We start from the raw sequence: 72,089 nt of genomic DNA, 5'->3' as shown, positions 1-72,089 counted from the left end.
GTTGATGAACCAAGAGCCTCCATGCAGCATGGCGGGTGATACAGGTTGCAGTTGAACCAAGGGCCTTCACGCGGCAATGGCGGGTGATGTGGATCACAGTTGGGCCGAAGAACTCGTCCCTCAAAAAAAACCAGCCTGCATAATATGCAGCGTAATTATTTATCAGCTTAAATGACTCTCTCTTTACTTCTTCCAGTGTACATTAAACAATACAGCTTCATCACTTAGAATATGAACAGCTTAAATACAGAAAATAAAAAACACATGAAATACTGCATCATTTTGGTATCTGAGCTACAGCAACAGCTATGGAGCTACGCTCGGCCTCATTACCAGGCCGCAGCTGAGCTAACAGCTCGGAAAACTGCTAACCGTTCGTCACGGTAACACACAATAACAACATATCACCACAACATCACAAAAAACACGTCTCAATACCATTAAACATTTATTGACTATCCTGACTGGCTTTCTCTTTATGTACTGAACCAGAATGATACTGCTAATCAAGCTAACGGTGCAGCTAACTCACCAGAATAGTTCAGAAAAGTTCGAGGAAACACTGTCGGAGTTGCTCCCGGGATCGACTTCACTTCCCACCAGGTAAGTATCTCTTCACACTCACTTCCTAACGACAGTTTTATCACAATATTCGCAACTATGATCACGTTTGGTCGCCGAACGAGGACACTTTGCTCCGCGGCTACATGAGGTTTCTCCTTTCTCTGTCGCTCACCTTCTCACACACCGAGAGCTGCGGGTGATGCATTCAGGTAAGCTCATAAATTACACTACCGGACGAGAAACAACTACGATGCATTCAAAGGGTTCTGTAAATTACACGACTATGAAACTAACCAGGGTTACATGTTTATGTTGAATCCGTGTCACTTGGTTCTCTTCCTCCTACAGCCTCTATTAGTGTTCTTTTAAAGAAGGACAAAGGTGCTGATCTTTGTACCTCCTATAGACCAATCTCTTTTATTAATGTTGATACAAAGATTCTTGCAAAGGCCTTGGCTCGCCGACTTGAAAAGGTTCTTCCAATAATCATTTCTAAGGAACAGACTGGCTTTATAAAGGGGCGTCAGCTCTATTGTAATGTTCGTACTTTGTTAAATGTAATCTATTCGAAAGAAACAACAGCTATACCTGAAGTAGTGATATCGATTGATGCCGAAAAGGCGTTCGATCGAGTTGAATGGAATTATTTATTTGCAGTCTTAGCTAAATTTGGATTTGGTGAAAGTTTAATATCGTGGTTACGCCTTCTTCATACACTCCCCTGTGCCAGTATCACTACATATAGCATTCAATCCGGCTTTTTTTCTCTAAACAGAGGTTGTAGACAGGGCTGCCCCCCGTCTCCCCTCTTGTTTGCACTCGCAATAGAGCCTTTGTCTATGTACTTGAGGACCTCTCCCACTTTTAATGGCATCACCAGGACTCATACAGAGTTGAAACTGTCGTTATACGCCGATGATTGCTATATGTTGCAAATCCAGTAAGAGCCTGCCCCGCCATTGTTTCATTCTTTCGTAGATTCTGCCGCTTCTCAGGGTATAAAGTTAACGTGGCCAAGAGTGAATGTTATCCTGTTAATAAACTAGCGATGCAGCTCTCCCAGTCGGAAATTCCTTTCAAATTGAGTCCTTCGGGATTTAGGTATCTTGGGGTTAACATAGCCAGATCTTTTAAGTCTCTTTACCCTGAAAATTTCTCTCCCCTTTTAGCCGAGATTAAGACAGACTTTCAAAAGTGGCGTTCTCTCCCTCTCTCTTTGATTGGAAGAATAAATACTGTCAAGATGAACTTCCTGCCAAAGTTTCTTTTTCTGTTTCAATGCCTGCCTATATTTTTACCAAAAAGTTTTTTTAAAACAGTAGTAATTTTTTGTGGAATGACAAAACACCTAGAGTTAGACAAAAAGTTCTTCAGAATTGTAAGTTCTATGGCGGCCTCTCTCTGCCAAATTTTCAACTCTACTACTGGGCCGCACATAACTAAAATTATATTCTGGTTCAAATCAACTGATATACCTTGGTATCAACTGGAAGCACAATCATGCCCCCCAGCTTCTCTTTCTACTTTATTAACCGGCCCGGTCACCGCAAACCCCTCTGGCCTTACCTGCAACCCTGCGGTTACCGCTACGCTTAGGATATGGTTTCAATCAGGAAACAGTTTAAATTTACTGCTCCCACAGTTTTAACCCCACTGTTAAAAAAACCTGTGTTAAAGCCCACGTTCACCGATTCCACTTTTTCCTTATGGCAGGATAAGGGTTTGAAATGTTTTAAGGATTCCTATAAGGAAGGGGTCTTTTGTTGATTCTCAGATATGGTTACTGAATTCAATCTTCCACCCTCTCATCTTTTTAGATATTTCCAGGTGAGGAACTATGCAAAATCCTCATTCTCCAATTTCCCCCACCTTCCACCTAAGCAGCCATGGGGTGAATTTTTACAACTTAATATTTTACAGAGTTCTTTAATCTCAAGAATTTATAGTGCTATTCAGTCATATGATGATCATTTGACCACTAACACAAAAGAGACTTGGGAACGTGAACTAGGATTGAAGGAATTGAGGAATGAATATTGGTGGGAATCCGCACTGCAGGTCATTCACAAAACCTCTATTTGTGCCCGTTTGACCTTGATACAGTTTAAAGTTGTATTTAGATGTCATTATTCGAGGACAAGGTTGGCACAGATTTTCCCAAATACGGTAGATGTCTGTGACAGATGTGGAGGCTCACTCTGCAATCATACACATGTTTTTCTCCTGTCCAGCTCTGACGAACTTTTGGCAAATTTACTTTAACAAAATGTCTAATGTTTTGTTAAATGTCAAATGTCTAAAAAGGTATTCTCAAAGACTTTTCACACTTCACCACACATTGGTAATTTTGGTCTTCTGGAAGAGTATACCCAATACTCTACTAAAAAATTGGAAGTAATAGCTTTTACCTCCTTGATTGCTAAGCGCCACCTCCTTCTTAACTGGAAATCCACAGCAGCTCCTTCCAGTACACAATGGATTAGAGAGGCTATGTCCTTATTAAAAGTAGAGAAAATTAGATATTCAAGAAGGGCAGTACGGCTGAGTACGGCTGGGACTGTACAAGTCCATCAAAACACACATTTCTTCATGAAGGGCTCACGTTTTTTTCAGATGTCATCTCATCAATAAATTATGCAGTTTTCTTCTATGCAGATATTCAGGTTCCCACTGACCTCTGGGCCAGGTTTGCTCATAATAATATTGTATTATTTCTGTGTAGATCAGGGCCAATCTCATCTCTGAAAATGAGTCACTCTGAGTACGAAGGACTGTCATTTAACACAATGAATAACTGAGTTGTATTCTATATTGCAGTTTATAACAAAAGAGCAGTGAGAACAAAAAAAAGAGAAAAATGGAGAAAAGGGTTGAAAAAAGTGTAACTAGACATTGTGTTGCTTTCATGCTGCTGCAGCTCAGTCTCCACAGGTGGCACCTTAAGGCCCCTAAGGAAGTTAATAGACACTTAATGTGTCAATCTCTTGTAATGGTTTTGCCGTTGATAGCCACCTTAACCCCATACACAGAGGTATGATCATAGAGGTGTCCCTCAGATTCCAACACACCTCAACCATGAAATTGAATACTGTCGGTGCTATCACATGGTGGGATGCAGCTAAAGGGTGTGCATGTGTCAGACACACCAGCTTGAATGCACACATGTGTACACTGCTGTACTGATCAAACATTATATCAAACCAGAAAGAGGAAGAGGGAAGGTGCTGCAACGAAGACCTGTCAACAAGATATGACTGAAACTGACCTTCAGTGGAAACACAGGAGTTTCCTTTGATCCAAATGACTGTACTTTTCTCAACAGTGCAACCCAGCCTGACAGGAAAGTGTGTCAGTGTGCCTGTGAAAAGTACACGTGCATGAGGATACAGGGCCAGCAGGGGGCGACAATCACAGGACAAACTCAAACCAAACCAATTCAAAAAGCTAGACTTTGAGACGAGGGAACCGGATGGGCAAAAATACAAACTGATTTCTGGGTTTTAGAAATACAGACTACACTACTCTATAGGACCATGGTTTGAGTCCCCTGAGAAGCAAGTATTTAATAGTAACTGTTTTGAGAAAGTAGTTGTTACCAGCAAAACCGTGATGAATTCATTAAAAGAGTTTAATCATAAGCTATTAAGAAAGGAAGCAGAAAACCTTGCTGTGGAGAGATGGTTTAGGGTGCAAGAGCTTATTTCATAGCGACAAGTGAAGGAATCCAAATAAAAAGGACGAGTCAAACAGAACACAAAATGATCTGCAATAAATAGATCCTCAGAAAAAAACAATATTTAAACCAAGAGTTAGGTCCAGAGTGTATACATGTTGAGTGATTTTGAAAGACTCTGTGATATTAAAAGTCATACTGACAACATCTTTATGTAGACTAATCATTTTAAAAGAAACAATACATCTACACAGTTTGTACAAAGGTGCAGATGAAAGTATCTCTTTTCCTTAAATACATTACTATGATTGGGAATGGAAAAATTTACATTTTTTGTCAGGCACACAATAATAACGGAGCAGCTGTGTTAAATCAGTTCTTACATGCCAAACTCGCACCAAGGCATAACTCATGATGCAAATGTGTGACATTAAACGCAGACATAAAATCGCAGAATTAAAGGCCGGACTACTAACGAGGCCTTTCAGAACCGGTGTTTTCTGTGGGAGAAAGGAGCTTCTGTTGGTGCAGACTTTGATTATTTTTAACTTTCAAGATCTTTTACATGTGCAAGAACATAAATAAAACACTGGAAGAGATGAAAAAGCACAATAGGTCCTCGTTAAAATGCTGTAGAGTCCAACAGAGTTGAATGGATAATCCTGAGAGTTAACTGCCTACAGCATTCATGGGAGTATTTTCTACTGAAGAAACAGTCTGTATGAAACTGTCTACAGTGAGGTCTGATGAAATTTGCATCTCTGCTGACGTTTGAGCATGCTATGTTTTTCTCCCACAGTGTAATGCAAAGAGATATTGAGGGCTGCTCACGGCTGGAAAAAAATGAAAATAAATTGTGGCTGGTGCTGAAATATCTCTGAAAGGTTAGTTTGTCTCAGTCTCAGTCTGATAGATGCTTGAAGTTGTACGTCTATTCTAATTTCCTGTTCGTATAAAGTGGTTCAGCATGTTGTTTCTATACTCATATACTATGACGATAAGCTCCACAGTATAGTATAAATAGGCATTCATTAGCATACTAATGAGTTACACAAGCATTTGTTTAACTGCTTGTGTAACTGATTAGTGTGGGAAGAGAATGAAAGAGGATCATTTTTCCATATATTACCTCTCCTACCATGAGGAAGACTCACACAGGGGACGGACAAGGCAGACTGACAAACTGTAGTGCCAACTGATAGAAACGAGGGTTGATTATCGTGATCCAAGCAGCAGTGCATGCATGGGCAGAGAATTATAGAAGAGAATCTCACAGACACATATTGAGAAAAGTCAGCGTACTATAATAAGAACACACCGAAAAGGAGCAAAGCACGAGCAGGTGGCCTAATGAGAGAGTGAGAGCTTGTAAGGTTCAAAAGATCTGCTCACTGTCACGACTGATGACACGTGAGCAGCAGTTTGTCTGAGGTGACTGCTGTGCACTGTAACACTCCGGCTTCGAGCTGTTGATGCCACTCATACTACTGATGTTTGAAATAGAAGCTTGAAAGCACACGTTCCTTTAAGTGATAATTTCCTGACTTGTCACATCCGTTCATGGAGATATGTGTTGATGATGAGTCTGACAGTAATCATAAAACCATCAAACATCAGCAGGAGGTTACATCAACATAAAAAGTGTGTTTTAAAAAGGAATCAGAGCAGGCTTTTTATTTACACATATATTATTTTACAGTCTTAACTTAATACATTTACAATCTCATTTAAGCCCTTACATAAGAGTCATATTAGTGTTTGGCTTAAAAGAAACTTTCCAATCTTGGTTGAGTGGTTCATTATAATTCATTGCAAGAAACTGGATACGTTGAACTTACAGTAATTAACTACAACTCAAGAATACAAATATAAATAAAGCTGGATTAAAGTAGGTTATGAATCCAGCATCCTTATCCTTGAACTCTGTGTGCTTTTTTTTTAACTTTTTTACTGTACTGTCGGTGTTTGTGATGCTGCTGGAACCTCAATTTCCCTGAGGGAACCTTCCCAAGGGATAAATAAAGTACAATCTAATCTAATCTAATCTAATAGTATTTGAAAGGCTTGCTGCCCATATTTTTGGTGGCACTTACTTGTCTGTAGCGCCTCCCTGAGGGTAAAAGCCCCAAGTGCAAGTGAGATCCCTAAAGCTTTACTCTTTTTACAGTATTTCATTTAGATTTTTAACTTGGTGAGAGCTTCGCTATAATTTTACAAGCTATATTTACTGTTTTCTGCTAAGTGAGATTATTCTTCACATCTGAATTTCCATATCAAATGACCAGTGGAGTTTTCTTACCAATGGACAGTATGAGAAAGATAATCTGTTTTTGAGCATTCAAGCAAGTAAACCTATTCTATTATAGGTCAACATTACAACATAAGTACCTCGAGATATTTGTGTATGCAGGATGATCAATGGCACATGTTGATGTTGTTAGCCCAAAATCATTTAATTGATTAGATCTGGATTATTTTATGAATGATTTATGATAAACTATGATTATGTCAGTGCTATTGATTAACCCACATAAATGATCAAATCACAAAGTAGTGTGTTTTAATGTTTGTTTTTACTTTTGAAGTGGACAGCATGCATCAATGGTAGAGAAAGTGATTCAGCAACAACTGTTAAATCATTTTATGCTCAGTAAAAAAAAAAATTAAAAAAAAAGAGTTGTATCAGAGTTGATAGAATGGACATGATTTGGGGAAAGTTATGATTTAGTGACCTCTGCTGGTGAAGGTTTAGCATTACAATCAATGGAATTGAAGAATTTGACATGACAGTACATGATGTCTCCATACTGTACAGCAGGTATGTATCCCTGTAGTATGGAGATCAAGGTCAGGTAAGGGTTGGGGTATGGCTATACAAAATGAATGGAAGTCAACGTAAAATCCTAACAAGAAGTGTGCATGTGTGTGTGTGTAGATGTCGCTGAAGGATGCAAGTCCCCTCTTGGCAATTTCTTTAAAAAAATTAAAAGATCACATTTGAAGTAATATTATGGTAAAAGACCTTAAAAGAAGCTTTACTATTCTATTTTAATTTTTTCAAAATGACCAGAATTAGAGGTCCCCTCTTAGATAGTAGAGAAAGTGCCCAGTTAGCAATATTGACTGTGTGTGTGTGTGTGTGTGTGTGTGTGTGTGTGTGTCAGGAAACTTAAAAATGGCTGATGAAAGTCTATTATGTCTATTATGAAAATAATAATAATTTTTATTATTATATCATTTTTTTGTTTGTTTGCATTCATTTCCTCAGGTTTTTGTATTGCTCATTTACACGTCAAGTCAACTATGTCATGTTGCCTGTCTGTTTTATAAAGGTGCGTCTGCTGCTGCTGAGAAAGTCTCACATACAGAGGTTGTAGCTCACACATTGTTTGGTAAACGTCATGTTAGGTCCTGTGCTGCTCAGTAAAGTGAATTATCTATTCTGTAAGCTAATTCAAAAGATGTATTGCACTGATATTTTGTGATATAGCTTTCTGAGTCATTTGCAGTGTTATTAGCCATTAACCAAGAAGGTTGTGTTATTCATTTGTTTCCTATTCTAAAAGTTGGATAAATTACGCTTGATAACATGTTTATTTAATTGTGCTATTCATGCATTGATCATTTATGTTGTATTTTAATGCAAAAGCAGGGGCACTTCTGAAATATTTTGGAGCACCCTCTGCCACTAGCCAGGATGAGGAGCCATCTACCTCCGCAGCCACACATATGTCTCCACAAATGGTGTCTGATCCTGAGGATGAAGACCCATTTACCTCTACTTCTCCCCAGCAAGACTCTTCAGGTGAGTTTGTGTGCACATACAGACCCTTTACAAAAAATTTGAGTATCATGGAAAAGTTTATTTATTTCCATAATTCCATTCAAAAAGTTAAACTTTCATAGATTATAGATTCAGGGCCCACAATTTAAACAATTTCAAGTATTCATTTGTTTATTTGTACATAATTTGGGCTTCCAGCTCATAAAACCCACGAAAACAGGAATTCAAAAAATTAGAATACTGTGAAGAAATCACCATTTACTTCTTAGTTTTTTGCAGAAAAAAAAGAAAGAAATTAGGATCACATCAAATCAATCAAAATATGGTACTTTCAAAACGATATGTCAATCTTCAATACTTGGTTGGGAATCCCTTTGCCTTAATCACTGCCTCGATGCGCCGTGGCATTGAGGCAATCAGCCTGTGGCATTGCCTGGGAGTTATGGAAGCCCAGATTTCCTTGATGCTTGCTGTCAGCTCTTCTTTGTTTTTGGGTCTGGTGCCCCTCATTTTCCTCTTGATAATACCCCATAGATTCTCAATGGGGTTTAGATCCGGCGAGTTGGCTGGCCAGTCAAGCAGTGTGATGGCATGGGCATCAAACCAGGTTTTGGTGCTTCTGGCGGTATGGGCAGGGGCCAGGTCCTGCTGGAAGATGAAATCTGCATCTCCATACAGATCCTCAGCAGAAGGAATCATGAAGTCCTCTAAAACATTCTGGTAGACTGTTGCGGTGACCTTGGATTTAAGAAAGCAGAGTTTACCAACACCTGCACCGGACATTGCACCCCAAATCATGACTGACTGTGGATATTTCACACTGGACCTCAAGCAGCTTGGGTTCTGTTCCTCACCCGTCTTCCTCCAAACCCTTGGACCTTGATTCCCGAATGAAAGGCACACTTTACTTTCATCGGAAAAGAGGACCTTGGACCACTGGCCAACAGTCCAGTCCTTCTTCTCCTTGGCCCAGTTGAGACGCTTCCTACGTTGGCTCAGGCTCAGGAGTTGCTTGACCCGAGGAACCCGACAGTTGTAACCCATCTCCCGGATGCGTCTGAATGTGGTGGTTTTTGGAGCTGTGACTCCCGCCTCATTCCACTCTTTCTGGATCTCTGCCAGATTCTTCAATCTTCTTTGTTTGATAATCCGCTGAAGCCCACGGTCATCTCTTCTGCTGGTGCATCTTCTCCTGCCACATTTTGCCCTTCCACTAGACTTTCCATTGATATGCTTGGGCACAGCACTCTGTGAACAGCCAGCCTCCTTAGATATGAACTTTTGTGGCTTACCCATCCTATGGAGGGTATCAATGATGGTCTTCTGGCCAGTTGTCAAGTCTGCAGTCTTCCCCATATTGAACCGAACTGAGACAATTGAACCAAAGTGAAGCAATTTAATGACACCTGGGGAAACCTGTGCCGGTGCTTTGAGTTTAGTAGATGATTAGTGTGTGACACTCAGTTTAAAACATTCATGCCCTGCAAAATTTGGGCTGATTTCTTCACAGTATTCTAGTTTTTTTAAATTCCTGTTTTCGTGGGTTTTATGGGTTTACAAATAAACAAATACATACTTGAAATCGTTTAAATTGTGGGCCCTGAATCTATAATCTATGAAAGTTTAACTTTTTGAATGGAATTATGGAAATAAATAAACTTTTCCATGATATTCTAATTTTTTGGAAAGGGTCTGTATGTCTGTGCGTATGTTTGTGCGGGTGTATGTGCATTTGTTTGTGTGTGTGTGTGTGTGTGCGCATCCCTGCAAAGACCGTTATAATGTTATTATTACTGGGTATGTGTGATGTTCCACCACTATAACTGCTGTGAATAATTGTGTGTATACTAATGCCATTGTGCTCTCCATTAGAAATGCCTGGAGCAGAATCGCCTACTGAGGATGAGCCTCTGTCCACTGACCCTGCTAACTGGCCTTCACTGCTGACTGAGAGAATTCGGACACAACTGGTTTCCAGGGGACCAAGTCAGATACCATCTGACTTTGTATTCACTAGAAACGACAGTGACAGAAGAAGTTGCCACCATCAATACTTCAGGAAGTCATTGGTTAGTGGAGGAAATATTCCTCAAAAAACAACAGCCTTTTCTGTTTCTGTTGTACATTATTTTCCAAGTTTAGGACTGATAGACTGAAAGCATGCAAGCTCATTGCTCACATCACATGACAGCAGTTCAAAACACCAAAATTCTATGAAAATGTGGAAAGAGCTGGCAGTGAGGATAAGAAAGGGGGAGACCATTGACAAGCAGGAGATGGCACTTCTGGAGGCCGAGAGGTTAAGATGGAGAGCGGTGCTGACACGTCTCACTGCTATTGTGCAATCTCTGGCAGTTAGGAATTTGGCACTAAGGGGACATACAGAAAAACTCTTCTCACCATCAAATGGCAATTTTCTGAAAGAAGTTGAACTGATGGCACAATTTGATCCCATAATGCAAGAGCACATTAACCTTGTCCAAAAAGGGACCTCCAGTTACACCAGCTACGTCGGCCACCACATACAAGACAAACTCATTGATTTGTTGAGCAGCAACATAATTTCTACAATGGTGAGCAACATCAAGCTGGCAAAGTTTTTTTCAATAATTCTTGATTGCACTGCAGATATCAGCCACACTGAACAGTTGTCAGTTGTGATTCAGGTTGTGTCACTGGAGGAGAAGCCACACATAAAGGAACATTTCATGGGGTTTTTGGAGGCAGAAGAGTCAACTGGTCAACATTTGGCATCCCTGATTCTGAAGAGACTGGAGGAGCTAAAAGTTCCTTTCCAAGACTGCAGAGGACATCATATGACAACGGGGAGTGTGGAGCCCCTGAGATGTCAGGCAGCTGCAGTGAGAGGGGCACTGATCGAGGTGAGGGACCACACCAAAGACCCTGTAATAAAGATGGAGGCTCAATCTCTGTCAGAGGAGGTGGGGTCATACTGCTTCACCATTTGTTCAGTGGTGTGGTATGATCTGTTGTGACAGATACAGCATGTGAGAAGCAGATGCAGCCTCCTAGCATGCATGTTGATGTTGCGGTCAATCTCCTCAACAAAACCGAGAGAGGTCTCTGCAATTACAGGGCAACAGGCTTTGTGGCTGCACAAATGGCAGCCACAGATATCTGTGAAAAAATCAATGTGGAGGCTGTTTTAAAACAAAAACGGCTGAGGTCCACAAAGCGGCACTTCTCCTCTGAAGCATTTGATGAGCCCTTGACTGATGCGCTGAAGAAACTGAAGGTGACATTTTTCAATGTAGTCGTTGATGCTGCAACATCAGCCATTCAGGAAAGATTTTCCACATTGGAAAATGTGGGAGAAAAATTTGGAGTGCTGACACATTTCCAAAGTCTCGCAGATGAGGAGCTGACAGAACAATGTGTGACCCTTAGTACTACGCTGCACTTTAAGGGACAATCTGACTTGGACGGCAGAGAGCTTGCACAAGAGCTGAAGAACTTGCCTGACTTGCCATCAAAGACCATGTCCTTGCTTGAGCTGCTGACATTTGTCCAAGAAAGGGAGCTCTCTGAAATATTTCCAAATTTGTGGACTGCTCTCAGAATTGGTCTCACTCTTCCAGTCACTGTTGCTGAAGCAGAGAGGAGCTTTTCAAAGCTGAAGCTCACCAAAACCTACCTCAGGTCAATCACGTCACAGGAACGCCTTACTGGTCTGGCCATCATCAGTATCAATCATACAGTTGCTGAGCTGATTTCATATGATGATGTAATTGATGACTTTGCATCTAGGAAGACAAGAAGAGTCAGGCATTAGATGGCAATTGTGCTATTTATTTTGTGTTTCTTGTTCAAAGTGTAGTAAAATAATTACACTCTTGTGTGTTATTCTATTTGTGTGAGGAAGGATTTGTGCAATTCATAAATTTGATTCTCTATTTAATTTATATTTTATTCTATTATACTAGTTCTTTCGATTGTTGTTACTTATTTGTATTTATGATTGTATTTATAGCTGTTACTGTGTGACATGACCGAGTGCCTCCAGTATTTCCACTAGATCGCAGCATTGAGCAGGAAAAGAAAACATCCAGGCTGACGTCACACACTGGCACTATTAGTAAATGCACCATTCTCAGTGCCTTTTAAAATCTTGTGTATATGCTAACTGTTTTGGTTTTTTTTGTTTGGTTTTGAGGCTGTGTCCAGCATGGTCAACTGTAGAGGTTATTATGGACTATTTTCTTCTAAACCATCACTGTGAGCTCCAACACAACAATGATTTAATGTCTCATCTTTTGCCTCTACCAAGCGTCTCAGATGTCCCTTTACACAACGACATCAGCACAGTTTTGTATCTGTAAAGCTGAATTAAAGACATGTTTACATAAAGAGGAGCTGTGATTGAAGCTGGAAGTAAATGCCAGGAAGGCTATGTGATGCCCATTATGAGGTTGACTTTTATCAGCCTCATTATACATCCACTCCTGTTTGAAAGAAACATGTTCTCATAGAAATAAACATCCACATGTTGCTGCACCTGCTGGATGTTTTTGGTTGTAGTACACCATTATCTCCAGAGCCACATTTAAGCAAAAAGTAAAAAAATACTAATAACAACAGACAAAAACACAAGACATAATTTAAAAATACTAACATGTCACCCCATAGCTTGTAAATACAAAGACCTTTCTCGGGTCATGCAGCAACATGTCAATCTGTAAAGGCTGTAAAAACAGTTTTACTGTTCTCCAAGACCAGCTCCTGTTCTGCTTTCAGAGAAGCTGTTGTCCTCTTCTATGTAATTTGATTCCAATTTGGTACCAAGATCTATTGCACTTAATTTAATTTATTTAAAATGTTTGTTGTTTTTGATTCTGGCAGCCCCTGTGGACAAAAGCAAATGTCTTTCCTCTGACTCTTGTCAGAAAGATCTTGATCTGGTTAACATGTGCATTTGTTTTGGAAGTGAGTGAAAGAAAGATGTAATATTTTATTACCAGTAATATGACGATGGTAAACCAAATGTTTAAGTGCTGTTAATTATGAAGGTTATGAAATCCTACAGCTGAGAGACTTGGTTGTTCATTGATTGTAATTTTGTTGAGAAAGCTGCATTTGTCAACATTCCTAAGTAATGTTATTATTTTTGTCATGAACTCGACCCAGTGGCAAGCCGTAAAGGACAAGTTCACCCAAAACTGAAAATTCAGTCATCATCTGCTCACCCCCATTCTGAGGGAAAGTCGGGTGAAGTTTTTTTGTGGTCAACAAAACATTTCAAGAGCTTCACAGTAAAACAGTGTTGCAACATTCTCCTAAACAACTGAAGTAGATGGGGACTTAAAGACAATCGCTACATGTAAATGTTAAAAAATGTAAAGTCTCTTCAAAAGCAATCCAAGGCACACTGTAGTACATGTCTGCTTTTATTTTACATGGCAATATATATTAAAATGACCAACATGTTGTGACCAACGTAGGTCTTCATCAGGGTCTTTGTCAGCAGCTTACACCTAGATTGTATTGCACTAATGAGTTTAGTGGGACGGTGGCTCCCTCTCAATGTGCAAGCCTATTGGTCAAAAAACAAGGAAGTGACGCAGGGAGAGAGAAGGGGAGGGAAGGGGGATTGAAGGAAGGAGAGAGGAGAGCTGGGTGAAGGAGGAAATCAGTGATTATAAAGAATACACCTGATACAATCTATTAATTAGTCCACGTTTTGTATTCCTGACTACAAACAAATGTTTCCTCCAAACACATTATCTTCATCCATCAACAGTTACATACATTAAAATACATTTTTTACAACTCTTTGAGGTGATATTTCACGAGAATGGAGAAAAGTCTATCTCATTGTTGAGGCCTAGATATTTAAGTTGTACAATCCAAAAGGCCTCTTTTTCTGCAGTCTCCTCCTCTAGTGTCCTTTCCAACAACTTCCAAAACAGTGACTTTCACCGTGTTGAGATTGCCGTGTCCTGTTTGCATGTGACATACTGCAATGTTATAAGCAGCATTCTTTATACCAATAGCATTTTTATGTTCTGCAAGTCAGTCTTTCAGACTTATTTTTGTTTGTCCCACATAAAAACATCCACAGAGGCACTCCAGCCTATAAACAACATGTGTGGTGTTGCAATTTGCAGTGTCTCATTTAATATGTGCGAGATGTGTTTACGTCATGGAAGTAATTGATTTTCATGACCTAATCACATTGATCGACAGTTGGGGACTTCTTTCAAAATGTAAAAAAAAACAAAAAACAGAACAAAACACAAAATGGTTCTGTACAGCTCGTCTGGCGTAATCCAAGTCTTCTAAAGCCCAGAGATCCCTAATTGATTCGAAAGATGTGATTTATTCTTTAGTTGTTCACCAATTTCAGACGGGGTGCACACTAACACTTTTAGCAGTTTACAGCCCTTTGCAGGTGTAAATACCATCTATTTCTAATCAATTTGGGACCTCAGGGCTTCCAAAAACTTGGTTTACACCGGACAAGTTGTATGGAGCCATTTTATGTTTTTTCTTCTGAGGTTTTCTATGTTTTACAACAAGTCCCCATCTACTTCAGTTGTTTAGGAGAATGCTACAACACTGTTTCGTTGTGAAGCTCCAGAAATGTTTTGTGGACTACGAAACTTCACCTGACTTTCCATCAGCATGGGGGTGAGTAAATAATGACTGAATTGTTTATTTATGGGTGAACTGTTCCTTTAACAATAAGTAGAACAGTTATGTTGAAATAGCCAATCTTCTGGCTGATGGTCTCCTTTGCTAAATATAAGTCACTGGCATCAGACTGTTTCATAAACAGTAAAGAACTCCTTGTAGTACGTTTAAGTTTATGAGCAATTCATTTTAGTCTACATACTGAATTGATTCGGGTTAATTAATCCTGACTCAGCACTTCATCCCTACACTGACAGCAGAGAAAACGAACATGACAGCAGGGCCCTGTGGTTCTAAGCTGCACCGAATGAGCGAGCCGTCTTCAACAAACTCAGTGGTGTTTCCCTTTAAAACAAATCCGACGTAACGTGACGCAGATGCTTCCATCCATGTACCCTTGTGCGTATCGTCGCGCGGCAGCCACCCAGCGCACCTCCTGCATCCCCCGGCCCAGCCCCTCCTTTCCTCTCCTCTCCTCTCCTCTCCTCCCCTCCTCCCCGGTGTGTGAGCCAGGATCACCGCTCCATCCAGCGGAGCTCTTGGCGAAGAACCCGAGAGGACAACAATGAAATCGGAGGCGATGGAACCGCGGAAGGAGTAACAGCGCGACGGGAAAGGGGGGCACAGGTAAGCGAGGCCCGAGTTTGTCATTGACATCATCAGAGCCACTGGCCGCGGCGGAGCTGTCATTTTGCGGACGATGCGCCTCTGTAGTGGAGAGAGTGCGCTGTGCATCAAGGATCGATGGTATATGAATGGAGTAACCGTGCAGGAAATGTGTGGAGCTTAGAGTTTATTTGGAGCCTTCCGCAAGGCTCGCGCTATTTCCTGTCAGTTTATTTTGGTGCAGCTGATGGATGCTGCGCAGTGCGCTCGGGCAGATGTTTGCGCGTCTTGTCATCCTGTGCGCCCATTTCTGAGCGTGGACCTCCCCGGGGATCACGGGGCGTCAGATGCATGTTGTCCGCCGGTGTCAGCGTCATAGCAGGCTACATATCTAATCGTACTTCTACTGGGGAATAGAAACGCCCCTGACTGCTCCCCCGGCCCTGCATGGAGAAACAGCTCACTGTGTCTCAGAGCCAAAGTAAGTGACATCCATGTTTGCAGGAAGCAAAGTCGTGACAGGTTGCCTGGCGCTGCAGTTTGACCTTGCAGCATTTCTGTATTTCAGGAACGCACGTCCCACCTGAGAGAGAACAGAGGCACAGCTCTTCTTGTTGTGGCTTTCAGATATTGCAACTGATTCTCTAATGATATCAAAGCTTTATCCAATTTGCACGAGGCTAAATGTGGTTCACTCTGAGTTTATTGAATTTGCTGCCATTTCTCTAACACATTTGTGATATAAAAGCCTAGAAGCCTGTTTCTGAATGTAACAACCCACCGCACAGTCAGAAATGAATGGACGAACTGTAGTATAGGGTAGTGTAGTCTTTGGTTTGAGATTCTCAGATCTTCCTCAAAAACATTGGCACAAACCACATGATGTATTTTGACAACTAATACTGACTGATGTGTACTACATACAAGCAATCTTAAATAAATACATATAAACATGGAAGGATTATAGGACAGTGGACCCTGGGTAAAAGGAACCCCATCCCATCCCACACCCTGATTTAAACAGACACTTTGAGTCCTCTGTAGTCTCTTTGTGGTTACTTAGTTTCTCTTTGTAGTTGTTTTGAGTCTCTTTGTAGTCATTTGTGTCTCTTTGTAGTCGTTTTGAGTCTCTTTGTAGTTGTTTTGAGTCTCGTTGTAGTCATTTATGTCTCTTTGTAGTTGTTTTGAGTCTCTTTGTAGACATTTATGTATCTTTGTTGTTGCTTTGAGGCCCTTTGTAGATACTTTGTTTCTCTTTGTAGTTGTTTTGTCTCTCTTTGTAGTCGTTATGTTATCGTTATGTCATTTTGACACCTTTGGTCCCTTGGCCTGTGACCTATACTCCCGTTCAGTAAACTTTCCGTGCATATGGACTTTTATTTATTCATGAGGCAACATACAGTCTGCACAGTGTTTGAAATGCAGGAGTGAGTGGAGCAGAAACACAACACGCCTCGACTGAAGGGAAAGCTCTGTGTTATTTACTGTCCTTTGGTACAGGTCACTTTAGCCCTTTGCAGCATGGCCATCTTGTCAACCGCAGGCTCCTCCCTCCTGTTCCTCAGTATTCTCAGCCAATGGCAGCTCTCCTCCTGCTCACGTTCCACACAAGTGGCGGACTGAACGTCGCCATGGTGACTTGGCAGTCATTTTCACAGCGGGGTGTTCGCTCAGATGCGCCTGTGATGGGAGAACCTCTAATTCTGCCTTCTACTCCATTGACAGTTATAACCATAAAGTTCTCACATGACTATATACAACAGATCATTTCAGTTCTTTATTTTGGCAAAATCTCTGGTGTCCTTTTCATTGTTTTTCATTCCTCTTTCATGCAGAGCATGTATCTATTCTTCTCCTCTGGACTGTAGTTGCAGAACTAATCACACCATTTAACTCCATGGCTACTCTTGCTGCAGGGGGAGGAGGAGCATTTCCATCTAAGTGGGTTTCAGCCTGTATGAGTGTCAAAACACGTCACTTTAGATCTCAGTTGATTCATTATACATTCACTGAATAAGGTGTTACTAATAGCTGAGTTGCTGTGAGGAAAAAAAGGACAAGTTTGTCGTCTCCTGCCCAGGGGCTGCAGATGTAACTTAGCTTTTAGCTGACTCTAGTAAAGCCAAGAAGCTGCGCAATGTCCCTGTCAAATAAATAAAAAAGATATTTGGAAATGGCAGTGAGCTTAATGAGATGGTTTAGTTATTCTTTATGGTACATGACAGTGGTTTGAAAGTTTTTGGCTTGTTACCTTATTAAGCAGTGCTGTCTAAAGCAGTGTCCTATAAGGTTCATTTTGGCTCACCAGATGTTTCTAGCAAAATAAGCAAAACACATGAAGCTCGTATGTAAGTATTTTAGTTCATAACATTAAAAAAATTAACCAAAATTATCAAACAAAAACAATTTTGAGGTTTTATCAAAGATGTGTATTTATTGTGTTGAAGAGATATCTACTGAAGTTAGCATGCTAACCAGCTAGCCCCACACCTGAAAACCTGTTTTTCTCTGCAATCCATATCTCCTGTGCTAGCGGTGTAAACACCAACACTCCCCTGATAGTCCGGCTAGCTGCACGGCTAACTGAAGTAACAAGCTAACAGTAGCTACAATCATGGATGTATAAACAGAAAACAGTCAGCAGTAGTGAGCAGTTACTCTGGTGATATGCTGCCCCTTTTTGTTGGGAGTATGAATTCAAGGTGGCCAATTCTTACGTATTACACCTGTAATTTAAAATGAATACATAGTAATGTTAATGCTTTAAAAAAAAATTATATGAAGTCAAAATGCTCTTTAAATATGTATGATCCATAATTGTTTAGAATTTTTCATAATCTGATCATGGCAGGCAGAGTGACACTTAACACAGGAAGTCAGTCAGTTAAGGAAACTTACCAATGCAATAAAATACAATAAGTGCTTGCTTTTGGCGTGTGACCCACCTTTAAGTTTCAGTTTTCATATATCTGACAATGTATACATCGATAATGATTTATCTCCAATATATCTGCCAGAGGCTAATACCAGCAAAAAAAATAGGTCCATCAATGTACAGTAGTGGTCAGGCTCTACTTTCATCAACCCTATTTCACAAAAACAACAGACTGACTGTCAAAGTTATTGACAGTCTGATGATCGCAGTGGCCAGCCTGTAGCTGACATATTTTCCCATGAGTTGGTTGAGACCAAAACGGAGCATAAAGAAAGTGAATGTTGGACCTCTCTTCATCCAATGGCCAGAAACACTTTAAACTTTAAATGCTAATGTTGCTCTGTGACTGCTGGATGTGTGAACAGGCAACCGTTCGCCATACCATGTTTACCGAGAGGATATGGTACTATTTTAAAGAAAAGGATAAAAAAGATTTACTGTCTTCCTCTTATACGTGCGATGATGAATGACGCCTGATGCTGACAGAGAATGAAGAGATTAATAATCTCCAGTCTCCTCCCACATGGTATTAATGTGATTGTGGAAATTGATTTCCTGTTTTTATCACTGCTCTTGGCTTGTCTTGCCTCTGAGAAAAATAGTTCACAGACTATTAGCGTGATCACTTAGGCAGCAGCACTCTGGCATGCTTTTAATCGCTGCAGCTTGGCTCACTAATGACAAACCCATGGAGAAAGATATTTTGAGCTTTCGACCTGATTTAGATTACGAGGTTCATCTCTGATAAGAGAGCTGTGTAAACTGCCTCACTAGTCAAATTAACGCCATTTGCATTTCACCCAGAACTTGCAGCCAAATGAGGCTAAATCGTGTCAAAATCCAGTGAGACTATGATGTAAGAAAGTTAATTGGCTTTATTTTAAGCCAGTAAACAAGAAAAAGATATTTTTTCAAGTTTTAGGGAAATTTGCTTTATCTTCCCCTCCCTTCGTTTCCCCTTTCACCCTCTGTTCCAATGGTTGTGGTGATTGATGGCCCTGTAAGGGCAGTGCTGTAGCTTTATCGCTGTGCTCTGCTGGATCTTAGTTATGCCAGTCTGCATCTGCTGAAGCAGCAGGGTGACTCTGCAGGATTGGCCTGACCTGTGTACACTGTGAAAACCAAGAGTCACTGTTTGTGCTCTTTTCTGCCTGTGTTTACTGAGGAGAGATCTGATGAATACGTGAGTATGCGCTTGACGCTCTCTCCTCTCCAGCAACATGCTGATTACGCTAATGCACTTTCACTCTTGGACAAGCATGTCAGTAGAGCAATGGAGGCTTGGAGGAAAGTGGAGCTGCTAATGGTTGCAGTCCAGTATGCTTATGTGGTTTATATCTTCCATTAAACATGTAGTCAATTTGGTGACTTTAGCAATTAGCAGAGTAATTCCACAGCTCAGTCAGCCTTCTATGTAGTGTCTACTAGTTGTGTCACAATTCTCCAAATAGGATAAGGTCGCAATTAAAAGTTGAAACTAAAAGTTAGGCCATTGTTAGACTGTCACATCTGGATTTGTAAAGATCAGTGGATCATAGGTTTTATGCCCTGGCAACTGTCATTTACAGATATTTCATAACAACAGTTTAACTTTATACTAGTGGCTTTTTGCAGGTTAGGGTTTGGCAAGTTCAAGTAATACTTACCAATAAAAACAATTCAACAATAGTTCAACAACAACAAAAAAAAATCCAACCTTCAGGGATTCAACCATGAACAATAAGGGTTAGGGTTAGGGTTAGGGGTTAGGGGTTAGGGTTAGGGTTAGGGATCAGATTCAGTTTGTTACAAAGATTAGTTTCTCAAATATGTCCCGAGTAAACCCTCTTCCTAAACAAATCAATAAAGGATCTTTGAAAAAGAAAATAAACCCAACATCTCCAACACTGTCAGAGTCACCTCTGGTACCAGTCACTTGATCCTCTTTGTGCATACAGGATAAGTGCCTGGAAGTGCAGCGGAGGGCTACCAGTATGCTAGCTGTGTCGTCTTTGAAGTGTTGAGGTGTTGTGATTGAAATTTATTTGAATAATTTTTGTTTAAAGGTGCACTTTGTAGTTTTGGGGAGGACATTCTAATCAGAAGAGAAATATCTTCATTGACTGATTTTTTAAGCCTAAATAAACATACTTTCTTTGTTTTCATGACTGAATAAACAAACTGACCTTAAAGGACAATTTCAATTCTGAGTTTGAAACTACATAGTGCCCCTTTAACAATCAAAATAGTGACACCGCTCGTGTCTACACCAGCAAGCACTGCACATGAACTGCTCAAAACCAAATAGAGTGGTTTATGGTTTATGTGCCTTAGCATGAGTTCTTTAGCATGCTTCCAGTGATTCAAGTTTTGCTTACTTGACAATTGTGCAAACACAACATATGTAAATAGTAAAATTACAACTGAAGGACTTCAAGCAACTTCTGGTGTAACCGAACAGACCTGAGTCACATGATCTCTCCACTGTGGACACCTGGAAGAGGACAGACTATACAAACACACAATAGCAGTGTTATCTGTCTCTCTCTCTCTCTTTCCAGTTTGTTTTTAATTATCTTTGAAGAAAGTTTCAAGCCCTCGCTTGTCAAACATGAGCACAGTGAACGTCCACAGGGAAAAAACACAGAAATGAATGACTGAATTTGCAGCTGGAGCTCAAATACTACCAGCCAGCACCACCTGGCAGTCCTGTTTATGTCATCCTGGCAGGGGACAGCACTATAAAGACGCAGTGCCAGGCAGACAACACTGTCTTATCCGTGCCATAAGAGACGGCAGTGAAAAGACATGTCACAGCAGGAAAAGTAAGTGTGTAAGTAATAAAATTAATGATGCTTGAGTTCCATTTAGCTGCCTCAGTTTTAAGGTACTTCAGGGTATTGTGTACTGGGAACAGAGCCCTTCTTAATATTATTAACACCTGTGCAGTTACTATTGCAACAAGTCAAAATGACTACAGGGAAAAGGACCTGTAATATGTTTGTTTTATCTGGAAATGAACAGCCTTAATGGAGCATGAACTCACTAGATTTCGGTTGTTGTTTTTTGTAGTTTCTTAAAACAGCTTTGTGTTTAATATGAAAGCCACAGAGGAGTCCCTTGTGTCTTGCTTTTTTTTTAACTGCTGTGGATTTCAGGGCCCAAACCTGGCTACAGCTAACAAACAAACATGGTTACCAGCAAGTTTTTCCATTCATATTAACAAACTAACGTCACCTAAACTATTCTAACCTTACTGTAGGAAACTATATCTTTTATTAAAGACATCTATCTAGTCAGATAGAGAGAGATTTATTATCAGATGAAAGCTTCTCAACTTGTGGAGTTTGGGAGATTGAGTACAGGAATAGAAACACTTGTTTGTTTGTAGTAGCAGCCTTTCTTAGACCAGGGGGACACAAGTCAGATGTCACTACTTAAAGATTAATATTTGTGCTAATGAAACAAAAATTACAATCCCAAAAATGTACTTTTAGCAGGTGGACATTTAGTCAACTCTCATGTTGTATTGAATCACAGATAAAGAAGTTATCAGGACTCACTGTTGTTGAAGCGAGAGACTGGCTTGGCTTGTTGCCACAACAGTCAGACTTTTTTACTTTTTATAATTTCTAAATCCAATCACCTTGTAATCCTTTTTTTAAGTTGGTGATGTGCAGTTTTATCAGACTTTTTGTTCCTTTGGACAGAGCCACCCTAGCTGTTTCATCCCTGCAGTCTTTGGCCCAATCGCAGTACACAGCTCCCCCCTGCCCCTCCAAATAGATGCTTTTCAGAGGCACACTTCATACAGAGGGACTATATGACCTTGCTTTCATTTCAATGTATTGTGGTCTTTACTTTGTTACAGACTAAAACAATAGCTTGTAGCCTCGGTGGCTAATTGGCGGCTGTGGCTCAGGGGTAGAGCCAGCGTCTCGTTATCAAAGGTCACTGGTTTCCCCTGGTCTGCATGTCGAAGTGTCCTTGGGCAAGATACTGAACCCCAAACTGCTCCTGATGTGCTGGTTGGCACTGCCATCAGTGTATGAATGTATGTATGAATTACTGTAAGTCGCTTTGTACAAACGCATATGCTAAATGCCCTAAATGTTAATGTGATTAGCTAGCTAACTAACGTTAAATTGTTATTCTCTTATTTTAAGGGCTCTATGTAACTATTTGTAGCAATTTTCTACAAATAATTACTTTTTTTAGTGTCGATTTGTGACTGAATTGTAACCTGACGTGAATAATAAGACCTTCTCTCTCAGACAATTTGTTGAAGTTGTTAAATGCTGCTGCACTGTGGATTTCTTTGTGAAGGACTCGGGTCGGATTTTCCGCGCCAGTCCAAGATATGACTTTATGCATGTTCTCGAGTACCTCGTCTCAGTGCCTCTAACAGTAGCTAATGTTAGTTTAGAAATGGCCTCGCTAACATTGACAAATGACTGGCTTCCAGCACAACACAGAAGTTCCACAGAGCCCCTGTAATGACATGATTGCTAGCGTGAAGTCCATGCTTTTCTGTCTCCTTCAGATGAATGGCAAATGGCAGTGTAATAACACCAGGATTACCACGGTAACGCAAGCTGAAGACAGCTTATTGGAAATGTCCAGTCGTGTGTATTTAAATAGCTTAATGAAATGCTTAATGGTTGATATCTGTAATGTTATTTTCTGCATTATCAATTGTAATTTAAAAACACTAGAAAAAATGACATTATGTATCATCTTACCACACAGCCCTGCTGATTAGGTTTATTGTAATAGAATAGTAGAGTTTTTGAGTGACCTTTCTGAATGACATTTCTTAAAATTTCTTATGACATGTCTGTTACAGTAAGCAATGAATGGTGACAGCAAATGGTCAGCGAGGTACACGATGACAGGTTGCTGACGTACAGCATTCCACATCCCCCTGACTTAGCACAGTGTTGACCTCTGCATGATATAACATAACACAGAGGGAGAACAGAGAGTACACACAGTAGGTAATCACTGCCTCACACTGATCAGTGTCCAAACACCAGACAGAAAAAAGTGCTGAAAAGGACCAGCGGGGCTTTGGAAGAGCAACACTCACCCAAACACATCCAAGAGTGTTGAATGGAGTCCCTGGATTAACAGCAGTGACTCAGTGTTGTTAACCCTGGGGCTGCTAACAGTCTTTAATCTCTGTTTGTCGGATGGGAATGTGCAAGGAGACTTTCAGCTTGTGTGAGTCATGCTATCTCATACACACCCCCTCCTCCCACCCCCTGCCCCAACCAATGGGGTTCAATTCGTGAGTTGCTTTACCACTGCAGTCTGCTCCGTCTGGATGAGGAGGGGGGCTTTACTACCTCCTTGCATCTCTGCATCTAAACTCTTCCCTTGTATTATGTTGTGTTATAACCATTAGCTGTGCTCTCAAGTCACAGTTGTACACAGCATCTGGACTTTCACGCACAAACATGCACGCTCCAACTCTGCAGAACATTTGTTTTTTTATCTCCAGGGATTAGTCAAGGTCATATCATCCTAGATAGCAAGGACACACTGTCTTTCAGAAGAGAAACCGCAGTGTCTCCTCTGCAGCATTCACAGAGGGGGATCAACAATGGCTGTGTGTGTCTAGTCATGCTTTTCCACAGCTCTGTGTGTGTCCGGATTATCACACTTCACAAAAGAGCGCTGTCCATCCTCCATCTATCAGCATCCCTTCCTCATCTACTCCTACTCCTCCCGTCTGTCTCCACTTTCTCACCTTCCTCGTGCGCCTCTTCCTTTCACCTCATTGGCTTACCTTTCTCTTCTCCTTCCCTCCATCCAACCCTCTCTCTCCCCTCTCTCGCCCCCTATCACATCTCTTCTCTCTACCTGCTCAGTGTTTCTGTCTTGTCAGCATAGATGCTGCTTGCATGTCTTCCTCACTGTCTGTCTGTGGCTGCGGATGGTGTTACATAACAGGCCTAACTTAATAAATCCTGTATGATGTGCTGTGATGTGGTTTGATCCGTTGTGACAGCAGCCAGGGAACACGCTGCCTTTCAAAGCCTACGTCGACCTGCGTACAGTACAATTGTGAAAACAGATATTACATTAACTATGTTACACAATAAACAATACATTTGTATATATATCTATTCCATGCCTGTGTGTGTATTTTCATGTGTGTTCTCATTCTTAATCGTCACTAAGCTTTGATCTAAAAAACTCCCACCAGCCAATCAAATTTGAGCACTGGCTGCGGGTTTGTTCTAATTCATCTCCCCTGCTCACTGTGTTTCATCTTCATCTCTTTGATTCACTCAGTCATTGATCATGACAATTCATTATAATGTTGCATAACCTTATTATAGACTAAGCAGACTGATAATTGATTGAAACTGAAGGACACAATTGAACAGGATTTGGAGGCATTAGGCCTGTGTACTCTGGATTTAATGAGGCAGATAAATAAGTGAAGCACTCTGACAGCTGTCTGACTTCTGTGTGTTCATACGCACATTTGTAGTGTTTCCCATTAATTACCTGGACTGTGGCGGGCCAGCAAGGTCTGATTTGTCCATCCGAAAATATTTCTCACTTCTCATGATAGCAGTAAAGATCTTTAACGTTTTGTGCCGTTGCTTCAGCAAAGCGTCCGTCTCTCTGGTTGGAGGCCCTGCGAGTTACACCAAATGTCTTTGGTGAATGAAAGGTCATTCAAGGTAACGGAACGTTTTATTTGGTCGTCTGTCGCTATAACCTCCAGGAAAGTCAGAGAGTGAGGAAGGAAGTCTGCTAACGAGACTAAACGTCGAATGAATACAACTTTAAAACATTACCTCGTCTGTGAACATTTGTGCCTGAGTCACATCAGATAGTGACTCAGTGTTTATTCGCCCTGAACAGCCAGATTACTTTGCTGTACATTAGCCGTAAGATAGCAAGCAAAGGCACGCACTGAGGGTGTGTGTGTCTGTGTGTTTGAATTCAGGACAACCTCGTAATGAACTCAGCACTTACCAAAGATTCTGGTTCTCTCTCTTCTCTCTGTGCATTACGTTATTACGTTCATGAAGTAAAGTAGATTTCCCCTCCAGCTCCAGTCAGCAGTCACCATCACAGATCATAAACACCTGACAATAGAGGTCACCTCCAGTAGTTCCTGCAGTCAGGTTGATAAACAGGAGTGAAGATGAATCCACTTTTTAGTGCCCAAAAGTTCAAAAGTGATTCCTGAGTTTCCCTCCCGTTTGTAAACAGTTCCGGATCAGATCAGAATCTGATACAACTCCAGATGTTTATTCCTCCAGAGGGTCTGACTTGACTCTGCCCGGCTGTCCCCACACAACAATCAGCAAATGTAATTTGTTATTTCTGTTGGGTTTTTTTTGTTGAAGAGACCTCTAGCTGTAGAAATGACATATAATGCATTCAATGCAAAAGGACCATACGCTATTTCTTCTTTGTAATATCGGGGTGGAGATGTTTCACTGGGTCTCCTGTGGTTCTGTTACACCATCTGCACTGTCACAGCAAATGTAAATAACTTTTAATCTTGCTTTAGTAATGGCTGAAGTAGTATTCCAACTTTAATTTGTCAGAATTAATGGATTCATGTTTTTATCTTATTGCTGTATTGTTACACTGGTCTGGGGTTGATATTGTTTTTGAATTAAAACGACTCCGTTAGTATTTGGATTGTTCACAGTGAGTCTAGACACTGATGGGGACTTCAGTGGTAGTATAATATAATATAAAGCAGCAGGTACCAACTGTAGTGCCCAGAGCTTTGATCCTTTAAAGGATAGATCTAAATATGGGAAGCTATCAAGAGAAATGAGACCACCTGTGTGTGTGTGTGTGTGTGTGTGTGTGTGTGTGTGTGTGTGTGTGTGTGTGTGTGTGTGTGTGTGTGCGTGCGTGGTTGTGGAAGCAGCAAATAAAAAGCAGCTGATGTGTACTGTAACACAGCTGCTGCCTAGTGTTGCTGGTGATGGTGTACAAACTATAAATATTGGATAATTAATACCTCTAAATGCCACCATGTATAATTTATGTTGTGTTAGCTACTTGGTACGTGTGGCTGATGTAGAGCTACTCAGTCTGAAAGTACCATGAATGGCACTGGGCACCGATCAGAGGGTATTTTGCAAACTGCTCCAAAACCTCTGGATCCTACACTTCCCATAATGCAACTCAGTTACCCCATGATCTCAGTTTGTAAAACATTTTGTTGAAGATAATCAAGCCTCCAATCTCATTGTGAGATCACTCAAATTACATCATTTGTTATTCTCACTTTCACTTTCTTCATTGGCTGCATGTTACTCCTCAGCATTAGTGTTCTTTCCCTTTAAACATGCACTGTGAATGAAAGCTAGCATATACATGCAGACACACACACACACACACACACACACACACACACAATTAGGAACAATATGAGAGAAATTAGAGCTCTTATGTGGATAATGTTATAGGATATGAATAAATAATCTGCTACTGAAGTGACACAGCAGGAAGAAAACAGTATAAGGCTTTATGTCCATCAGTCCACCGCCTGTATGTCAGTGTATGAAAAAGGACAGAACACAGTTATTTGAGTCAGTCCTGGTTGGCTCAGGGACAACACAGCATGTAAAGGTGATACACCAGGAAGGTGACTTACAGCAGGTGTCTTTCATTTACACAGCCTACAAACAGAACCTGGCCTGGGCTTTGTCCTTGGTTTAACTGTCATATGTTCATCTTTAATAAGTGCAAGAACATAATTAAAATACTGAAGCAAAGAAAAAATCAAAAATGCATGATAAGTCACTGTTAAAGTTCCTGTTTGGATAGTACTACCCCTGGGCAATAATGTCCCCTGGAACTTAATTCAGATGCTGGTCCCTGCGGTTGAAATGCGCTGAGTTCCTCCAAAGGTTCCTAGTCCCTGGGGACAGTTCCTGAGAAGGAAATGCAGTTATTGAGGAGAATAATCCCTCTTTCTTCCCCTTTATGTGCTTTTTTTCCTTCACTCTGTCTCTCACTCTCCACATGTCTCTCTATCATACTGTACAATTTACATTGTAGCAGTGTAAAGCCTGGGCGAGCTTTGGTAGGTCACTGATGTGGGTAATGATTAAATGTTTATGAGATGCTGTGTCCTCATCTCCCTGCATCCACACAGCCACGTGTGTGTGTGTGTGTGTGAGTACTCACAGAGGCACATGGGAGCACTCACATAAGGTCACACACATGAAGAAACACACTTTACCAAACACAGATATCTGTCCTCACACACAGATGCAGATGCAAATGTCAGTTCTCTTAGCTCACTACTGCCACTTAGTTAGTTCTCCCAAATGTCTGGGAGGTGATTGGCTGCTGAACCCTTAGATTTTGTCTTTGCCAGCTCAGTGTCAGCTTGAGTCAGCAGCACCGTGCTGCATGCTGCGGCATCCAGACCCTAACGCAGGGCCAGTCAGCGAATCTCATTCCTTATCAGTGTGTGTGTGTGTGTGTGTGTGTGTGTGTATGTGTGTAACCTCAATAGTTTTTGTGTTATTCTGCTTTTGTTGACCACTCTCTTCTCTGCGTGTGTGTGTCACTCACTGGTCATGTCTGTGTTTTCCTCCAGGCTCTCAGTGCTGAGCTGAAGGACAGAGACAGAGTGAGGACAGAAGACGCTAACGGTTTCGCAAGAGGCTGTCTGGCCCCATGTCTGCCCCCGCTCCAGCCAATCGGAGGTCTGGGTTAGGCTCTCGCCGGTAGGTAGCAAATGACCACCTGTTACCCGTTTTTGATGTCAGTGTCAGGGTATTTAGTGCAATTCAATGTAGCCACAGTTGGAAACAACGTGGGGGACATGTAGCTTGAGTGTGAAATAGTTTTAATGTCATTATTAATTCAGTGTGCCCGGCTGCTATGGCTTTATTTTCCTCTGAGAACAGCTTGTTTATTCACTTATGGGAATAATATTGTATTGTATTGTATTATTACCTCATATTATTACCAAATATAAAAAATTCTGTTTTCATTTATTCTCCTCATCATGCACCTGTAAGTTCTTTCTTTCTTTATGTTAAAAAAACAAAACAACATTTTCTCAGTTTGTCTCAGTGATGTACATGTTTATTTGCATATAGAGCGAGGAGGTGAGATCTGATCACAAGTGGTCACTTGAGGCGCATGTTAAGACGCATTTTAATGCAAGGTGTGAATTGACGGACTTGGAGCTGTCCACTTGTGATTGGATCACCCAAGTCACATGTTAACGCCTGGTAAAAACAGGCTAGGAGTGTTGTTGAAAGGGGGATTGGACAGTGGAAGACAGGATTCCATGTTCTCCATGTTCTCTTTGCACCACAGCCGCCAGAGTCTTTGCAACATCAGGGGTGCATGTGTAATACTGCATAATATATGCAAGAGGCAGCTTTATTTTAGGCATCATAAAATACATGAGGATATGTCAGGCAGCTAAGTCAAGTCAATTACTATTTTTGAGTGCATGTGGATGTGTTTTTCTCAGCACCACTTCTGGCTTGTAAATATTCACCTACAGGCTACAATGCAAACTGCTTATTGGTAAATATCATTGACAGATCATGTTTTTGAATACAACTGAGATAACTTTGCAATATTTCCCTTTACATATAATGCTATTTATGCATTTCTAATTGTACCACTGTCTAATATCTCAAACCTTTTTGCTGCTGAGTTCATCATAAAACAGCGATGTCTTCAGAGCAGTCCTGCTGCTCACTGTGAGTCATAAATTACTCTCAAATCTCACTCTCAAGTAGGAGTGTTTGTAGTCTGAGGTTAACTTTCAGTGGGATTCTGAGACACTTGATTAATACAAGCCCAGATGGAGCTGCACTGATGACAAGTGTACTGATTCATCCAGCTTATTCACATTTCTGTGTTTTCTTTTCCTTCCTCAGCCTTTTTGGAGCGTCTCTCATTTTGTTACTCAGTTGAGCTGTTCCTTGCCAGAAACCCTGTCACATGACCTTTTTAGCACCAGAAACATTTTGTGTGTAAAAGCATACTGTGTGTGTGTGTGTGTGTGTGTGTGTGTGTGTGTGTGTGCGCAGCTTGATAATTTCTAAACTTAACACGTCATGAGCCACAATGCAAACAGCTGTTATCACTTTCTAATCAGGGGCCTGTTATAAAGATTTTATGAGTTGTAACCAATGATTTTATGAATGGTTAACAAATCATTTACTAAAGCTTTACAGATCAGTTACTATTCATTTCTGTGGGTTGCCAGTTTGTGTAAAAGTTTCTTGCTTTGTTTTATTTAACCTTTTTAGTTTTGGCAGGCAGACTGCTCCAGTGGACAGTCTGACCTCTAACCTTCTGGAAAAGTGCTGCAGACCAAATCAAAATTAATTAACAACTCCTTTGACAATTACAGACAACTGACCTTGTTTTGCATTGGGTTTTATGTAACACAAGAAACCTGTGATCCTAATGACTCATTAAAGCTGGGGTTGGTAAGATTGTTGAAGCGAGAGCAAGCTAACACATGAACACACACTGCCAGACTACACCTACTGCCCTGTAGCTCTCACTGGCCAGCTGGAAGATATGTGTTAGCGGCTACGTTTGATACGTTTAACAAGCTCTCTTAGCATTTTTAGTCTAATAAATGCATAAATAAACAACTGCTAAAATGCTGCAATCACAAACGTTACTCAATCTGAAAAGGCTATGGTGCGACATTTATTGAACGAGTCTGTTGTTGCAGCAGCGGCTCAGTTCTTTGGCTCAGGAGTTGTGAGCTTTGTACAACTAAGTTAGCTTCTGAACGACTCTGGTGGGTCGACCACCTGGGGCCGCTCCGGGGCTGTGTACACCATCGTTGCCATCGCTAACCATATCCCGCTACCTTGAGTCTCATTCACTTCTAAGAAAACACATATCATTATGTTAATCAATGTAAATAATTGTTATTGCCAAGCTAGCATGTTAGCATTAGGACATTTTGGTTGCACTTTCTGTGACGTTCTTGTACGACTTGCAAAGCAGTGTGGGCAGATATGTGGGTAAAAAAGCAGGTAGGCCGCACATGGGCTCATTAGAAGCCTGTGCCAGCCGCAGGCTCAGCGTTTTTTTCCCCGAGCATTTGTTTTATTCATTGCTGTCGGGATGCTCAGAGATTTTCTACAAAAATAACAAACAGTGCTTCTAAAATAACTTATCAACCCCTAGCCTGAAGATCTATCACTGCAGACTTCTTGGCTTAATAGGAAGTGAGGTACTCCATACTCTTTATTTATAACTTTATTAATGACTTCACTATTAATGACTTCAACAGATTTAGATTAGGCTTATAACTCAATGAACTAATAAAGCATTAGTAAATCGCTTTTTAAACATTAGTAAAATGATGATTTACAACTTAAAAACCCTCTATAAATGGCACCCTCAGCTCTTACTCAGCACTCTCCTCCTCTCTCCCTCTCTGCTGCAGTCATGCTTCTGTCAGCATTTTGCCCCAATTTGTTTCTGTACTTTTTTCAGTTAGCCCTAATGATCCTGATGGAGGAGCCGTGGTCCTACTGACAAGAAGACGGACTTAAATAAACTAGATGCGGTCCGCCACCTCCTACACACTGACCAATGAACAGCAAGTTTACTGTAACCCAAGCACAGTCTATCAAGGAAATTGATGTGTTTCTCTTTTACAGCTACTGGACTCCATTGGCCTGCTAACCGGATAAGACCATGTTATTGAGGTTTTCTTGTCCAGAGGGACCAGTGATGACTTTTCCCCCATCCATCAAGCTGCATAGGCTCAGACTTTAATGTGCAAAGGCTCCAATAGTTTTATATACAGAATGTATGTGTGTGTGTGTGTGTGTATCCAATGAATACAATGTGATGGTTGGACATTGGTTTATATCTGTGGTCCAGTTTTAAAAAGTCACTATTTTAATTCTATGGAAAGCCTATTTGGCATTGATATTGTCTGATGGGCTGAAGAAGTTCTACTGCATACTGCCAAAAATCCACTTATGCGTCAAGTGATTTAAAGTGTTTTAATCAGTTGTCTCATCTCATCATGTTTGGGTCACAGACAGATAGATGTGGTCCTAAACTGAAGCCAAGACGTCTGGTTAGTGGTTGTAGTGGTTTTATTGGTAATATGTAGCTACAGACAGTCCAATCTGTAGCTGTGGTGTCCTCTCTCTCGTGTCTTTTCCTCAGATTCAACCCTCTGAAGGCGCTGCAGCCCAAACGCCGATTGCAGCAAATCTTGGCATCCTCACCCGTCCCGGTACCCAAGCCGGCGTCGGTGTCAGGGACAGGGACAGGGACGGGGACAGGGACGGGGACGGTTGTACCAGGGGCTACAGCGCCGGTGGCCATTCCTGTGCCCGCGCCCCCTGCGTGAGACTCACTTCAGTTACAGTCTCAGACAGCATGCTCAGTAGCTGTAGCTTTAGCTCCGGCATGCAATGTAGCCACTAAAACAAGACCAACAATAGCACACAGGCAACATTTATACCTACCTGTGTTACGGCTTACATGGTTTTCCCTACAAAGACCATATTTACACAGCAGCCATTTTCTTCTGTCGTCACGCTCAATGTGGGAAGCTCAAATGCTGGTATCCAAAGAATAATGTCATATGTCACAGCTTCCTAATCAGCAACTGAAAAGACGATGGATTGTGACAATTAATTAGCATATGTTAGCTAGCGTTAAATAAGTCCAAGATGCACGTTTATCTTTTAATTATTAATTTAAGACTTTCTTAACATATCATGTAACACTATCAAATGGTAGTGGTTAAATGCTAATGTTAGCTATTGTTTAACAGAAGCTAATGGTTTATCAAATATGTTGTTTTACCTCGAATTATGGCCCCAAGTCCCTCTGAATTTTCATTATACAGTACATTGTCTTTTTATTTGGTTATCAGTGGAGAAGCTGTGAACTGATAATCATTTTTCACATTTTTATACAACTTGAAACCTGCAATACAGCAGTACGACATTTGAGCTTCCCACCCTGAGCACGACGTCAGAGGAAAATGGCCGCCATGTGAATATGGTCTATTCACCAGTTGTCCTTTTGCTAAGCTCCGCCCCTTCAGTTACTGTTGCTATACTTGTCAAGCTTTCCAATTTATGTTAAACATATGTATTTTACAATGAAAACGTGGCAGACTTACCACCAAAATACGTTCTTGTCTAGCTAGTTAATCAAACATTAATTCCATTATTTGGTTTAGACACTTTCCCAGGCTGAGTTCATGCTAACAAACTGAGGCTAAAGCAACACGTCCCAGGCAGGAAGTTATTAAGCGTCCTCTCAGGATGATGATGATCCATGTAGAAGACGTACAGTAGAGTTAAAGAAGCATTTTCTTGTATGGCACTGAACAGTTATTTAGTCATAGTATGCTGAGGAAAAATGTAAAACTGTTATTTTGTTCTAACAGAACCCTGTTCAGCTGCTAAGCTTACATACTTGGGTTGATTTTTTTAACCTGTAACCCCATACACTGTTGTGGCCTAGGTAACTAATGAAATGCTTCTTGACCTTTGAGTTTTGCTCTTGTGTTTTTGGAAAGACTCAACAAAACTACTAACCTGTAAATGCCCCATATGCAACACTTCAGCATGTGGAGAAATCCAAAGCTTGACAGGCCTACCATGCCTTGTTACAGTTGCTAAGCTATGATTGGCGGGGCTTAGTGAACGGTTAATTGCCGCAGTGCCGACCTGCCAAATTTGTTTTACTGAGATTGAAATGTTGCAAATATCTTTCATATCCTATAAATACGGTGAAAATAACACTCTGATGCTCACCGGAGCTCTCAGTGTTCTTATAACAGGAAACAGCACAGCACTGTGTGTGTGTGTGCGCTGTGTCACGTCGCCTCTGATCTATGATCTATGACAAAACAAGGGAAACCAAGATGTACAGGTGTGCACTTGCACTGACATACTTTAGTAGAGTCACAAGATAAATTTGTACACTAGAATTGGAGAATTTGTGACACCATTCGGTCCTGGTTCCATGTAACATTTTGTAGCATGAAGTTGTGTTTAGCGGCTACATGCACAGTATTGCCATCATTGTGCTGTGGAAGCATACTGTGATCACAAGTGATCACTGGTTCACCACAGTGAATCACAGTCAGCACCATGTTTTTCACATACACTAACCAGTTCAACAGCAGAGAGTTGGTGGGATATCGACATTGCTGACCGTCTCTGTCTCTACCATCAAAAAAATAAAAAAACACTGCATAAAGCAATATTTCTTTGCTACACCCACTAACACTGACCAACACCTGTCTCCTGGGCAACACTCAGCTCCTCCAGCCTACCTGTGACTACCTCCACCAGACTGTCACTCACCACCCACAGTCTAGACACAGGTTCTATCCCAGCACACGGTTGGGATAGACTGTCACGCCTGAACACTGTTGTACTGTGTGTTCTGTCCCTCTCCAGGCTCACTGCTTCAGCTGCTTCCCTCTGCCTCTTTCTGTTTTGTCTTGGCTTTTGTCATATATTGATTTTCAACGAAACTATTAAGCAGTCAATATCTGGCCTCCTCCCTCTTTGTATCACACGGGACACGTTTCCTTAGCACAACCCTTGCTAGAAACTTGGAGAAGTTGGGGTTGCACAAATAAAATGTAACAGTACAGTGTAGGTTTGCACAAAGAAGTGAGAATGACACATCATTGTGTTAGTGTGTAATAAGCGCTGTGTAACATTGGACAGTTACAAACTGTCTCCAGTGAATTATGAAACATGCCTGGTTGACCACATGTTGCATCCATATACAACCTCAGAATTACAGGTGCAAAATGTAAGAATTGGCCACCTGTCACATTCATACTTAAAGCAAACAGGGGGCAGCCTATCACCAGGGTAGCCGCCAGCTGCTGTAGCTGCAGTTAACCAGTTAGCATGGTTAGCTGTTCATCTTAGCCATCTAAACTGGGAGCTAGGATCACCAGGGGAGTGTTGGTGTTTACACTGCTAGCACAAGAGCTTTGGACTGGGACGGGCTGGGGCTAACTTGTTAGCATGCTAACATCAGCAGATATCCCTGCAACACAACATAGACATCATAACTGTAGTTTTTTATGTTTTCAAAGAAATTTCTTACATATTGCACCTTTAAAAATTTTCCATACAACTCCTGAAAAAATGTACTCAGTAATGTCCCTTATACTCTTATATCAAGCAGAATTTTGCTAGCTTTAGCTAACATTAGCCACCATATGCTACTGGTCAGACCAGGCCATGTGAGGCTGTAGCAGCAAAACCCCTGAGTGTATTTAATCAAACAACAGTGCATTTGATGGTTAATGAATTTATCTTTCCATTTGATTGATTTTTTTTTCAGTAGTTACAGTTAGGAAATTTTGGTTCCCTTGTGTCTGTTGGACATGAGACAGCTTGCTGAGTGAAGTCACTGAGTTGGGTCCATGATTTGGATCTCACTGCAGCGGCGTAAAGTTATCGTGTCCTGTGTGAAAATCCCTCATGGCTGCTCTGATTGGTCCTGCTTGTCCCCCCTCCCTCTTTTGAGGCCAGTGACTGGGCAACAGTCATGTCCTTTTAAAGTAACCGGTCATTACTGCATTTGGTATGAATTTTTAAATATCACTGATTATAAAACACTACATTATTTTTTGTTAGCAAAGAAAGTCGTGACAGAAGTTGCCCATCACAGATCACCCTTCCCTTTCCTGGCTACCACTGATATAACTATGTACTATGTGCTGTGATACTCAACAACTTTATTTTCCTTAGCAGGATAATAGCAATGGTTAAAGGTGAAAATTCGCGTTTGTTTAAATTTTTTTCTAGACTGTTATTTAAATGATGTGTGGTTTTACATGGTCTTTACGATGATTTTTTTTGCAATTGTGTCATTGTCTGACATGAATAGTTCAAAGGGATAGTTCACTATTTTGAGAAATATGTTTATTCACTTTCTTGCCAATAGTTAGATGAGACGATTGATACCACTCTCATTTTGTTTCAACCGAGTATGAAGCTAAAGTCAGCAGGCACTTCACTTAGCTTAGTTTCATTTAGGAGAAACAGCTAGCCTGGTTTACTCAATAGCTCTTTCTCATGTGCCACATGTTAGTAATTCATTCACCAATAAAAAATGTGGAAGTTCTGGAACTATAGCGAGACAAAGTCCTGACATCAAGTCTGGACTAGCGTCCACTCCGGTAGCTTCTGTAACTCAGGCAAACTGGAATCCATGAATGTATTATTTAGACTTCAATATGGTGGTCCAGAAAGCATTTTCCCTGTTGACCTCCATTATAAAAGAGACATCTGTAAAACCGTTTACAGGACACCTCAAGTGACAAAAATCATCATTTATGACTTTTTCTGTAATGTATGTTTGATCCACGGTGGTTTTATATTTGTAAAACTCTCCTCAAGCTGAGAAAAGTGATTTAAAAATCTGTGATGTCATCACATTGTGAAACCTATAGGCCGGGTGGGCGGGGCCAGCACCACTACAGCACTACACTACTGAAGATAGACAACTTTTCTGGCATATGTGCCAGGCCAGTAGTTCTCATTGGACAGAATAGGTGCCATTTTGCATTCGGTATCTTGTTCTTAATCTATGCTAGAAACCAATATAGTACTTTTTTAGAAGTTGTAACCTTTATGATTTTTATTCAAAATACAGGAGCTCCATTTCCACAATTTCCCCCAACAACGTTTTAGCTGGAATTTCAAAATGTCACTTTGGAGTGAGTCAAGCTAGCTGTGTACCCCTGTTTCTGTTCTTTATGCTAAGCTAAGCTAATCGCCTCCAGGCTCTAGCTTCAAATTTAACAAACAGACATGAGAGTGGCAGAGATCTTTTCATCTCTTAACAAAAGCTAATAGGCATATTTACCAAAATGTTGTTGTTGAGAAAAACGTGGTTAAGCAGTTAATAACTGTAATCTGCCCTCATAGTGCAGGATGAGGATTGTTATGTTATGGTCTGAGAAGGGAGCAGAGAGCTACTTCATCATAGTTACTTTCAGGTTACTCTACATGTTTTTTGGCAGTGTGCGTAGAGAAAAATGAGCGTGTGATGTTAGATAGTCCAAGGGGTTGTGCTGGTCTTTACAGTTTCATATCTGGCTAAATCCACATCATTCTTCAATTTGAATGCACTTGTGTGTCCTTTAGTAGTCTATGCAGATTTTAGCATGTAAATAACTTGTCCTGATAAGAGATGCTGTGCTGTTACGCTCTGACAATCTTTTGGGTTGTATCAGACGTGTCAAAGGTTGAATTAATGTTTGATTTGAAGCTTGTGTGGAGTGAAATACTCTGAATGATGCGGCTCTTATGAATAAATGCTCATGCTGTTGCTGCCACTCCCCTGCTTGTAGAGTCTCAGAACATTTTACCTCTTGTGAATTATGTTTCAGGTTGCAGATTATTAGCTCCTGTTCTGAGCCAGTGAAGGCCTCATAGCAGTAAATGACTTCACATAGACGTTTCTTATGGAAGCAGAAGGGAGCCGTCTCACTGCTCCTTTTGTAAAGCTTTTAGTGAGCCACCTCTCTTGGGCCCCTTCAGTGTTTGAGTGCTTGTTGATGTTTAGCATCTGCTGCCTGCAGCTTGGGCTCTGAATGAACATGCTATAAGCTAGACAGCTTTGTCTCACCTCAACAGTATGGTGTGCATACACTTATAGCATGCACATTGTATGTTTCTGGTGTGGTCCTCTGCTGTCCTCTGTGATTTAACACCCTGTTGTCTCTGCCTGGTCAGGTTTGACTACTGCAGGTTCATAGAGCTAGACTACGTTCCCATGGAGACAGGCTATATGGTCTCAATGCGTCCGACTAAAGGCTATACATCGACCAAGTCGCCAACTAAAGGATACGCTTCCACCAAGTCTCCAGATCGCCACAGCCGTACAACAAACTCTCCCTCCACCCCTCGCTCTCGGTCTGTCCTGAGTCCCTCTTCTTTCCTCCCCATCAGTGTTGACTATCTAAAGCATGGGAATGATGAGACCCTTTGCACTGTTGTGAATGTTTCATGATGTGATATTGTGGAACAAGTGTTGCAATATCATCATGTCTAGTCTGACCTGCTCCCCCTTCTTCTTTTCTCTTTGTTTGTTCTCATTTCTTTTGTTCATACTCTTTAGTGAAAGCTATCCTCACTTTCATTCCTTTGGGTAATGCTTTTTGGTTTGGTTTTCATTTTTGCAGATCACATTCTCTTTTTGAATAACTACAACATCACTGTTCGCTCCCAAAGGACTGTGTGTCCTTGTTTCTGAGGCAGAACTGTTGTCTGTTATCAGTGACTTTGGCCTCTGTATTTGCGATGTGTTTGTGTATAGTTGTGCATTTATGTGTTGTGTTGGCATGTCAGTGGACCTGGATTGACATTTACTCCATTCATGTTCACTATTTTCAGTGTCACAGTGGTTTCGCTCAACAGCTCAAAGAGTTCACAGTCACCTCGTTATCTGGAGTAAGTTTTCATGGTGTGTTTCCAGGAACAGATTAAAATGTCTCCCCTTATTTCCGACCAGGCGAACACCGGCCGCACCCAGTAATAGAGATCCCTATGGCAACGCCTCCATCAGCAGTGGCAGCAACTCAGGCTCTTGTAAAGGCAGCGACTGCAGCCCCACCAAAGGGTAAGGCACTGCACGGCTGGTTCAGTAATGTAGATGAAAAGCTTCTCTGACTAGCTCCTGTCTAACATACTCCCTAGAATGATTGAGTGCATTCATTTAAAACCAAATATGAAAGTTATGAATAAAAACTGAAATTTTTTATGACTTCCGCCCCTCAGTGAAAATCAGAACTCAATATTCCCAGAACATACTGTATATAGATGGCTATGTTGCATTGTGGGTATTGTATGAACCAGGTTTTGAAAAGCCACTGGTCTAGGATTGCTGTCCTGTAACACTGTTGGATTCATTATGGACAGTTTAAAAACAAGTGATCAAAATCGATACAGCAGAACCAGATATATCACTTTTTTTATTCCATGAATTCTTCTGCCTTTTTACAACCTGGCGCCTACATTACCCACAGTACAACTAAGCCACAGAGTGACATCACTGGAGGTAATTTATTAGATTACATGCAGCTTCCTCTGGAGCCACAAAAGACTATTTTTAAGTTTTTCACATGTGCAATTTTACTCTCCTGTAAATACACTCTAATGTGGGAAATTGATAATAAATCAGGAACTATTTGATCATAATAAATGAACAAGATTGCGAACCTGAACAGGCTTTATGGCTACAGATGCATTTTGGTCGGTACCAGAAAAGTATTGAGGTTAAAGGAATAGTTCACTCTAGAACGAAATTCAGTCATTATCGACTCACCCTCATGCTGATGAGAAGTCCGGTGTAGTTTCTTATTCCTCAAAGTGCTGCTGGAGACCCGCGGGGGTACCCTCCTGCAGCAATAATCCATATAACGAGCGCAAGTGGCGCCCGAGAGGAAAAGGTCCATAAAACTACACAAAAACTTTGTAATATTCCTCCATACTGCTCGTCCGCTGCAATCCAAGTGTCCTGAAGTGGCGACATCCAGAGTTTAGTCGAAACGACGTCATTTAGTAAATTTTTCTAGCCTAAACAGTCACTATGCTATGTTTACACGGAGGTGAGCTCCACGTTTACGCGAGTCTCCCTCACAGCGTTTGCACTACAGAAGCCGCGCCGGACAAGATGAACGAGACTCGCGATTGATACACACTGGTATTTACATCCTGTTGTGAGTGTCAAAGTTTCAAATCACTAGTGCAGCAGATCCCTCTTGTGTTTGTGTGTCGCTCGGTCGCTCAAAGCAGAATGTAAATACCAGTGTGTATCTATCGCGAGTCTCGTTCATCTTGTCCGCCGCGGCTTCCGTAGTGCAATCGGCTGTGAGGGAGACTCGCGTGAACGCGGAGCATGCCTCCAGGCAGATATAGCATAGTGACTGTTTAGGCTGTAAAAATGTACTAAATGACGTCGTTTCGACTAAACTCTGGATGTCGCCACTTCAGGACACTTGGATTGCAGCGGACGAGCAGTATGGAGGAATATTACAAAGTTTTTGTGTAGTTTTATGGACCTTTTCCTCTCGGGCGCCACTTGCGCTCGTTATATGGATTATTGTTGCCGGAGGGTACCCCCGCGGGTCTCCAGCTGCACTTTGAGGAATAAGAAACTACACCGGACTTCTCATCAGCATGTGGGTGAGTCAATAAAGACTGAATTTTGTTTTAGAGTGAACTATTCCTTTAAATACCCAGCATCTCACCGAAGTGAAATCAGTTGTACAGAACTTGGGAAAACACTTTTCATATGCTCGTGTCCTAGACGTCATCAGAAGTACACGTCATGTACGGACAACCATGGCATCCGGCCCCCTCCACCAGAGCAGTACCTCACACCCCTGCAACAGAAAGAGGTGTGTATCCGACACCTGCGGGCCAGGTTAAAGGAAACGATCAACACTCTGCAAGACAGGTGAGAAACTGAGATAGAAGAGTTTTTACATTGTCTGACTTGTTCTTAAGTATGTCTTCCAGGCTCTTATTCTACCCTTATCCTAAGCCTATTTTCTTTTTCCATCTAATCCTCTTATTCTCTCCCCTTCTCTTTTGTTCTTTCTCCCTTTTCTCTATTTTGTCCCTCCCAGGGACACAGAGATAGATGAGCTGAGAGGCCAGCTTTACAGGATGCAGGAGGACTGGGTTGAGGAGGAATGTCACCGTGTGGAGGCTCAGCTGGCACTAAAGGAGGCACGTCAGGAGATCCAGCAGCTCAAACAGGCTGTGGACACTGTTCGTGCCAGGCTGAGTGATGCTGGAGGACTCAGTGGGGATATAGGGGTCCAGAAGTACTTCCAGGACATCAACACTCAGAACCACAAGCTTGAGAACCTTTTGCTCAACATGGAGCTAGCCCAGGCCGGATTAGCCAAAGAGGGGGAAGCCATGCAAGGCTGTCGGTCCCGTGTTGGGGGTTCGGCACCAGCATCTGTATCAGGGGAAAGTCCAGGTGGAATACCAAAACCTGCAGTAGGAGGTAGGGGTACCTGCTCCTGTGACGGTTCCCCAGCCCGTTCTCTAACTCGGAGCTCCACCTACACTAAGCTAAGCGATCAGGCACTGGCTGACCGGAACGGCAATGGCCCAGACTTTCCTTGCCTGTCAGGTGACGGCACCCAGGACAGTGGCTTTGTGTGCGGTGAGGACAGTAGCATCCCCAGCCGGGCTGACCTGCTGCTGGAAGCCGCCTTCCTCTCTGAGGAAACAGCATCTTTACTCAACTCCTACACACAGACCTTTTCCCACACTTTGCCCCACTCTCTGCCTCATCCTCTACCCCACTCTCTACCCAACTCTTTGACCCACTCTCTACCAAACTCTCTGCCTCACACATACTCCCATACCTTACCTCATTCTTTCCCCCATATGTCCCACTCTGTGCCCCACACTATGCCGCACTCCTCCACCTATGAGAAGCTGTGTACAGGTGAGCGACTGTCACCCTTTCGTTGCGGCCTAGGTGGAGTGGGCTGTATGAGCCATCCATGCCTGTCCCACCATCACCTCTACCTGCACCCTCTGCGGGAGACAGGCATTCAGACCGAAAGCTGCCCCATCCCTGCAACAGCAGGTTACCCGTCTGATCTGGATACCATTGCAGAGCAACGCACTTTCCGCTCCCAGGCCTGCAGCCCCACCTCCACCTGGATGTCTGATGAGGGGGAGGAAGAGCTGGACTCCATCACCACCACAACTTCAGTAACCACAGCAACGGTAATGAGTACGGCCACAGAGCCGATTCCGGTCTCCAAAACACCGCTGGTCCCTCCCTTGCCCCGCTCCGCTACTGTGGCATGTTCTATGGAAAGTCCTCTGTGTGGGGGCAAAGAAGGAGTGGAGGAAATAGAAAAGGAGGAGAATGACAACAAAGAGAATGAAGCTGTGGCAACAGAGAAGCCTGAGGAAACAACAGTGATAAGAGTGTCAGAAGAAGGGCAGGAGATGCAGATGGGCTCAGTGGGAGGAATCGAAGTGGAAGTTCAGGGTGCAGCAGAGGAGGCAGCTCCAGGAAAACTGTGTGATTCAGCGGAGACATCAGCAGGGATGCAAGGTGAGCTTACATTTGGAGGATGCTGTGGAGAAGGCAGACAGGGTGGGATGACAGTGGAGACCCTCAGGGTTGAAAAGAGACAACAAGAAGTTGGTCTATCAGCAGGATCAACCCAGGTAGAGGAGACAGAGCAGAGTCCAAGTTGCCCAGGATTATCACCTGGCGTAGAACAGCCTCACACCTCCCAGCCAAGGAGATCTACCTCCAGTGAGGAAATAGCTGGTGTTACTGTAGTGGAGGTCCATGATGAGGATGATGAAGATGACACTAAAGAACAAGGCGCCACAGGGGGTGCCACGGCAGAGGAGGAAGATCCGTCTGGCTCTGGTAGAATTCAGAAAAGCTACTGGAGTCGCCACTTCCTGGTCGATCTGCTAGCAGTGGCCATCCCTGTGGTGCCAACAGTGGCTTGGCTTTGCCGCGGTCCAGTTCGTGGTGGACAGCCCATGTATCATATAGGTTCACTGCTGCGTGGCTGTTGCACTGTGGCGCTGCACTCGCTACGCAGGGGAGGTGGGTTGAGGCATTACCCCGCAGGCGGGGGAGACCTGGGCGGATCGATGATATGAGAGGAGAATCTGTTCAGCGCCTCTGTAGTCCTAGAGTCTAACTACGATCTCTCCTGTATGGGTCTGGGTCCTAAGCTTGTTTGAAGATACCTGTAGTGTGAGGCTGGAAAAAGAAAAATCTTCCTGTCCTCCATTTCTGATCAAGCTTGATAGCTGAGGGGAGCATCAGAACCAGGAAATGTGCATTCATGACTAAGATCTCTGACAGCTAAACTCTGTTTGGTCCTGCTCCTTATTGTCTCTTACCCACTGGTCCTTGCTGTTGCTACCAAGATGTCTGCTAACACTACTGACTTGTGCAAAACTGAATGAGCTGATTCAAATTAATGATCTATGCTTGGATGTCTAAAGCTGATTGTTTTATTTTTAAGTGCAGGGAAATGTTAAAGGTTCATTGATCTGTCAGCCTACCAATCTGAGTCAATCCTGACACGTTTGAATTATGTTGTGTGGGTCAGTGTGTTCATGAAATATGGTATGTGGATGTGTAACACGTACATGTATAACCAAATGGTTCCATTGTCTGCATTAGACAAACCACTGCAGTGAGTGAGGGCAAATCCACCCTAATTCAGAATCCAATCATGTCCAATGACTGGAGACAGTTTGGGCTTTTCTTTGAGCCTTCACCATCTTTAAATTGAGACTTAAACATGGAGCGTATTTATTATCAAGAAACAGAACTCAGGTTGATTCTAAGGGTAGAAACACACCGAAAAACACCACCACCAAGAACCATAAACTTCCCAAACTCAGCTGTTGGAGGGCAGCTCAGTCGTTCTGTCTGACAAACACAGTTTACTGCTGCTTCAACAGTTTTTTCTGTTCACGCCATGAAGACACTGTGCAGATTAAGCTAGTCTTTAACTCCAAATTGGTCGCTCATTAGATTGGATGTCGTTTGATGTTTAGTTTGAGGGGGTCGCAACACCATAAAGTGGGCATTCAGACCGATCACCATTCTGCATTAAAACAAATGAAGGGGCTGTGTTGGTAAGTGTGTGTTGTTTCAGATGCTAGTTAGACATGAACTACAAACCAGGAAATCTGGGTTGAGTAACAGATCCACAAGTTTGAGTGTCTGAAAAACATTGGCTTTCCATAGTGCTCAGAGACAGGATTCTGGAAAGTTGGCCTCAGTTATTTAATCTTATGTCATGGCAATTACAAGGTAAACAGTAGAAATACAGAATTCCGCTCACAAAATAATCTATTGCATATATGTGAGAATAGGATGGGTTTTTGTTTGTTTGTTTTCTGAGCCCTTTGCGTTAGCACCCAGGCTTTGTCGCTGGACTGGCCTCATTCAAATGAATGACAATAAACTATCTGGATGTTAGACGATTAGATGGATTTCTAGCATAAATTAACATCTTTTTCTCCTTTCTTTAAAGTTGTCTTTGGAATAGAATCTGCTCCTTCATTCCCCTCAACCCCAGCATGCCCAGTAACCCAAGATAGTCGACTTCGCTGCCCATCTTTCCGATTCTAAACCGAAAGGTCTCAATCTCAAATATTAATAAGGGGGAGATTTATCACTTCTCATGGAAAATGAATGGTAGCTGGTCGCTCCATCCAGCTCGCTGTGTTTCTATCCTGAGAGTATGTGATTACATCTATAGACACCAAACAAAGCTGATTCAGATGTAAAAGCTCAAGTTTAGTGAATCTACAGAGGGGTCTCCAGTTAATTATCCTGCAAATCTACAGATTTATTCAGCTTACAAAAAATGCAACATACATTATGACTGTAACCAAACCTCACAATCTTGTTCCCTTTTATCTTCTCTACGCAGACCATCCCTGTGGGTTTTACTGGGCAGTCACAGCCACAGCCTACACGTTTTCTACTCCTTCAATGTTTCTCTCAGTCATAAATGGAGTAGTTTAACATTTTGTGAAATATGCGCTTGTTTTCGTGCAGAGAGTTAGGTGGAAGATTGGTACCCCTCTTATATCCATACACTATCTATGAAACTATATGTTTGGTTTAACATACAGACACAGATAGCCTGGCTCTGTCTACTAGCACATAAAAGCTCATTAAAATTAAATATAGTTTGTTTAAACAGGCAATTAGCAAGATATGGCCATATTTTAGTTTAAAAACATTTTTAAATTAACTAATTGACAAAATGTGAAAAAACAACAATGTTGACAGTAAGACGTCATAAGTACTGTGTTGCAGAGATGTCTACTGAAGTTAGCATGCTAACCAGCTAGCCTGGGCCAGTCCTGTATCGTAGGCTTTGAAGGCAGTTTTCGTAGTGACCAAACTGTGTAACTACTTTGCCACATGATGCACTGCGACCTTTTTCCATAAGCTAACATGATGAAAGAAGCATCTGTAAAATGGTGGATACATTTTTTGAGCATTGCAAACCCACGTGAAATGACTCGTATCACTGTCATAACTGGAGTGATCCAGTCCAATAACATTTGAAAAATCTAGAAGGGCTGCATGATTAAATTATTTTATTCCCATTCAAGTTAGCCGGGTGCTAAACCAGAAGTTAGCCTGCTCTGTCAGCGGTAGTCTATAGTGCCCACGCTCTACGGGCCACACAACACGGAAGATCTGAGTATTATCATACCAGGAAGTAAAGCTTTATTGTCTTCAAAACATCACTGAGCAGCTTTCAGAGGAATGAATGGGACTCTGCCTCCAACACTGTCCAGGTTTAATGTAACGTCCTTGGCCACTACATCCAAAGATAGCTACAGCAAGCAGCACAGTGAGCAGCAGTTAGTGGCTATGCGGCCCCCTATAGTGTTGGAGCTACATTAGAATTCTGGCCACAAGTTACAGCTTTAAGAACACCGCTCAGACATGTTGATTGTGTTATCTCTTTTTCCATATCTTTTCATCACAGAGAGAGTGATGATAGGAACAACATGGACATTATGTTTTAGGGTGGACTTTACTCTTGTACTCCAAGCTTGCATTTGAAGCAAACTCAGCCTAAACGTAAAGGTAAACATTTGTTTATATTTCATTCTGCAACAGGGTTGTAAAACAAATACTGTAGTCCCTTTATGCTACAGAACAGAAAGGGAAAAAAAAGCTATATCAACTATTGAATTATTGGAAATAATTGAACTAAATTTGGGCTACTTTCAATTTCACATAACACACATAGGAAATCTCTTCAAGTCATCTGATCTATTAGGAAAGTCATATACTGATCAGACACTTGTTTGTAGATACTCACTGGCTCAGTTTGACACTTTGATGCAGATCTGAATGAAGTGAGTTGTGCTCAGTCTGTGCTGTATATTTCTGCTAACTTAATGCTCTCGTGGTGTAGTTTAACTGTCACTCTGGTAGTGTGTATTTCAAGTCCACTGTACAAGAGTTAGTCAGTCACTGCAAAAAAACTATTTGTTCAACAGATCATTCTGTAAAGCATTTCTAGACATGGAGTACTACATGTTAGTTGACACTCAAAATGTAAATGGATAAGTTATCTGGGTTGTAATCACATTTAGGATCAGGGTGTTTTCTTTGCTTGAATGTGCTTTTCAAGAGGACTTTAATGAAAGTGGCATCTAATGGCAATTTCTTCTGTTTGCTGATCTTGTGCAGATGTTAAACTTTATGTGTAATAAGGGCAAAAAGCAGCCTGCAACTGTAAAATCGCCTGACTGTCAGAGACACATGAGCCAAACGTGGATCAAGAAACCCCGACAAGACCAGCAAAAATCGTCCAACACCAACTGAGTTGTTCAGTTCTTCGGTGGAGAAATAAGCAGCATGAATCTTTTTTTTTTTTTACTATTTGGTTGACATCTTTTGCACTATTGTTCACTTTATGAATTTGAAGCAATTACTTGAAGTTGAGATTGTATCCAAAGTGTTGTATGTCCACTGAGTTCTGATTGATTGTTTTGTTGGTCTGCATCATCAGTTAAGTTTGACATAGTGCTGATGATGAAATGAAACAGGTGAAGAGTGACTAAGGTTATGCAGACATTTCAGGTAGATCCTTGAAAATACAACTATAATACATGTCATTATGTCTGTGAATACTGTAAAGCAGTCACCTTCATCCATAAGAGCTGTTGCTTTCCGCTCTTTACATTTGACCAACATATGTATCTACAGGTCAAACTAAATAATGGAGATTTAAGTCAGTGCTGTTGTCAAACCACACACTGGCAGAGAATGGGCGGTGTTCATGCTGCGCGGTCAAATGATGTAATCGTCAGACATCAGCGACAATCAGGACGATCCTTGTTTGTGTTTGATTTTCACTACATCGATCTGAAGGATCCACATCAACAGCGGCCATTATCGATAGATTAAGATCCATGAAAAGATTGAATGAAGCCTTAGAGACACGCAGGACCGTCTCTTCTCCACCTATACATTTGCTCCTTTTTAATCTTTCCTTATAATCATGAGTTGTGCACTAGCGCCCATCTCCTGACTGTGTGAACCGCTTGGCTAAAATGAATTAGGAGGCCTAAACAATTTCATGTTTAACTAAAAAGCCATATGATCCTGTGAGGGAACAGGTGTGAGAATGTGGGAGGCGTCCTCCTCCTCTCAATATTAATGTATTGTGAAAAAAAATGTCTCATGATGAAAGTTAACGACTGTGTGTCAGCACTGTACTTTGATTTCAGTCAATCACACTGTCGTGCTGTCATAAAACACAGGCTGATAGAGGGGAGGAAAGGCAGGATTTAGTGAACTAGTGATGCTGTAGTCGTTCAGGCAGCACTCATCTCAACCCCCTACATTTACCTCTATGCACAACACTCATGTAGGTGAGTTTCTGAGCTTGTTATTGAAATGTAGTGCATCGTTATTGTTGTGTTACGGAGACCTCCAAAGTCCTGAAAGATTTTTTTATTATAATTTTTTTTTTATGCCTTATAGCCGTAACTGGAGGCATAATGTTTTCAGATTGACTGTCACATTCTTGTGAACATGATATCTCAGGAATGCCAGCAGGACATTTCGACACTTGGACTCAAGATTGAACTGTTTGAATTTGTTAGTCAAAGATCAAGTTGACAGTGGACATAACTCAAGACCTTCTATGCTAATTATGACAGCATTTTACACAAATGTCTAATAGGATAAAATGATGAAGTGATGATGAGTTTATATCCAAAAGGTCAAAGGTCAACTTCACTACAACATATGAGTCTGGACGGACACAGATGTAAACTGCAACTCAACTGGTTCATCTTGTGTTGGATCTTGTTCACAAGTCATTGTCCTACTCGCACAAAATAACACACAAGTTACAGGTGCACTCTGTAGTTTTGGTGAAGACATTTTAATCAGAAGAGAAACATCTTCACTGACTGATTTTTTTCTGCCTAAACAAACTAAATAAACAAACTTTCTTTGTTTTCATGACTGAATAAACAAACTGACCTTAAAGGACAACACAATTTATACTGTTTTACTTTGTTTATATGTGGCGGACCCTGCCACCTTTCTAGCTTCAAACTGTGTTCTGGGACCTTATTTTCCTCTGAGAACAGCTTGTTTATTCACTTATGGAAAAAAAAAAAATTCTAAGTTTGTATTATTACCTCATTAATATGTAAATATAAAAATTCTGAGGGTGAATTTCTTCTCATAAACTACATAGTGCCCCTTTAATAATTTGTCCTCAAAAGTTGTTCTCTTGTATGCAGAAGATATCCTGTTCACACAAGACATATACTCTACCTTGTGAGTACAAGTTATGTATCTTTTGAGTTATGTTCTCATACACACAAGATACACAACTTATAATTTGAGACATTGTGCATGTGACTTATTGTCTTGTCTTGTACAGATATACAAGATATTTGTCTTTGTGCTAAGTTAACTTGCTGTGTTACGAATTTTGTCTTCACAAGTGTTTATTTAAACCTTCTACAAGGAACTTTTAACTAGTTATAAAGCCATCTTTATTTTATAATGAAGCCTCGATATGACCTTAAGCAAACAGGACCATCAGCGAGGAGATCGGTTCTGTGTAATTATCATTGTTCTTCTTAATGCCTGTCACATTCGGATTAAATTAAAATCATTTTCATGTTGCGTGCTGAGGATGACCTTCGAAGTCTCACAGCCTGAGGAAAGAATCAGCTCTGTAGTCTGGTGGTTTGGCACAGTGTTTACTTTGCTTCACCATTGTCATCTTTTGTCCACAGGGGGTCGCCAGAATCAACAAAAAAATAAAGTTCCTTGTAGCTTTTAATTCACTATTTTTTTCAAGGAAAATACAAATTGATCCACATCACTGTAAATGTACCAGTGTTAGCCATAGGCTATCTTGTACACACAATTTCTCAACTTGTTCACACATGTTGTAAAAATAATAATCTGTGGGCACAAGAAAGGAATGAAAGTGAAGTTCTTTTCTTCTGCACTCAAGATTACATTTGAATTCTTTCAGGACTTTGTATTGAAAGGCTTTTGGTCTTTTGCTTTGATATGTTGAACATATTCTGGTGTTTCTAGAATATGACATTACACTTATGTCTTCATTTATGTCCTGATAGGGTTTGGTGATTGTAATCACATCCTTGGTGCCATTGTGTCTCCTACATTTTCCTGTTCAGTGGGTAGTAAATGTTGCGGCCTGCAGCAGCAGCCTTGTTTAGGATTCTGACAGCTGACTCGTTAAACGCTTCAGTTCCAGCAGAGGCTCGAGACTCATCAGGGTGTGATTTATTCATTAAAAGTTAAATCTGACTTTCATCCAATCAGTCTTCACCATACAGCACTTTATCATAACCCAGTCCAAGATTATTGCAATGCCATGGAGGCCATTATCCCAAGAGTGTCACACTCTGCAAGAACGTTGTCGTGCCTGGTGACCCGGTTTTCTCTTTCTGTCACATTATACACCTGAACTTCCTGCTGTAGTGTGAGGTTGTGCCAGTGTACAGTATGTGGGTGGAGGCGGGTGACTGAGTGATTATATACTACGTATATCGTTAGACACATAATGCTGAATATCTCTGGGGGAAGACAGGAGGAGGTGGGGGGTGTTTGGCGTTTTTTTTTTTTATGTCAATGTTTGAATGTGTATTGTCATTATATGCTTTATTATTATCTGATTGTCTGTGTGTTCCATAGCCTATGTAATGATAATTAATAATGTATACAGAGGTTATACCAAGTTCTTTAACATCCTACCATACAGGACATTCAATGCCTTGTATACAGCTGACATCATTGATATCTACAGATAACGTCATGTAAATTAACTATTTTAATGGCAATAGTAGTGTGTACAGTAAAATACATCAGTAGGCTACTTCTCCATTCACACTCCCACCACACTGTATAAAGAAAGACCAAAAGCCCCTATATTAAACAGCATGGAGGAAACGTTTCTGTCGTCTTCATCTGTGTGTGTGTGTGTGTGTGTGTGTGTGTGTGTGTGTGTGTGTGTGTGTGTGTGTGTGTCTGAATCTTATATCTCTTCGTTTTCTTGCTTAATATTGTGACTGTTTGTGGATTGACTTTTTGCATTTGTTCCCAATTATGATGGTTCTAAAGAAAATGTAAGAATCAAAATCAATCAGAAATACTTTTACTTTCCCCTAGGGGAAATTGTTTGTGTTACAGCTGCTCCCATTCAAAGTTCAGAATATGTAGAAATAATAATAATAATAGTAATAATAATAATAATAATAATAATAATAATAATAATAATATCAATGTCAACAAAAACAAAACAAAAATACAAGAAATGTACATATATACAGAGTAATAATGCCACACTCAGAGTGAGGAGTTGAACAGTTTGATGGCCACAGGCAGGAATGATTTCCTGTGGCGCTCTGTGGTGCATCTTGGTGGGATCAGTCTAGTACTGAATGTACTCCTGTGGCTGACCACCACGTCATGGAGTGGATGAGAGCCATTGTCCAAGATGACATGTAACTTGGACAGCATCCTCCTCTCTGACACCACCATCAGAGAGTCCAGCTCCACTCCCACAACGTCACTGGCCTTGCTGTAGTCTGTTCAACCTTTTTGTGTCCGCTACCCTCAGCCTGCTGCCCCAGCACACAACAGCATAGAGTATAGCACTGGCCACCACAGACTCATAAAACATCCTGAGCATAGTCCGGCAGATGTTGAATGACCTCAATCTTCTCAGAAAATAGAGACGACTCTGTCCCTTCCTGTAGAGGGCATTTGTGTTCTTAACCCAGTCCAGTTTATTATCAGTGTGGACTCCCAGATACTCATAATCCTCCACAATGTCCACACTGACCCCCTGGATGGAAACAGGGTTCAACAGCACCTTGGTCCTCCTCAGGTTCACAGCCAGTTCCTTGGTCTTCGTCACATTGAGCTGTAGATGGTACTTTTGTAAGAATATGCCTCCTCCACGGAGGCAACCATCTGCTGCAGATTTCATCCATTAATTCCTGATTATGGACATCTCCTCGGACATTAACCCACAAAAAACCATGGTCACTTACCAATGAAAAAAACTAAGAGCATTAATTTTGATTTTCATGCATTTTCATGATCACGATCTTAGATCAGAGTTTTTCGCAAGCAATACATTTTTTAACCTTAAGGGGGGTGTCCAAAAGGGGGTCCTGAAATCTGATTGGCCACGCCAAGTGCCACCCTCATATTTGTAAAGTACAATTGGCTATCTGCCAAGTGAAAAGTGTGACCTTAGCTCGAATCAACTGTTTGACTATTATTTTGCATCGTCTTCCTGTATGTAGCCTTCTTTTAAAAGGTATCATTTATTTTTATAGTTACTAGGACTATTTATCTTTTACATTTCTTAAATGTTCTCATTGTAAGTCACTTTGGATAACAGCATCAGCTAAATGAATGTTAGAAACTGTAAGACACTGTAATGCATAAGTAAAGGCCCCACTTGGGCCACCCCAGCCAGAAATAGCCAGACATGCCCCAGGTTTCCCTGGCAACCCCCGAGGGTTTGACCAATAGCTGGTACACTCATTACCATCACATAAGGTTCTGATGCAATGGAGACGTTGTTCATTTCCAGTAAATAGACAAAACCCTAGATATGACTTGCCAATGGGAGATAAGTTAGTCCACTAAACTCAGTGATTGGCCAGAAATCTAACGTTTTGCTAGCACGATCAAAGTCAGTAACATTGCGTATGGTCGACAAACAGTAAAGATAATCTGACGGTGTGTTTAACAGCAAGCCTAGGTAGCCTGCCATGTCATTATCTTCAAATCAATATCAAGATTTTCACAAATGATAGTCCACGTGAACTGTTGGCAGCAGCCTGAAGTACTGAGCTGAAGGATCGCACTGCGGTTCTTCCTGCTAAGGCCCGCCCTCCTCTGCCTCTGAGTGGTGGCCTTCTGCAGAGGGATTCATTATAAGTCATAGTATGTTCATAGGACAGTGAAGGCTACATGTTGGAGCTTGTGTGTTACAGGTGCCATCCTGTGGTGTTCAGAGGACAATGCACTGTAGGAGACCTGATGGGCTGCAGGGTGTCAGTTAATTCTTGATGTACTGACACCTATGGAACTACTCACCTATGAATAAAAAGGTACCTCTGCTGTCCATCAGGAATTAAGTGACACCCTGCAGCCAATCAGGATCAAGTATTCATCCAGACCATGGTATAATATACTGTATATTAGTGTGAAAAGAAGAAAACGCCACCAAGCTGATGTGAACAGAAAGACTGTTTATTTGTTTTACAATATTATCTTGGTTACATTCGTATATAAACTTTTAGATTTTTTCTAGCATTTTCTTACAGAATGACAGTGATGTTTATCAGATTGCATACCTAGAAAATTAAAGGAATACATGCATCCAAACATGAACAGCATTAAAAGGAGCAACTTTATATAACAAGTAGAAATTCACAACTGAGAGCACTGCTCATTCTCACTGTGTTCTTCAGTCAAGGAAGGAATATTACAGAGGGACGTCCTGTAACAACACTTAGCAGAGGAGAGCGAGTTCATTGGCTGAACCCAGGATGTGGAATGGGAATGCCTTCAATTTGAGCGGATGATCGTCAGCATCAAATTTAAGCAGTTTCTTATATTTATCATACAAGTCTGTTTTCATGAGTTCTCTCATTAACATGAGGCACCACAAACACAATAATTAAAAAAAAGCACAACTGTTGAACTTCACTGCTGAAATGGATACAGGAAAGACAACCTCTTTAAAAGGTAGTGGAAAGTGCACTTAGTGGGTCTGCCCAGCACAGACCCTGTCCAAACAAATACCCTCGAAAATGTGTTTTTTTAAACACGAGACCATATCCAACAAACACTCTTCAACTGAACGCCAATCACATACAGCACTGTGATCTTACTTCCTTGTGCCTCATAGCTCTTACAGTGTTTGTGGACAGGCTAAGTCCCAGCTGCATAGGACAACAAACACCTACTGCTGCCCCTTTCCCTACACTTTCCCCTGGAGTGTGCACACAGTGTTCCCAGTACCTACAAATTCGACACATAAGAGTCTCATCATGACTTTTGCCCACAGCGACATGAAATGTGGTAACTCACTTTTATGTTGGACTCCAGGGACCATTAGTGTGGGCGATCCACAAAAAAAAATGTTTTCACCTAAATATGGTATCAACTAAAATCAACTCTTTTGCTAAAACCTATTAGCTTTACTGGCCAAGTAAAAATGACTGTACACTGGAATCTAGAATCAAGTCAGCAAGTGTTTTAACATGAGGCCCCAGATGTTAATTCAACTCAGATTATTAACATACACATATCAGGGGCCAAGTGCAGGGACTGGGAGCACAGCTGTAATCTACATGGAAGGGCTCTGATGACTGACGGGTGGCTTTTACAGCATTTTGACAAGATGAAACGTCACGTGCCAATGATTCATCTCCACAATGAGGAGGAAGCTCTGGACTCATGATAGTGTGCATGGCTTTAAAAAAACATTTTGTACTGTCCTTGATCTCAAATACAAAACAGGAAAATAAACATGTAATACTTAGACTACGAGGTTAACATATAAAAAATCATAGACAAGTCGTCAGAGAAGAAGAAAATGTAGAAAAGGTAAAGAATGTACTGAACGACTGAAGAGTAGAAAGAAGGCATTTTAAGATTATGTTAGGGTGAGAAATGGCGCCGATGATGATTGTGACGCAGGAGGTTTGGTATGGAGAGAGAGAGAGAGAGAGAGAGAGAGAGAGTGAGAGAGAGAGACAGATCTGTGTAATGAAGACATCCTGACAGTTTTCACTCCTCCTGATCTTCACACCTCTGGGACAGAGTGATCCATGGCTGACCGCAGAAGGCCGGTGGACATCCTGGAAAAATAAATAAAATACCACATCCATGAGCGTGTCAGCGAGTCAGAGTCATGAAAAATCTATTTTCTCACTGGGTTCATCCAAGGTCGCTTTCACGCCCGTCAGTCTGGACCATGAAATAAAATGATATACTGTTGGCTTTAACTTCCTGTCTTCCTATTCACACTGACTTATTACTAACGAACCAATGGATCCATGTGTGGAAGTGATATTCTGGTGACTGGCAGCAGCACTTCAGTTCACTGTAAATGTAGTTGCATCAATCGACAAGCCAGAGCCCGGAATCGGCCAGTCTTCAGCATGATCGGCCGTGAGGGTGACTGACCGATCAGTGTCAGATATGTTCCATTCTGTGCCTGTCAAATTTATACACATGCAGCTCGCCGGCCTGAAGTACAGGAAACTAAATGTTTTATGTTGTTTGCCTAATTAATGTGCACTCGTTTCAATTTAGCTTAGCGTGAGAGTCATTTACAGTTGCTCTTTCTAAAAGCTTTCTCTCTTGTTCTCTGCTGCCTGTCCTTGTTTTCCCAGCACTAGCAGAGTCCACTCAAACACAGAGCGGAGCAGAGAGAAGGACGTTAGATAGATCCCTCGCACCTGTTTTCTTTTGGGAAAGTAAAACACTGCAGCTAAGGGTGAGGAATTACTCCTCTACTTTGAGGATAACATACTTAAAATAAGCTTCAAACTGTTCTGGAACCTTTTTTTCCTCTGAGAACAATTTGTTTATTCATTTATGGAAATAGTGAACATTTATAAGTTTCTATTATTTCCTCATTAATATAGTAAATATAAACATTCTGAGTTTGAATTTCTTCTCCAAAACTACACAGTGCTCCTTTACTAATTAGTGTTTTATTATAAACATACAATAGTTTTTTCCCATTAAAAGAAAAGTTACAAAAATGTTTGCGTATGCTTTAAATTATAGTTCTTAGATAAAAATAATGATAATCAGAATCGATAAAAAATTTAAAAAAAAGGAAATTGTAATCAGTGAAAATTGCAATTGGTGCATCTCTAGTTAATATTTTTGAAAGTACCAAAAGTCATCCCGACAATATTGTCGCACTATTGATATCGAGGTATTTGGAAATAGAAATATTGCTGTTGTGAAATATTGTGATGTTTGATGACCTAGCATGTATGAAAGAGAACACTGTTTGCTATTTAGGATAATTTAAAATACTGAGCTATATAATCGTAACGAAAAAATTATTAGATTAAACATTAAGTCATATGAACTGACGGGAAACTCATTGGACAGTTCTGGTGATGTCGTCCTGTATCATCAGCGCTACATTGAGCCACATGGAAAATGAAATTCTGTTGACTGACAGCAGGCACACACAGCACTATAATGTCCTGTATGTGTAGTTACAGTGCCATCAACTCATCTTATGTGATTATGTCACCAGGTTAACTAAAATGTTGAAGTCCTACCTCTTAATCATGTGTTCATAGATGAACTTTGGCATGATGGTGATGGTCATGGCGGTTGGAGAGGTGCTCAGAATGTCCTTGATCTGAGAATCCTGAAATTTTCACACAAACAGTGACATGTGAGGACCTTGTTTGATTAATGACATGCCATCAAATATTAGGTTTAAAGAGCTAGCAAACCAAAACATAAAGGGACATTTCACCCCAAAATCAGAAATACATATTTTCCTCTTACCAGTTGTGCCATTTATCCATCTAGATTGTTCTGATGCGAGTTGCAGAGTTTTGGAGAGATCTGACATAGAGAAGTCTGTCTTCTTTCAAATATAATGTAACTAAATGGAACTCGGGTTGTGGGGCTCAAAGTGAGCTGAAAAACTCAACAGCAATGTCTCTTTCCAGAAAACATGACCCGGTTATTCAAGATAATCCACAGACCGTATTGTGAGCAGTTTCATGTAGGTATTATTTGGTTTCTACAAAACTACACCCACCTGCATCTACTCATGGACGAGCGTCTCTATGTCAGATATCCCCATATCTCTGCATTTCACACCAAAACAGATAAATAGCACCACAGGTAAGAAGAAAAATATGTGTGTTTGACTGTGAGGTGTCCCTTTAACTTTTAAGCCTAAAACCTAAAACTAATTCAAAGTTCTCATCACAGGGCAGGATGAAACTACACACCTACCAAAGAAAACACTGGACTAAAAGCAAATTGCAGCTACATTACTGACAGGAGCTAAACACCTTTTCACTTCACATCTGTACAGAGCTGGAGCTGGTGAATGCTGCACTTACTTAAAAATGCTGCACTTTCCCGCGTGACACTACACACTGCCAGGGTGTAAGCAGACATCCCAGTGCAAAATTCAAATTAGCTGCCACACATTTCATAAGCATCACGGATGTTTTGCATTTATTCAAATGTTTTAGTTTTCCATGAAGTAAATCTTGCCTTACTTCCTGTTTTAATGACCACTAAAGTAAACAGTGAACAGTTCATATCCATCAATGACCTAACTACTTCATGTAAGACTCGTATGGAGGAACAAGTATCTGACCTTGAGTCCGATAATGTTTTGTCCGTTGATTTCACAGATGTAATGTTCAGTCAACAAGCCGTTGCGGGCAGCAGAGCCGTCCTTGACCAGTGAGGTGATTTTACCAGACTTGTAGATGAAGCCCACATGGCCTGAGCTGTCTTTGTGCATGGTGATCGTGCGCTGAAATGGCCTGGAGACAAACAGAAAGGATTAAGAATCCACTGGTATAGAAAACTACAATGTGCCAGTATGTATGTAAGACGTGCAACTGTTTGATAATGTTGATAAAAACAAAACTACAAGGAGAGCTGAGCAGAGCGCACATGATGGAACAGCCAACAGAGGGCGCCAAATATTTCAGCTTGTAATGAAATGCTGTGAAACTATTCAGGAAACATGACAAGCAGAAAACCTGTTAAATACAAAGATATGTGATTATATACAAACTTCGACGCCAAGTCAGTAACTATGGATGATGAGTAGTTTACAGAGCAATGTTAAACCAAAGATGCTCCACATCATGTTGCAGATAGAACCACAGTAACTATTCTAACGCTGGCAGAGAAAAACAGCTCCAACTTTTTTTGACTGTTGAACCAAATACATTCTAAGTAGAACAGCAGTTGTGTGCTTGTTAAATACATAGTCTGTGAGTCATTTTTCATGGCTTTAAAATCATGACCTGTTATTTGACCTATGACTCTAAAGATGCAGACAGAAGAGTCACTGGCAGATTAGTCTACATACAGTATCTTCTTCAAAAGTTTACTGAGCTGACTGTCCCGCACTAATAAGCTGTAGCTTGCACTTTGTATCTGCCCATAATGTTACCTAACATTATAACTTCTTGGAAGGAAATGAAGCATAGGAAACAAGGACATTTTGTCATAATCCTGTGTACTAAAAACTCCTCACCTGTCCCTGACCACAAGCTCAATGCGGGTCTCGGCCGCAGCCTTCAGGGCCTTGTGGGACTTGTCTACGCTCCAGCCGGCACAGTTCTGCCCGTTGATCTGAAGGACCTGGTCCCCAAAACGCAGGCCGGCCAGGGCCGCAGGGGAGTTAGCTTGCACCAGCTGGACAAACACTCCCTGAGAGATGAAAGAGGAAACGGATACAACATTCAAAATGAGTCCAAGCAATGGAGGAAGAGAAGAAGACAGACGCTGGGAGTGGGGAGAAAACAAAGTAGCAGCTCAAGAGGAATGAGGCAAGGACAGAAAGAGAAAAGAGGACCTCAAATGTTCAGAGAGAGAAGACATTAGAATAGCTGTTGCTAGGTATTTGAAGTATTTAACCAAACAGAACAAGCAGAAGGCTTGTATCTAAATAACCCTTTAAAAAGAATTAGTTACACTGTTTAACTAGATGTCCATGCATTCATGAAATTATTTGATTGGAATGATGTCCTTAATTCTGAGAATTCAGTCCCCTGCTAAGTCACTGTGCTGTGTCATCTCTCCACTGTTAATACACTGAAACTTCTATTTTTCCCAAACTACTTCAGTCATTCCAAAGGCTGCCCCCTGTATTAATGCAGCTGAGAACAAACTGAATAATTAACTATGTCCAAGAGCCTATTAGCACTCACAAGCTGCCCTAGGATAGAACAAGACTAAACACAAACTTTTGGCTGTATTCCTTACGGCAGAACCATGGCTCTTTGCTCTTAGTACTGATAATAAACACCATCCAGCCCATGCTTTAGTCACTAACCTTAGCAAGTTACCCTAATTATAGCCAATGTGTCCCAGGAATATCAACATGACTATAAAAACAGGTCTGTTGTGCGTCTTCGATCATTTTACTCTCAGGTTGTAACATTATCAGAAGTGGGTGTGTGTTAAACAGCTCTACACTACTCAGCACTGTGGCCAGTAGTCGTATATATCTATTTATTAGATTATTCTAGTTAACATCATCAGATTTACACTGGCTTCGGTGTGTAAAAAAAAACAACTAATCCTTGTGTGATCATTCATACCAACACAGCACTTCCTCCAAGTGTTTAATCATAAAGGTGTTTTAACTGTAACACGTCAGGAAAATGGATGTTGAATAATAAATGTTTCACTTGTCAAACTTTTTGTATTTTGTAAAACTAATTAGTTCATGAGTTTTGGTGAAACTGCTGGTGATCAACATGTTGGATCACCTGATACTGAGAAAAATGGTTAAACATTGAATGTTAACAACAGGTGAAGCACAGTTTGATCAAGCAGCAACCTGTAAACATGTTTATAGCCTGGTACAAAGAACGGTTTTGGTCTCTATAGATCATTTCCCTGCTCATGACAACTGTGTGGGGGCTGGATTTTTATATAACTAACTTATATAATTAAGGGCGTGGCCACTTCCAGTCACAGCAGGCTGCAAGCTGTCTGCTGGGCTTTACCTCAGCTAATTCAAAACATCCCGAGTCGAGGAAAGCACAGGGTTGTTATTTGAACTTTTGGATTAAAACATGGATTATCTTCACTCTCACTTCTCCTCTCTGCCGCAACAAGCCATGGAGCTGCCAAAATCTACTGTAATGTACTGTAATTCCTTCTTAATTGACTTTACTTCATGAACGTACAGAGAGGAGATGGTAAAAAGAAAAGACAAGACAGGATAACAGAAAGAACCAGAGCCTCTGGTGTGTGCTGCCTTTGGTCAGAAACTAAACTAAACACAAACACAGACACACATACACTAGTAGGTTTCTGGCTGCTTGTGGTGAAATAACACATGTTTAAACTCATGCGAATAACTCAAACAAACTCCTCCTCTATGCCCATTTTTGATTAGCCAGGAGTTAGGCAGAGACAGGTATTGCTAAGACGGTGGCGGCTTGTACCACCCATTTTGAGCGTCATTCTGGCTCTTCAGGAACCTATGGGTGAGGTCACAAGGGCTCTGTCCACTGTTTTTACAGTCGGTGAGTTTGACCCAGATCTCAACCCTGATCTTGTGGGGAAGAGCAGAGGAGCTGGGGTGTGGATTTCCTAAGTAACCAGTGTAACTGGGGGTGTTGATGACAGTAGACCTGGGTTGAATAATTAATGTGAGAACAGTGTAAAGAGTTTGTGATGCTGACTCACGTTGTCGATGGCCCTGAGCCGAAGTCCCACCTTCCCGTCCTGGTCCTTACAGAGGATAATCTCCCGCAGCCCGGGGCGGATCTCTGCCCTCCTGATGCCGACATCTGCCCCCGTGACGGGCCGCACCATTCCCCCGACACCTGAGCTGGTAGGCAGTGCCACTTGCTGAGGAGAGGGAAGGAGGCCAGACAGCAAGGGAGGTGAGAAAATGAAAAGGTAGGTTAAGAAAGAACAAGAGGGAAAGGATTAAAGAGGCATGTTACATTCAGCTGGAGATAAAAAGGAATGCTACATCAAATAGATGTACGTGGGTGGATTCAATTTCATCTCCTCCACCAGTGAATGAGATCAGGAATGCTTTAGGCACAGCTTTTGAAATCTTCAATAATCATTAATATGTTCTGCACCAACAAGGATGGAATCAAAAAACATTAGAAGAATAACAGCAGAGGTGAAGATATCAGCAAATGGCAGAGAACACAGATGGTTAAATGCCAACTGACAAACTAGGGTGCTGTGAGAGCCTTGACATCTGCAGGATCCACACATACACACACACGCAATTGGAGGGTAGTGAAGAGCTCACACCCTCCTACACAGACACACTGCTCCAGGCCTGTGGTGAGTCACTCAGTAATGTGGATCTCCAGGAACAGAAAACTGTAGCACTCTGATATGCCTACTAAAAATCACAGCTGTTGGTTTAATGTGAGAGGCTTTAATATGACCTGAAACGTAAGATGTCATCTCTAATGACTCTTGTTTTTTTGGTCCAGTTTATAAACAACAATTTTTTTAAAAATGTAATAAAAATATCAAAGGGAACATTTCATTTTAGACATTTAAGTCTGTGTGCTGTGTGAGGTCTGATAAGGGTCATTCCACGCCAAGTCAACCAGAAGTCACAACTCTTCCCAGTTCATGTCATGGATTCACTTGGAGAAAAAAAAAAAAAAAAATCACGTTTAAACTATTAAATTCATGGGATCTTGCAATCTGACCTTGGGATCTGTACTCCAAATACTTTTTCAGTTGTGATTTTTTAAGTTTGGGTCTGTGTCTGTTTGGGCAGAAGACTACAAGTTTGATAATACATTTAATCTGGGGGTTGGAAAAAGGCGAGATCACCAGACCTCTGTAGCTGCTCCTCATCTGCTGCAGGCTAGAGGCTCAAAGCTACATTAGCTGCTACAAGCATAACATACCTGAATATCCGACTGAACTGTTGGCGGTCGGGTTGCATTGTGGGTCATGTAAGAGGAGGGTATTGACATGGGAGCCTTTAGCTTTCTTTTTAAACTGTCCATCCTAAATGCAATGCTAAATCAGCTGAGTGCTCTTTTCATAATGCATTCAGGCCTGGGCGATAAAACAATAGCAATATGTATCAGCTCTGCCTGCCACTGCTCTGCCACCCGGCCTGTTTGCTCTACCTACACACCCAAAGACACACTGCAGCTGCGACAGCCAAAAGTGGCCGGTGTGACCACCGGGGAAAGTACGGCTTACAATCGCCCGCACCAGCTCCACTGCTGGCTGAATGATTTACAAACCAAACATGAGAAAAACTCAAGCACATTACCACCCGAGTGAGAAAATGAGTGCTGACGGAGAAGAAATTGTGAATAGAAAAAGGCAGGTCAACAGCAGTACTCAGCAGTATTTTTATTTATTTGCATGTTTTTCATTTTTGTGTTAACATAATTATAACCTGTGTGCTTAGTCAAAGTGGTTAAATTCAAAATATAGAGATTAAATTCAACCTTTTTCCTGGTCTTTAAAAATGATAAAAAATAGGACAGGACATTAAAAATGATCAGTAATTATTGATATGGGCCGATATGAAACTTGGGCCTACATGCATCCACACTTTTACATGTTTACATGCATTAACACACATCCCTAAGACACAGATAGAGAGACAGACAGACACACACACACTTACATTGTCAGCCACAGGCACCAGGGCCAGGTTCCTCTGGACTTCATCACTGTTGAGGGCCAGACCCATGTAGTCTCCCAGCTCCTCCAGGTTCGGGTACAAGCCTGGGAGAGAGAGAGAGAGAGTAGGAGCTTACCCAGTGTTACATATTAAATGACTGAGTACATACGAACTGTATAAATGTCTACCAATACCTCTACTTCCTGCTCAGGAACTAGAGGTATGGGTTTCTATTAGCAATTCCATTAAACTGCAGCACTGAATACAGGTCATTTAGTCTTACTGAGTGTACATTTTGTAATGTTTGGATTTGAACTCACAGGTGTGCAAACATTGTTATATAACATTGTTATATTAGCTGCACCTAGGTACGCTTTTCAGCAGAGTCCCTTCCTTCCTTATATTTTATTCATGCCATCCATCACAGTCAGGTCATGCTTGAGCTAAATAGAGCCGTTCATTGAAAGAATGCTAATAATGAGCACTCAGTGTCGCAGTGCACTAACACTTTCCTGGAATCTGCATTCAATTCCCTGCTATGACGGAAAGGCCACTATTATCTCTGAGTGTTAGCTACAGTCTGTGTGTGTCCACCCCCATTTGTCTTACTATTGTATCCATCTTAAAGACACATAAATGTACATGCAAAGTGTTGACGCCTTCTAGTGTACGAGTCATGAGGCACTCAGCTGGTCAGGTAGCAGCCTCTTATCTTTACCTTAGCAAAAACCAAAATCTGGGGAATACTTTCATCCCCATTTATTAACTGTGTCTCTCCTTTGAATCCTTACACCCTGTCACATATGCAAGACAGGGTTAGGATTAGGGATGCACCAGTCCTGAAATTCTGGGCCAATACCAATGTTAAAAATAGTAATTTGGCCAATTAGGTTATGAAACAACCTTTAATATAACCTTCTTTCACAGGAAATGAACCTTTTTTTAAAAAAGTGACTCCTTCAAATGCCATTTAGCATGCTATACAACTACCTGCTCAATGAGAGGAATTTTTCAGAACTTACAAAGCCTTACAAGGTGATGGCAGGGATGTCACAAGCCGATAGCTCATGAGTGTGCCAGCACAAAATTTATGTGACATAACAGATAAACATCGGCCACTGCCATCATGTGATTGCCTCATTTGCAGATAGGCCGATAACAGTCAACAAGGTAAAACTTCCCCATTCTGATGCTTCAGCCTCCTATTTCACTGTTTCTCTGCTCTGTTGTCTTCTTTTACATTCCTGTTTGACAATGTGTACCTGTCTGTCCCTCTTCCTGTCTGCCTGCATTACTGCATCACTTTTCTGGCAATAACAGCCTGTCATTGCCTTTGCAGCAGAGCCAGGATTACTGCATTTATCCTGGCAGTGGTAAAAGAAAGGACATGTAAGGCAGTTAGTGAAAAGTAGGAAAATAAGCATAATCTCAGGCAGCCTGTGGCTTCAAAGTGGCATACATGAATATGCATGCTAGCCTGTTATTTATAGTTTGCTAGCCATTTACACTGTTATGTGCTTGGAAAGTATGTGGGAACCTTCATGTATGTCAGTGCCAAGAAGAATGGCAGCTGGGCAAAGGCCAAAAAATCCTGTGTTTGAGAATTGCACTATTTTCCACCAGCAAACAGGAAGCACTCCCCTGCTTTATTTTGTCTTTTAACTTCCTGTCTATACCAGAGGTGGGAGTGTGCCACATTGTGACGGTTGATATCTGATCCTTGGTGCCAACCTGCACCTGCATTTTACAATAGTTCACATAAATCTACTGGTATAACTGAAAGCAAATGAAAAACCTTCTTCTGACAGTCTTACAAACATTAAAGGTGTCATTTGTAAGAAATATAGCATTTCGAAGGTAGCTCCAAAACTAAAGGGGGCAGCATAACCGCTAACTGCTGCTCACTATACTCTTTGCTGTGGCTATCTTTGGCTGCAGCGACTGGCTGCTGTCAGCAAGTAGTTCAGTTAGCCGTGAAGCTAGGTGGCCTTATCAGCTGACTGGAGACTGTCTGCGTCGTGACCTTGTACCACGGGGGGAGTCCCCGCAGGCAACTGGGCTCAGCTGCATCCCAGTGAACACAGCTGGACACCAGACTGGGACTAAACACAGCGCCTGGGACTGACAGAGGTTTGTTTAAAGATGGGATACAGTATGGAGGTGTTACAGCTGCTCTGAACAGGACTATGACTCCAGGGACAAGAGGACATGGCAGTCGGGTACAGGAGAGGCGAGAAGGGGCACAGGACAGAGAGGGAGTCAAGTATCTTCAGTGGGCGAAAAATGCGTATAGAGCCGGAATATTTTCACATCTTACTCGGTCAAAATAGGTGTAAATATCTCCTTTCTTGACATTTTGTGAGTTATTTTGTTTAGACTTGTTTCTTCACACTGACTCTGTTGATAATGTTAATTCATTTATTAAGTGTATTAAATGATGACACGTGGCATAAATGAAATTCCATGAAAGTGTACTGCTTCCTCAACACTCTATGAACAGTTTATTAATCTGACTTAATCATTATTTATTAATTAGTCTGTATAGTTTTTGTTCTTTGTTTGTGTGTGTGGCTACGGAAGTACAAACAGAAATTTTATTCAGGAAACTTAAATCAAGCTTGAATCAATATATTATTCAGTGATGTTCTTTGTTTCAACAACAATGACTCTGCAATGATGATATCAGGTGGCGACAAGCCTAAAGTCAACATGGTTTGAGTATGTCACTCCAACCACATACACACTCCGCCCAAGCACACAGAGATCAGCCACTGTACAGTTACAGGTAACTGCTCAGGTTGTTGGCCAAACATGATAAGTAGATAAACATAGAAAAAGTAAATATAGCTTTATAAAGATGCAGGTCATGACTCATCCTGTCCTCCCACACTACACTCTAATAAAAACACTCAATGCCTTTCATTATTTCAGAAAACTGAGAACGCCTCATCTTAACAGTCGCCCTCTATTTTTTCCTCATTTATGTTTTGGTGATCACCTGTTTTATCGCCGTCTCTTTCATTGAACTCTCTCACACACACCTTGCATCTGGTATCTAACCACATACGCAAATCCAAAAAAAAGAAAAAAATCTTGTTGGTTGGGAAGAAACTCTGCTCTTTTATTCAATTTAATACTATTCATTGTTCTTGCAATTTACCCTCACCTGGGTCGTTCTTCTCGAAAGTCCATCTTTGAAAACAGCCCTTTAACTCAAATCCCTATTTCCCAAATTTGGCAGTAAATGCAGATCTGGATTCATGTCTCCTGGGAATGTCCACTGGCTGACTCTGAATCTTGCCATATCGTGCAAAAGTGTCTAATTGAAGCTTTAAGGTAAGGCAGGCCTTTAATCCAGTGTTGATGTCAATCAGGCCATCTCCTCTTACCTCCCTCTGTTTCTCTACTCCAAACGCCTCCCATTTCTCCTCCAGTTCACCCTCACACCCCTGGGTCTCTCCCTCCTCCCTCCCACTGTCCTTTTCAAATCCACTCCTCCTCCTCTCCTTTTCTCCCATCATGCCCTGTCCCAGCACAACTGCCAGAGCCAGTCTCCATGGTGACTCATAGCTAGCTCTGCTGAGGTAAAAACAAAAGACCAAAAGCCCACAGGACTTTGCATCTAAACAGAGAAAAGAGAAACTGAGTGAGTGGGAGAATGGGAAAAAGGGGGAGAAGTGAGTGAAAATCAGCAGAAAAGTTGTGTTCTGTGATCTCACCGTTTACCCACGTTTAATCTTTTGTGGATGCCTCCTTTCTCTCCCTGGCTTACTGCACAGTTCATGTCTACTTTCACAAAAACGCTGAAAAACTTAAACCCCCGAGCAGAAACACAATGAGACACAGATGGAAACAGAGAGAAATCATAGCCAGTGTAGGGGGCCCATTTACTCCCGTTATTGTCCAAAGACCACATATCTACTCCTCCCATCCCAGTCCTCTCACTCCACCCTTCTTTATCCTTTCCTAATACTACAGAACTGTTCTCCTCCAAAGAACAGCACAGGCTCAGAAGCACAGACCCCCCACATAGAGACACCAACACATATCCAGCATTAGAAACAAGGAAAAACAGAATCCAGCTACCAGTGAAAGTCTGTCTGTTACAACTTAGAGAAAGAAGGTTATTTTTCCTGAGTGTAGAAAGTGCAGTACTTTGAAAGTTTTTAGAGTATTTAGTATTTAATCCCTTTGTTGAGTTACAATGTTATATGTGAGACTCACTCGATCCGGGCATCCCAGCAGTGGCAAGCTGAGGCTGGTAGGTTCCCTCAGTGATGGCTGGCATGGGGGTGGTTGTCTGGGCAAACTGGGCCTGGGCCTAGAAAGCAATCAGACACAGCAATCAACTGGAAGTGTACTTAGACAAAGAATGGTAAATATTGTATGAAAGGAAACTGTCAAATGTACAACACAAATAAGAAGAGAAAGGAGAAATGATTGAAGTAGAAAACATGAATTTTCCAGTAGAAATACATGTCCTTTTAAAAAAAAATATATATATACATATACATATATATATATAACACTCAAACTGTGCTGGAGGTACCCTGGGTTTAAGCAATACAAGCAATGATAATCACATAAAATACAAGGAGAGACACTACAGGTAAATAGGGTGCCATTTTTAACTATTACATATCAGTTGATTACATACATTAAGACAAATATTTTTTGTGCTATACTTTTTCTAAAATCGTATGTTTAAATATGGAAATTAGGCATTATCAAAAATGCACTAATTTGCAATAATGTCCAGGACAGATATGTCAACATTGGACATAGCCAAGTTCAAAATTGTTTCAGTTTATTGATATATTAGAGTTAAAGGTTTTTACGAGGGAATTATGCATATCTCTTCTGATCCCTTCATAAATCAGAAAATACTGTACATGGTTTTTTGTTTTCACTCTTTAATACTAATCACACCGAAAAATGTTACAATTTTGAGTAATCCATGTGTATTTTTACTCGCTGCAATTTTGCTATATTTGCCACATTTCTCAGCTTTACAGGTTGTAGTCATATTTGTATACAGAAGTATAAGTACAAGTTATTTCTGTAATCTAGACAAAAATGAAAAAATGAAAATAAAATAAATAAATAAAAATGGAACAGACTTCTACAGACTGCAGAGCTAATTATCTCCCCTGATAGATGTCTCTGTCTAAAATCGATTCACCCTAGCACACTTACCTTGATAACCTTGTCGACCTTAAGGTCCTCGAGGGATGGATACAGAGACATCCTGAAGAGAAAAACACAAACAGCTATGAGTGGAGGGTCTTGAGAAGGGGGGGGGGGGGATAACAAACCAGCCAGACAAGCCTCACCACAACGGGATAACCTTATATTACCTTACTGTTGTCCATTACCTTTGAACTCCATTAATTTATTAAGTTATATTTAATTTATTAACATTAAGTCAAACCACTCCCTGTGATGTGAAAGGGCTGCCAGAGCGGAGTCCTGAGAACTAAAACCAACTGTGCAGCTGTGCGCAGCATTCAGCCACATCCTGTTTACTGTAGTGGTTTCTGGACAGACGAAACCGAATCAACCAGTAGAGCTGGGCTATTTATTGACTTTATTGATTACCATCTGTGATAACAAGAATTACAGTTTAACTAGGGGTGGGCAATAAAATCCACTATCCACATTATCATGATGTAATGAATTTCCTTAAACCTCCAGAAAATGTTGTTAGGCAGATTTCTGTCATCTCACAGTACATATCATTATAAACATTACAATGTTGTAGGGCAGCAAGTAACGATTGTTTTCATTATCTGATGATTATTTTCACAAGTGAACGTTTAGTCCATAAAATGTCAGACTTGTGAAAAATGCTCCCAGAGTCAAAAGAGATGTCTTCAAACTGCTTCTGTTGTCCAACCAAAAGCCCAAGAGCCAGAGACTAGAGATTAAACAATTATAAAATAGTTGACTACTAATTTTTCTTCAAAGTGACAAAGCGATTAATCGTCTAAACTTTGCAGCTCAACAATGCTGCATTCCTAAATAGCATTTGGGTGAGTATTTAGTGACAAATACATATAAGATAGAGCTCCAGAAATAGAAGAGCAGTGAAAAATGCCTCATCGTGTCAGCTAATGGACGGGTGCACACATTATACTGTCAGCATGTGTAAAGGACAATGGAAATAATAGGTGCAATTATTCCGATACGTGTCATGAATTTGTGACGTCACTTTACCCTGGCACAGCATCTTATCATCTTCTCACACTGGGTGTGTGTGTGTGTGTGTGTTGACTTCGACTTTGTCTTATAGCTGTGAATGACTATCATGTGGACAGTGCCACGCAGGAGGAGGACAGAGAGTATGCAGGAAGAAGTAGCACAAGGCGTCAGAAGTAGGAACATTTAACCTATTTCTATGTTATTTATCTACTCTCAAGCTCAACTACATTGTGCCACTGCTCTTTGGCTCTGTTTTCATGATAAAGCCTTCTGTTGGAGAAACACTTGGGCCTGTACATACTGTATAGGTGTGAAGTACAAGCCGCCACAAAACATAAAAGATGAGTAAACATGGGTGGAGGGGAATAAACATGAGAGCAAAAAGCACAGAAAATGGTAAATGGCTCTCAGGGTCCCATGATGTTGTAAGCCATTATGATAATAATGGTGATCTTCTCTGTCCAAACTAGACTAGACTGAAGAAGTCATTACCACAGCACATAAACAAAATAGCAGCCTGAAGCAGGAAGAGGAAATGACAGACAGAATCAGTCATCTGACTGAGATTATTCCCACCGCACAGCAGAACAGGCTGAGACACGCAGTAGCACCATGACAGGTATTAAACACAAGTATGTTTGAGTCTGGCTCCTGTGTTTGTAAATCCAACCCATTCTTTCATTTGCCTTTATATACACTAATGTTCACATTTCTCTAGTGTGTCTACACTTTACCACTGTACAGTGATTTGGAAAGAAACAGAAAGTAGTGGCAGCTTCTCAAGCACCACCCCACCCCCTTTGTTGGTCTTATCTTCTTTAAATAACGTCTGTGTAATAATTTCCACACGACTGTACTCTGTATTTGTGCAAATTCCAAATAATGTTATGTGAACTTTAAAATCCATTACCTCACTGCACGGAACTTATTTTAATGTTTAATACAGGCTACATGAGGCCAAACTGAGCTGGTCACACACCACGACAGATCAAATCAACTGATGGATGAAACACTGACTTTAATAAGGACAATGATGGAAAAACTGTGTTTAATGCAGATTGGTCTCTTTATGGCCAAATGCCAAATCTTTTTTTCAATATGCTTTAACCACTGTGTGTCACAATCACAAGACAAGTGGACACATCTGTTTCTCAATAAGTAACAGGAAACAGAGTAAGAAAGATGACATTATGAAATAATTCATGTGACCTACAGGTCGACATGGTACACAGAGAAGACAGCACTATGAAAAATCAAATACAGGTCAAACACAGATTGACTAATACTATTCACTCCATATTTTATAATCCCATCACGTATAATTAACTGGTATTATACCATAATCATTGACTTTAAAAATAGTGGACGGAGCCAATGTGACATCACCCAAAGCTTTCTGAAGAGACAAGATAAAACTTGGTTGTGGGTTTTTTCTGCCCAAAACAGCCAGACTACCTTACTCTAATCAGCTGCAAGATGGCAAGTAACAACTGGCGCTGCGTGGGTGTGTGTGTTTTTGCGTTCAGGTTTTTCTTTGTGAGAAAACACTGAGCACTCACCAGAAGCCAAGTTTCTTCTTGTTAACCTTTCAAGAAATAAATAAAACCACTTTTTAATCCAAAAAGTTGAAAAAACAAGCTCTGTGATCTCCTTGACTCCCGTAGTTTATTCCTCCAGCAGCTTCTGGCTCAGCCCACAGCTGTCTCCTCCAGAGCTCGCCAGTTAAAGTTGGCTATTTTAACATGGGGTTTCGTACGGGGAGTGAGTCACTTTGAGAGGAAGCCTCAAGTGGCCATTCAAGGAATTTCAATTTCCGGTACTTCCACATTGGCTTCATTTTTCATCCCCGGAGGTTACCCCTTGATCATAATGTGCCAGAAGACCATCACATCTATTCAAATAGAGTACATATAGATATATGAGACTACACTGATCAGTCATGTGCACACAGTGGTAGGATATGTGCTTGAACATTCATTTTCACGAGTCAGGGGAAAATGCGTTGACTCCCTAAAATAAACAAATCATTTTGACCACAATCACATTACTGCCACATCTCACTCTCCAGCTACTCCAGCCAATACTCTAGTCTGTTATTCTCAGTCCTCACAGACAAGTGCATCATTGTGTGCGAGGACACAGAGAGGCATTTTAATACCTTCTAGTGTTTACTTTTCAGCTGTGGTTGGTTGCTTGCTTTATATTCCTCCCTCATTCAGACCAGCCGGCCAGAGGTATAAGTGAATAAGCCTGGAAAAAATGAGTGTTTGGGCAGCTCTTGTAATGACATAACCTAATCCTTACTGCAGTGCAACTGAAATGGACAAGTGACATTCTTTGAAAAGTAAAAGAATGTACATTTCCTACATTGTCAATTAATTGTATAAAGTGCTTTTCTACCTTTAAAAGGAGGATTTTGCCTCTCAATAAGCCTGTCACACACTCGGGGTCAACTTGGGGTTCGGTGTCTTGCTCAAGGACACTTCGACATCTAAACAATTGGAGTCAGGAATCAAACCGCCAACTCTGTGAATAATGGGTGGAGCTCTTTTTTCACAAATCTGTATTATAAACAGGCAAACAGGTAAGAGAAATAGGGGCTGTCCTGTAAAAGCAGAACTAAGAGCAGTTCAGGCAAGGCTTCACATCACTGTTGTCCTCAATGCTACTCGGCATGACAGTATGTAGCTAGCAAAGCGAAATCTTTGGTGAAACTGAAAAGGAAAGAGGGGGTAACTTCAGTAAGCCTGAACGAATTGCTTATATACAAGAATGTGGTCTTCTTGGCAGCTTATTCCGGTCTATTGACATGGCTGGGAAAGAGACAGGGCGAGTGGGAAGCAGGAGGAGGAGGAGGAGGAGTGACAACGGTAAAAGGAAACAAGTCTGTACTGCTTTGAATTGACCCACACCCTTTCCACTGTAGGCTTTAAATAGACCATGTTGTATTATTATGGTTCATACATAACACACAGATAATATACATATACTTTATACACAGGCATCATTAGCTGTTGTATCAACGCTTAACACACGAACTGCTTTTGTCTCAGAGATAATACGTAGGTAAGTTGGGACCTCACAGACGTTAGCCTAATCATAATAGATTAGGTGCTTCCATTATGTTCTAATGTTGAGGAAAAACGCCAATAATTTCTATTATTCTGTCGTCTCCTGTCGTCTTATGTCATATGACTGATCAAGTTCCGACATGAAATCCTGCAAATCAACCTTGGCTAACGTTACGGTGCCTCAATGCACAGTCATTAATAATTAACTAACCAATTCACTGCTAGCTAGTTGAAGCACACAGACTAATAATTAGTAGTTAGATGAAATGCGAACATATTGAAAAGAAAAGGTATGAAAACAAAGTGGTGCCCTTAGCTGAATCCTTAAGCACACCGTCTTTGTTCCGATATACAAAGCAGGGAAGCAAAGAGCTAGCCGTAACGCTAGCTTGATAGGTAAACGAAACCTGGATGTAACAGTTCCCGCTACGGAGGGTTTGGTAACGACACAACGCTTTTGTAAAGACAGGCTCACCTTTAATGCCTTGCTTATAAATTCAGCTGAAACGCGCTGGAATCTCAGACAGCAGCAAACTCCTTTATTTTTCTGTTTCTCTCCTCGGCGCTGAGACGGCACTGAAGGGGATTTCTGGAAAGTGATGTCACTGCTGGCTTCCTGGTCGTGCTAACCACGTCAATCAGTGTTGACGTCGTAAGCCACGCCCCCTATCGGTCACATGAACCTTGACTCATGATGACTATTTTATAGCCGTTTATACCATCATGACCTACCTAAACCTAGTGGGGGTAATTTTGCCTCAGCTAAACGCCATTTTGTGTCTTGTGCTTTGTTTTGCTCCTCTGTGTGTTCTGTCGTCGCACTCTGTCAGGGGTCAAGTAATGGTAGGATGCATCAGCCCAAATCTATGTGACAGCTTTGTCTCTACTCAGCATGAAAATGGGCGACTGTAGGCCCAGACCACACTTCACAATGCCCTAAAGATTTAACCACAAACACTTGATACAATGTTCTGACTGCAGAAACGGGGACTGTTTCCCCAAGTTCAACCAACTCCCAATGGTTATTTTTCTTTATTGATTGATTGGTAAATTGATTTAAGTGCCCAGCACATCTACCTAGCCCGTATTGTAAAAAGCAGCCGATAACACATTAAAATATTAGGCTTAGGTAAAAATGTCAAAAGTCACCCATAATAATAGTACTTGAGGAAAAGTCTCTCTGATATCGAATGTAGCCTATAATTAAGTATCAAAAGCACAAGTAAAAGTCAATTCTATGTCAATGTATATACACTGCTCAAATAAATGAGGGTAACAGCTTAATCACACATCAGATCTTGATGAATGAATTATTCAAGTTGAAAATCTTTACTGATGTACACTGTATAATTTGTTGAGAACAAAATGACGCAGTAACGAATGGAAACCAAAATCATCAACCCACTGAGTTAATTAAAAAAAATTAAAAACTAAAGTTAAAATTTTAAATCAGAGGCTGATCCAACTCATAATGTGACTCAGTATTGTGTATTGCCTGTATGCACTCCCGTCAACATCTGGGCATGCTCCTGATGAGTCAGCGGATGGTATCCTGGGGATCTCCTCTCAGACCTGGATCAGGGCATCAGTGAGCTCCTGGACAGTCTGTGGCAGTACTTGGCAGTGTCGGATGCACCGATACATAACGTCCCATAGGTGCTCAATTGGACTTATGTCAGGGGAACGAGAGGGCCAGTCAATGGCATCAATGTCTTTGTCATCCAGGAACTGCCTACACACTCTGGCCACATGAAGCTGGGCATTGTTCTGCACCAAGAGGAACCTAGGGCCCACTGCAGCAGTGTAAGGTCTGACAATCACTGTGATGCTTTCATCCTGGTATCTAACAGCAGTCAGGGTACCGTTGGCTACGGCATGGAGGTCTGTGCGACCCTCCAAGTATATGTCTCCCCAGACCATCACTGACCCACTGCCAAACCGGTCATGCTGGATGATGTTACTGGCAGCACAATGTTCACCACGACGTCTCCAGACTCTTTCAAGCCTGTCACATGTGCTCAGTGTGAACCTGCTCTCATCTGTGAAGATACGTCGGGCCCTCGTGCCTCCCTCATGCAGTCTGTTTCTGACAGTTTGGTCAGAAACATGCACACCAGCAGCCTGCTGGAGGTCATTTT

At 41.3% G+C, this 72,089-nt stretch overlaps 2 protein-coding genes across 5 annotated transcripts; one reads left to right on the top strand and one right to left on the bottom strand.

The window, feature by feature from the left end:
• The first annotated feature begins 15,091 nt into the window (after nucleotides 1-15,091).
• On the top strand, nucleotides 15,092-48,079 carry snphb (syntaphilin b). 4 transcript variants are annotated; one of them, XM_084366853.1, is made up of 7 exons: nucleotides 15,092-15,299; nucleotides 27,791-27,920; nucleotides 31,372-31,554; nucleotides 36,942-37,121; nucleotides 37,720-37,827; nucleotides 39,517-39,666; nucleotides 39,839-48,079. In XM_084366853.1, the coding sequence occupies exons 2-7, from the start codon at nucleotides 27,871-27,873 to the stop codon at nucleotides 41,868-41,870; spliced, it is 2,703 nt and encodes a 900-aa protein (XP_084222979.1). In that variant the 5' UTR covers nucleotides 15,092-15,299; nucleotides 27,791-27,870; the 3' UTR covers nucleotides 41,871-48,079. The 4 variants fall into 4 exon arrangements, with proteins under 4 accessions (XP_084222979.1, XP_084222981.1, XP_084222980.1 ...); XM_084366855.1 differs by lacking the exon at nucleotides 31,372-31,554; XM_084366854.1 differs by lacking the exon at nucleotides 36,942-37,121.
• A 3,440-nt stretch (nucleotides 48,080-51,519) lies between these two features.
• sdcbp2 (syndecan binding protein (syntenin) 2) lies at nucleotides 51,520-70,563 on the bottom strand. Its single transcript, XM_084367126.1, has 9 exons — nucleotides 70,427-70,563; nucleotides 65,876-65,927; nucleotides 64,904-65,000; nucleotides 60,683-60,783; nucleotides 58,738-58,902; nucleotides 56,570-56,745; nucleotides 55,673-55,844; nucleotides 54,606-54,697; nucleotides 51,520-53,156 (listed from the first exon to the last, which is right to left on the bottom strand). The coding sequence occupies exons 2-9, from the start codon at nucleotides 65,924-65,926 to the stop codon at nucleotides 53,102-53,104; spliced, it is 909 nt and encodes a 302-aa protein (XP_084223252.1). The 5' UTR covers nucleotide 65,927; nucleotides 70,427-70,563; the 3' UTR covers nucleotides 51,520-53,101.
• Between the last annotated feature and the right edge of the window lie 1,526 nt (nucleotides 70,564-72,089).

This window comes from Pagrus pagrus (assembly GCF_965226575.1).
Source record: "Pagrus pagrus genome assembly, chromosome: 11".
NCBI classification, from domain to species: domain Eukaryota; kingdom Metazoa; phylum Chordata; class Actinopteri; order Spariformes; family Sparidae; genus Pagrus; species Pagrus pagrus.
This window is presented reverse-complemented; position numbering and strand designations above follow the sequence as displayed.

Bases quoted from the DNA above. Each gene is read 5' to 3' on its own strand.
- snphb (XM_084366853.1), top strand. From the start codon at position 27,871: ATGTCTGCCCCCGCTCCAGCCAATCGGAGGTCTGGGTTAGGCTCTCGC. The intron at 37,828-39,516 runs GTAAGGCACTGC...CTCGTGTCCTAG, and splicing joins GACTGCAGCCCCACCAAAGG to ACGTCATCAGAAGTACACGT. The intron at 39,667-39,838 runs GTGAGAAACTGA...TGTCCCTCCCAG, and splicing joins ATCAACACTCTGCAAGACAG to GGACACAGAGATAGATGAGC.
- sdcbp2 (XM_084367126.1), bottom strand. From the start codon at position 65,926: ATGTCTCTGTATCCATCCCTCGAGGACCTTAAGGTCGACAAGGTTATC. The intron at 60,784-64,903 runs GTGAGTCTCACA...TCTCTCTCCCAG, and splicing joins TGCTGGGATGCCCGGATCGA to GCTTGTACCCGAACCTGGAG. The intron at 53,157-54,605 runs GTAGGACTTCAA...TTATTTTTCCAG, and splicing joins TATGAACACATGATTAAGAG to GATGTCCACCGGCCTTCTGC.